Source organism: Malania oleifera, chromosome 11 (genome assembly GCF_029873635.1).
Source record: "Malania oleifera isolate guangnan ecotype guangnan chromosome 11, ASM2987363v1, whole genome shotgun sequence".
Taxonomy (NCBI): Eukaryota; Viridiplantae; Streptophyta; class Magnoliopsida; order Santalales; family Ximeniaceae; genus Malania; species Malania oleifera.
In genome coordinates, this window is record NC_080427.1 from 27,172,344 (window position 1) to 27,244,432 (window position 72,089).

At 37.2% G+C, this 72,089-nt stretch overlaps 1 protein-coding gene across 3 annotated transcripts; it reads right to left on the reverse strand.

Moving 5' to 3' along the window:
* Positions 1 to 660: 660 nt before the first annotated feature.
* On the reverse strand, positions 661 to 34,697 carry LOC131168521 (thylakoid membrane protein TERC, chloroplastic). Of its 3 annotated transcripts, none has more exons than XM_058128017.1 (15): positions 34,470 to 34,697; positions 34,291 to 34,371; positions 33,055 to 33,200; positions 32,880 to 32,956; positions 31,924 to 32,011; positions 31,724 to 31,804; positions 31,543 to 31,599; positions 30,799 to 30,880; positions 15,890 to 15,939; positions 15,602 to 15,658; positions 15,414 to 15,492; positions 14,930 to 14,988; positions 1,828 to 1,885; positions 1,611 to 1,729; positions 661 to 1,109 (listed from the first exon to the last, which is right to left on the reverse strand). In XM_058128017.1, the coding sequence occupies exons 1-14, from the start codon at positions 34,618 to 34,620 to the stop codon at positions 1,638 to 1,640; spliced, it is 1,158 nt and encodes a 385-aa protein (XP_057984000.1). In that variant the 5' UTR covers positions 34,621 to 34,697; the 3' UTR covers positions 661 to 1,109; positions 1,611 to 1,637. The 3 variants fall into 3 exon arrangements, with proteins under 3 accessions (XP_057984000.1, XP_057983999.1, XP_057983998.1); XM_058128016.1 differs by having other exon boundaries at positions 661 to 1,047; positions 34,470 to 34,692; XM_058128015.1 differs by having other exon boundaries at positions 661 to 1,118; positions 34,470 to 34,692.
* Between the last annotated feature and the right edge of the window lie 37,392 nt (positions 34,698 to 72,089).

Sequence of the window (72,089 nt, forward strand, 5' to 3'; positions counted from 1 at the left end):
TTTAGGGAAGAAGAATTAATCATTTCCTAATATTTTAAGGTTTATATTTTGTAATTATTTCAATTTTTTTTTTTTTCAAAAAAAAAAAACAAATAAATTTCAAGCTCGTGTATAAGATGTTTAATTCACAGCTCCATCTAGGACTGTACACGGTTCAGTGCAGTTCGGCTTTGGCCAAAACCGAAACATAAATAAACTTCAAGCTCGTGTATAAGATGTTTAATTCACAGCTCCATCTAAGCTTTATTTCCCATAGCTTTGCCTTCACTCGCAGATTTCCGTTATCATCCCCCTCAAATATGTTCCATTGAGGTCAAGATTGAAAAAGGTACTAAACAAAAACCACAGATCACAAAATTTCAAGCACCTTAAAAAATTGCAGCACAAGTACAGGGTGACCTTCAATTGTCTGGTTTTCCTGTGTTGTCATTGAAAAAACTTTTTTTGTTTTTAAAAAAATAAATTCACAAAATTTCACACATTAAAACTTACAAGAACAATTAGAGGGTGAAGTTCGATTGTCTGGTTTTCCTGTTTTGTTGGAAATGTGTGACCTCAACAACTGTTGATGAAAACCAGAAAATAATAAAGGCTTTACTAATATTCTTCAGCTGTGTTTAGGAGTATGAGTTTCGGATATTAAATTTAGAATTAAGATAATTTAGATAAATTTCAATATAATTTTATATTATATCTTATCCAAGTACAGTATAAATCTAGATCCAACAATCATGTCATTCCACCTCATTGCAAAATAAGCAAGCAAAGAAACTCAAATCCTACAATAAAGTTCAATTCCGCACCCCCAGTCTCCTCGCTTCTCGCTTTTTCTCTTCTCCTACTTGACAACCAAAGGAGGCCTCTGTGGGATGTCGTCTCCATCTCCAAATATAATTAAGTGCCCTTCGTACAGAATGGATAAAGAAAATGTAGTGACGCTGACAGGAAACTATAGGGCTAGATGCGCCCTGTGAATTAGTCATGCCCAATGATTTAGTTGTAGTTGGGGAAGCATGAAAGAGTGAAGTATCCACTTTCTGCAGCAGTCTTCGCCATATCAAAGTATTGAGAAAGCAAATTCAGGAAGGATTATTCTTGCATCAAGTTCACTGCAATAACTATTATATTCCGTTCAACAATAATATTCTGTCACTTGCGGGGGGAAGGGGGGTGAAATAATATTAATAATACTCTCACTGGATGATGGAATAACTCAGTTATCGATTCACATCCCATTTTGAATTTGCAAAGAGTTTAATGAACATTTCTGGATGCAGAAATGCCTCTAACCTCTTATCCTTACTATTTAGAGCTCGGCTTAACCACAATTACTGGACAGCTCTGGCCCAATCAAGGACCATGATTAGGACTGGAACCTAGCTGTTATTGGGAAGTGTTAACAACAACTCAATTAGATGGTTCAGCTGTCTAGTTGTCTTTTTCGTTGAGTGATTTCTATCCATTTTGCAAGTAGCTCCATATAGTCAGTGTGTGTGTGTGTGTCGGGGGGGAGGGACGGGGAGGGAAGCAGATGAAACAAACTTTCTGTCAGGTCAACTGAGAGGATAAAACAAGGCTTAAACGAAGAAAAAATGAAAACAATTTCTTACCTGCCCATGCTCAGATTGTTTCTGAAGCTAATCAGATTTTTTCATTAGACTCAACAGAACGCCTGTGCTGAGACTTACAGCTACAAAACCTAGGGAGACTTCAGTTGATACATGGTACCCTGCACAAAGAGTAGAGAAGTGCTAGCTTTTTTTTCTAATTGAGAAGTGATACAGAAATCAAAGGAATAGAGAACATCTGCATTTAGAAAATACCCACCAAAATAATCTAGGATCATCTTAAAACCAATAAAACCCAGAACAACACCAATGGATGGCTGATCAAAAAAGAAAGATATCTATCAATACAATTTCAAACTCATCAACACAGAGCTGATAAAGATGACATGAGATAAAAGTAGGGAGTTCAGAAGGAATTAAAATAGGGCATGGGGTTAATGACCAAAAATTTTTTAAATGCATGAAGCTTGACAAGAATATCTTCCATTATGCATTCTTAGTAATTTGATTGCCAAGAGGCCCAAGACATGCTTTCATCACAGGTTGTTAAAGAAAGTAATGTAATTGATGCTAATCATCTAGATTGATGAGATCTAATGAATATTAATTCTCTAACAATTTCAAACCAAAAACCAATAAACTTCATCCACGTGCAAAGCAAATAGAAAATATCCATGCAAAACTTCCACTAATGAATTAAATATTTCAATGAGGCAAGCAAGAACAGTATTGTCATCCATTCCAAACTTGCCCAGAAGTTTCAGCAGCACCTTAACTGATCCAATGCAGTGAGGCAGTCAATGGTGATAAAGGTTTCTAAGTAATGAACAGGAATGGTCCTAAAAGATTGCCGATTTGCAAGAGATTTGTCAAATATTGGAATGACCACTCTCGTTGCAAGGAACTTCTTAGACCAAAAAGAGTGAGGTAAAGTGTGGTAATGTTTTTGAAAAGCATTATGCAGTGAAGTAGAATTAGGGAGTGAGGTAAAGTGTGGCACATAGCCAATGCATGTAGCACAAGCACTTCTATAAAGAAGCTGCATCCATGTCGACCCTAGGATTTTATTGTAGAGAAATTGGGAAAATTGAAAGAAAAATAGTAAGAGAAAATAGGGTTGATTACTTCAGGGATCTGCCTCCAAATTAGCCAAAGACTATGCATTATGTTATTAATTGAATGAAAGTCTCATAGGGTTACATATATAGGGTAGGGAACCTTACTCTTACTAGAAATGTAAAATATCCCAATCCAAGTCCTTAATGGACTCAAAACCCAATCGATTTGGGAATACAAACACATTAAATAAAAATCCCAACATTAAATAGAATCCCAATTGATTTGAGAATCATAAGACATAAGTTAGAAATCCCAATTGATTTGGGAATCCTAACATTACCTCCTTCAAATCAGCCTTGTCCTTGAGGCTGAGCAGCAATAAACTCTAGGAATCTCTCCTCCAAGGGTTGATAACTTTCCCAAGTTGCATCTTCAGATGGTAAGTGAGACCAGTGAACTAAAACTTCTATGATGTCTCAATTTCTACATTTGACCACTCAAGAGAACTAGAATTGCATGTAACTGCAACAGGACCTATACGTTTCAGGATCGTATAAGGCCCATAGAACCGAAGAGACGGCTTCACTAAAGAACAAACAGTCATAGATATCTGTCTATAGGGTTGTAGCCTAAGAAAAATCCATCACCCATTCAGAATTCCCTTTTACTATGGGGCTTATCAGGTTGCTGCTTCATACTAGCTTGAGTTGCAACAAGATTTTCCTCGAGGAGTTAAAGCACTTTGTCTCGATCATGTAACTCCTTGTCAATTTAATCTTTTGAATGATCCAGCTGAATACCTAGCAATAAGAGAAGGAGCTCGACCATAACACATTAATTAGAAATCCCAAATGATTTGGGAATCCTAACAAGATGCTAGCCATTGTGCATGAAATTACAAAGTGGAGATTGTATTTAATTGGTCAGCATTTCCAAATTCGGACTTATCACAAGAGCTTGAAGTGTTTTTTGGAGCAATGAATCTCTTCCATGGAACAACAAAAGTGGGTCACTAAGTTATTGGGCTATGACTATAAGATTCATAGTTGTCAAATCGGGATTCAAATCATGAATCGAAATTCCAATTTTGGGAACCAAGAACCAAGAATCAAGAATCAAATCGAATCATAAGATTCAATACAAATTTCCAAACAATTCTAAATGATATACATATATTGATATACAAACAACATGCAAAATTATCAAATACATTTAAATTTTGAAAATAAAAATACCATATTTCATGTGTATGCTTCCCTTAAACAAATGAGAAGTAAAAAAAAAAATTAAAACAATGAACTTTAGGCTATTTAAGGGAAGGAATCAAGAAACAATAATATCAACAATTTTTAAAAAAAAAATATTCCATGCATATTCTTTCTCAGATTAAAAAGAAAAAAATATATATGCTAAACAAATGACAATAATTGAACAAACAACTAAAAAACTAACTAAACAAATTATAATAATTGAACAAACAACTAAAAAATTAACTTTTGAATCTTAACAACACAATTAAATATGAGTGTACCACATTAGCCAGTGAGTGTTTTGCCCCTTCTTCTCAATGACAGAACACTATACTCGTTCTAAAGTGTAGAATGGTTTTGTGAAGGCAGTATAAGAACTAAAGTTCTATTTTCTCCTCTTTTTAAGCACAAAATTAACGTAGACAAGGAATTGAATGTAATCATGTAAAAAAACAAAAAAAATAAAATAAAGAAATGTTGTTTTTGGGGTTTTAAACTAGTCAAGTTTATCAGAGTATGATAGGTCCAGAATTGCATGAATTGATAGATTTGAATCAGTTCGATAGATTCGAAATGATTCAGTTTTTTTTTAGATTCGCTAGTAAGATTCAAATCGATTTGGTGTGAGGTTGATATCGTATGAATTGAGTCGTGAATCATAAGATTCCAACAACTATGATGAGATTATTTACAAGAAAGGGGCTGAGAATGTAGTGGCAAAAGCACTCTCATGACATCCTAAACAAGTTGAACTTATAGCTATTCATGCTTCACATATACAACTCTTGAACAAATTAGGAAGGAATGGTGGCAAAATCCAGAGACTTGAGGTATTATTCAAAAGCTACAAAAAGAGCCAACTTCAGTGCCTCCTTACTTTTAGGACTCTTTAAACTTACTATATAAGGGGGGGATTTTATTAGTGCCTAAGCCCACAAGCAAACCATACTGTAAGAATTACATGCATCACCAGTTGCAGGTCACTCTGGTTTTCTTAGAACCTATGTTAAGGATGTGACTCATATTTTGAGTGGAAAGTATGTACCGAGAAAAGCAAAGTGAAGCAAGGGACCAAGAGAGAGATGGAGGGTGCAGCCAAGGAGGGCAAACCATCGACAATTTGGGGTGTAACCGTCGATAGTTTCAGGCAGTAGTTGAGAGGCATTTCTTTCTGCTTCAAACCGTCGACAGACTTGGTCAAACCTTCAACGGTTTCAGTCGGTGCAAGTAACGGAATTTCGAATCCTAGATCAGTAGATTGGGCTAATCGGAGGGATTTCCTCCAGGGGATTGCTACAGAAGTGTTTTAGATCAACTATAGGTCTTCTGTACATATTAGATTATTATATAAATATTATTATGTGACCCTAGAAAGGATTAAGCTTGGTGCAAGCTTCATCATACTTGTAAGCTTCATCATCGATAGTGAAAATAGTTGCTACTCCCGTGGACGTAGGCAGATTTCCGAATAACATAAATTCTTGTGTTTTGATTGTTGCTTTCATTGATTCTCATTATTGAGTGATTGTTAGGTTCGTATAGTCCATCATCGAGTGCTTGCATTAGTTGTCTGCTTGATTCGTGAGTGAGTGAGAGTGCGCTTCTGCTAGGCATCAGCAAACATCAACAAGTGGTTTCAGGTTCTAGTTGCTTGTCACAGCAATTGTTATCTGAACAGGGTGCTTGTTGGTGGGAATCGAATCACAACAATCGCTATCAGAGCTATTGGTTCTCAATGGCTAGGATTTCTTCTGCAAGGTTCGAGGTTGGTAAGTTCGATGGAACGGTAAATTTCAGGCTGTGGCAAAGGAGGGTGAAGGACTTGCTGGTGCAGCAAGGGATGGAAAAGGGTCTATACAAATTAAAGAGGGAAAGCATGGACGACGCAAGTTGCAAGCTAAAATTGTGTCCACTATCAGGTTATGTCTAGCCGATGACGTGTTGTATCACATTATGGATCAGGACTCGCCGGCAGTGGTTTGGCTGAAACTGGGGTGCTGCTACATGTCCAAGTCATTGACGAACAAGTTGCATCTAAGCAAAAATTATATTGGCTTAAGATGGCAGAGGGTTTGGACTTGACTCAGCACATCAACGCATTTAATTAGATCATTAGTGATATGGGGCAAATTGATGTGAAGTTCGAGGAGCAGGAAAAAGTGTTGATGCTATTAAATTCCCTACCTACGTCGCCTACATACAAAAATCTGGTTACGACGCTAACTTGGGGCAAAGAAACCCTGGAGTTGGAGGACATCCCGAGTGCATTGCTCGAGTTTCATCAAAGTAAAAAGGCCAGCGATGAGGGTTCACATGATGAAGGGCTCGTGACAAAGGGTAATCAAGATCGTGGGAGAGACGAGTCTTGGAGTGGATTGAGTGGTAATAAAACCCAGTCCAGGAGGAGGAAGGACGTTCACTACTTTAACTGCGGGAAACTAGGGCATATAAAACCGGAATGTCTGAAGTGGGAGAAGGGAAAGGCAAAAGCTCAAGAGGGTTCTTCAAAATCTTCGAATGTAGTGGAAGAAGGGGGCTCGGGGAGCAGTGATTGTGAGATGCTTTCAATTTCATTAGGTTCAGAACGCCTCACGGGTTCTAGGATTCTTGACTCGGGATGTTCTTTTCACATGATGCCCAACAAAGTCTGGTTCACCACTTACAGATTGGTGAGTCCTAGTTCCATTCTGGTGGGAAATGGTGCGGTCTGCAAAGTTGTCAGAATAGAGGATACCAAGCTCAAATGTATGATGGTGTGGTAAAGACGTTGTGTGGGGTAAGGCATATACCCAATCTACGGAAGAACGTGATATCATTGGGTGCTTTGGATTGTAACGGGTATAGTTACAAGTCTGAAGGCGGGACAATGATGGTGTGTGATGGCGTATTGATGGTGATGAAGGGATAAAGGATAGCAGAGAATCTCTATACACTGCAGGGAAATACAGTTGTACGTGAAGTTGCAACTGAGAGTTCTGAGTCAGGAAATACCGTTTTGTGTACTACAAGTCTACAACCACACACAAAACGGTGGGTATTCTTAACTACATTATTGTGGATGTTTAGGAACCGGTGAGGGCAGCATCACGGGTTAGACATGGGTACTTCGTGAGGTTATAACAAAAGGTTTGGGGATGTCTCATGCGGCACGAGTTGGAGATGTTTTTCAAGCGTAACTTGTGGCTGAGATGGAGCACTAGACCAGGAGAGAGTTCCTCAGGTCAGATATTGGCGCTGAGTACGCTAGTGTTCAACGAGTTTTGTGAGGAGGGTATGGTGTTTGCAGGGCTTGCAAGGGACTTCTTGGTGAGTCAGCGAGTATGGCGTGTTTCTCGATTAATCGATTGTCAAAGGTATTACTAGATGGGAGAGTTGCAAGAGACATTTGGACTGGTTATGCGGTAGACTTTGGAGGTCCAGCAATGCACATTTCTAGTGAGGTGGGATCTAAGCTTGGTGTGATGTCCGGACAGTGCATCTTTCTGGTATATAAGAAAGGTGGGTTCAAGCTAGGTGATCTAATGGCAAACAAAGTGGTGATTGGTGGAGACATGGCTTTAAATGTTAAAGTCATGGGATAGCATACTCAAGTAGATGAAGAGAAATGGACACCAGAAAGCTACAGTAGCAGCAATGAGCATGTTGTGCAGGTAGAGTCAGAGACTCAGGACAGAAGTGCAGGGAGTTATAACAAAGGAGACTTGCGGTATCACAGGATAAATTGGAGCAAAAAGAAGAGATTGTGATGCAGGTGGAGTTTCTGACTCAGGGCAAAGATGACGTTGGTCATAATGCAGGGAGTTCAAGCTTGGGAAACCAACAGAATCACAATGGGCTCAGAGGCACTATCAGGCCACCGCCCAGGTGTGATCTGATGTCTTATGCAACCATTATTATCAGGAAGGATACTACTACCTTTCAGGAGGCAGTGCACGGCTAGGAAAAGGGTATGCGGATAGGTGTCATGATGGAGGAGATGGAGTTACTGTATAAGAATCAGACATGGGCGTTGGTAGAGCTCTCAGAGGGGGAAAGGGAGATAGGCTACAAGTAGGCAAGTATTCTATTGTTTTATGTGAGTGACATGCCGATTACTGAAAAGGTTTCAACTGAGATAAATCAGTCAAAAACTCTATTGAGAAAGGAAGTTGACATGAAGGTATTGGATACTGCCAAGAGTATTCTTGGGTTGGAGATTCACAAGGACAAAGTTACAGGGATATTGGGATTATCTTGGGGTGACTTAGTAGTCATAGCTGCAGGGAGATTGGTGTTATCTCAGGGCGGCTATGTGGACAGAACTATATGGAGATTATGGTTATCTTAGGGTGGTTTTAGGGATAAGGTGTTGTTGAAGTTTAGCATGGCTAGTATTAAACCGATCACCAGTGCACTGTTGGAGAATCTAAATAAACAATATACCGCTCAGTACTCAAGCATGAACGGTGATGTTCAAGTCGTTCCAAAAGTTTCCTACGCCAGTGCAGTTGGGTACTTCGGCAAGCAACAGAAGGTTCCGTCAATTGTGAGGTTCGCAGATGGAGACAACACAGGGGACTTGGATGACAGAAGGCTTGCAACGGAGTTTGTTGTGTGGGAAGGCCTAATTGTTGGAAGTCCAGGATACAGTCTCAAGGTGCGCTGGTTACAACTAGAGCGGAGTTCTTGGCAAAGGCTGAGGCTACCAAGGTAGCATTGTAGTTCAAAGGATCGTTCAAGGAGCTTGGGGTGGTTCAGCTAGGTGGAGTTCCTATTACCACAATCAAGTTCAAGCATGGCTTGGACTTGGTTTACGTCTTCAAACATCATAGGTTTCAAAAGCTAGGCGCAAGGCGCAAGCAGGCGAGGAGGCCAACGCTTCATCCCATGCAAAGCAAGGCAACCTGTAAGAGGCGAGATGAGGCGCAATGAGGCGCAGCAGGGCATTAGGTGACGTAAGGCGCATCTTGAAATTTTTGAACCTGTTAAATAAAGAAATAGCCAAAGGCCATAGCCCTAGCCTTCATTCGATTTGAACCAACAGAGCCCTAGCCCTCTTCGACCCTTCGAAGCCCCGCGACCCTTCGCGAGTTTGCCTTGCACTATTGCACATTTCGAACCAGCAGGAGCCTTCGCAAGCCTTTGAACCAGCAGCATGAGTCGTCTTTGAGCCTTCGAACCAGCAGGAACCTTCCCGAGCTCGCCTTCGAGCCTTCGAACCAGCAGCGTGAGTTCGTCTTTGACATTTTGAACCAGCAAGACCCTCACGAGTGTCTCCTCCACATTTTGAAGCAGAAGGAGCCTTCGCAAGTCCGTCTGCGAGCCTTCAAACCAGCAATGTGAGTTCGTCTTCGATATTTCGAACTAGCAGCAAGCTCGTCTTCAAGCCTTCAAACCTTCGTAAGTCATCTTCTTCTTCTTCTTCTTCTTCTTCTTTCTGCTGCCTGCTTCCTTCTGCCTGCTGCCTGCTGCTGCTTCTTCTTTTTCTTCTTCTTCTTCTTCTTCTTCTTCTTCACTTCTTCTTTTTCTTTCACTTCTTATTTTTCTTCTTCTTTTTCAGTTCTTCTTCTTCCTCTTCTTCTTCTTCTTTCTGCTTCCTGCTGCTGCTTCTTATAATATTATATGTATCTGCTGCCAGCTGCTTCTTCTTAGTTCTTATAATTATTATATGCAATTAAATATGTAGTTTAATGCAAGTTTATAACAAAAAACATAATACTTTTTTCACTAAATTTAGCTACTGTTTTGTAATTAATACATAATACATAATACATAATAGTTTAATGCATAATATTTAATGCAGGTTTATAATATTTAATGCAAGTTTATACATTGTTTTTGTAGTTAGGCTACCAAGTGTTAAATCTTGAATGGATTCTGGAAGTGGAAACTGTACCTCTGAAAAGAAAGATCCTGCATGGAAGTATGCACATTTGGATGAAAACAAAAATAGGAATAATTTGACTTGCAATTTTTGTGGCAAAGTCAGAAGGTGAGGAATATTTTGGGCAAAACAACATATTGTCGGAGAATTTAGAAATGTAATAAAAGAAAGCTCTTAGTGTGGCTCATGTACGTTAGGAGATTAAGGAGTATATGTTGAAGAAAGATATAGAAAAGGAGGAAAATGAGTTATTGCCCGACTTTGATGACATTGATCATTATGGTGAAGATGAAGAAGATGAAGTTCGTGAAATTGACACTCGTGGCAAGAGAATGCTTACTTATGGAAGTAGAAGTCGAAGTCAAAGTTCATACCAATCCAAGTGGTCCCAATCTACTAGTCTAGGTGGAGTAGTGGTGTAAGAACCCAACCCGAGAATTTCAGATTTTATAAATAACAAAAGGGTAAAAAGGTAAATTTAGTAGCCTTCGTCAACGAATCCATTGTTCTCGTCGACAAAGGCCTTTATACTCTTCGTCGCCGAAATTCAAAGACTCGTCGACGAAGAGATACCGAACGAGTTGAAAAATGTCGGAATAGGGTTCGTCACCGAAGAAATCGGTTCGTCAACGAAATGCGTAGATGATTTGTTGACGAAGGCATAGTCTCATCAACAAATTGGACCGGATCAAAGGGGCTATAAATATAATTTTTCATTTCTTTATTGCTAAGAAAACTCAAATCTCTCTCTCTCTCTCTCTCTAGAACTCGAACCACTCTCTCTCTCTCTCTCTCTCTCGGGTTTCGGGCCGTCTGTTACCCAAATCAACGATCCGACGTTACCACGTGGATCAGGAGGAGAATCTCTACGTTTATAGTGGATCAAAATTTCGTTTTGAAGATTTTCGGGTTTTAACCCAAAATCGACGTAAGGGTCCGATTTCGTTTTTGATTCGGTAGATATGTAGTAGATAGGATTATATTGAAGTATTGTTCTTCGATTTTTAGTTTTTGAGGATCCCATGACATTGTTTTGGACCAATTTAGTTCGTGTTTTGGTTTTCGGGGAAAGGTAAGGGGTTTCTGTTTATATCAATTGTTTTTGTAATCTGAATCGGTAAAACTGCAGTTTACGATTCTACAGATGTTTTGATTACTTATTTGGAAAAATTTATAGGGTGAAATTACAGGATTTTCGGTTTACAATTTTTGGGAAAAATTAGGGGTTTCGAGTATCATCTTCATTTCTGTTGGAAAATTTTATATTGGTATAAACTGTGATATAGAGATGACCGTACCTTGGATTATTTTTAATTGTATTTCTAGAATACTTGATATGTGATTGTTTGTTTACCCAAATAAGTGTGGAATGAGATGATGAATTTGAATGATGTATTTTGTGTGGAAAAGCATGCCGGTTAATTATCGTAGGCTGTAAATTATTCAAATGAGATATAGGAATGTGAGTTCCAAAATGTTCCAAGTTTTTTGAAAATTCCGAGTCGGGATAATACCGTAGGGGATATATTAAAGCAAGCCGGATTAAAATGCCGTAGGCTGAGATATTGAACCGAGTCGAAATAAGACCTCAGACTTTGATGTCCGGCTTTTGCCGAAGAGTGGGCAATACCACTAGACCGGCCGGTTTTTATCGAAGGGTGTGAGAACACCAAATCTGCACCGGTTCAACGTTATGGGGGCTTATGCTAAGCCAGGTTACCGAGGGCACCGGCTTTTGTCGAAGGGTGTAAAATACCACCAAACAGTCCGGCTTAGGCCGAAGGGTGTGACGACACCAGATCATATTGCTTTGTATCGTATGTATACTGGAATTGTATTTGTGAAAATACTAGTATTGTGAATGTATGTTTACTGTTGAAATAACACTCATGTATCCACACATTGATATGAATTGTTTCTCCCTTACTGAGAGGTGTCTCACCCCTATCATAAAAATGTCTTTCAAGTCTTTCGAGTAGTTGACACTAGCGTCCTAGCAGTTGAGGAGTGTGGTGGTTGGTTAGCTGTGTAGAGGTACTTGTGTAAGTACTGGTCCTTTGCCGGGTAGTCATTTTGGGTTATGTAGACACTCGGGGTACGTTATGTATTTTGGGGAACTAGATCGTGTTTTGTATAGACTCTGGTATGGTTTTATGAATGTGTCAAGTTGAATTTTCTGCAATGTATATACTGTGTATGTGATGATGGATAGGGTATACGTGAACCCTACGAGGTCGGACCCTTATATTGTGTAGTATCATGGATGTTGTATGATACAGGGACAAGTTAGGTTACTTAATCACACCCTGGGGCCTATTTCCGGGTTCGGGGCATGACAAGCAAAGATTATACTTTCGGATTTCTCCTAAGTGGTGAATATTCGCCAAGGTGGAGATTGTTAGAGATGTGGCTCATATTCTTAGTAGAACGCATATACCAGGAAAAGCACCAGGACGCAAGGGACCAAGAGAGAGATGCAAGGTGCAGCCAATGAGACAAACCGTGGACGGTTTGGGGTGTAACCGTGGACAGTTTGGGGTGTTACCATCGACGGTTTCAGACAATAGTTGTGAGGTATTTCTTTCTACTTCAAGTCGGCGCAAGTAACAGAAATTCGAATCCAAGATCAGTAAATTGGGCTAATCGGAGGGATTTCCTCCAGGGGATTACTACACAAGTGTTTTAGATCAACTATAGGTCTTCTGTATGCATTAGATTGTTATATAAACATTATTATGTAACTCTAGAAGGGATTAAACTTGGTGCAAGCTTCATTAAGCTTGTAAGCTTCATCATTGATAGTGAAAATAGTTGTTGCTCCCGAGGACATAGGCAAATTTTTGATTGTTGCTTTCATTGATTCTCATTGTTAAGTGATTGCTAAGTTCGTATAGTTCATCATTGAGTGCTTGCATTAGTTGTTTGTTTGATTTGTGCGTGAGTGAGAGTGTGCTTCCGCTGCGCATCCGCGAACATCAAGTGGTTTCAAGCTCAAGTTGCTTATCACAGCAATTGGTATATGAACTGGGTGCTTGTTGGTGGGAATCGAATCACAACAACCTACAAGTGCATTTCTCAGGAATTTTCTTAGAAAGGAAAAAGAGATGAAATCAAAAAGTTTGTGGCAAAATGTAATGTTTGTCAGTAAAAGAGGAAACTGTGGCAAGTCTAGGCCTTCTATGGCCTCTTCCTATTCCAAAAGAAGCTTGGAATGAAATCTCCATGGATTTCATTTAGGGACCACCATCTTCTCATGATAAGTCTCCTATTTTTGTTGTTGTGGACTATCTCAAAAAATATGCCTATTTTTGTGCCACAACTCACTGCTATAAATGTTCTTCATACTTTTGTTGAGAACATCGTCAAGTTGCATGAAATTCCTTAATCTATTATCAATGATCGTGACAAAGTCTTTACCAGAAACTTTTGGAAGGAGTTTCTCCATTTGCAAGGAACACAATTGAATAAGAGCATTGCATATCATTCACAATCAGATGGGCAAACCAAAGTTGTTAACAAGTATATTTGGAGACTCATCTTCGCCGCTTTGCTAGCGACAAAGGGAAGGATTGGGTGTGATGGTTCCCATGGACTGAATGGTTGTATAACACCACTTATCATTCCTCCATCAAGTTGACTCATTTGAGGTTGTTTATGGTCAAGCTCCTCCTATTCTTGTTAGGTATTTAGCTAGATCATCAAGAATTAATCAAGTTGACATGGAGTTACATGACTGACGCAAAGTGATTCAGCTCCTCAAGGAAAATCTTGTTGGGGCTCAAGCTCGTATGAAACAAGAAGCTAACAAGCACCATAGCGAAAGGGAATTCTCACTGAGTGATTGGGTATTTCTTAGGCTACAACCCTATAAACAGATATCCGTGGCAGTTCGTTCTTCAATGAAGTTGTCTCCTTGGTTCTTTGGGCCTTATAAGATCCTGAAATGTATAGGCACATCCAATTTTTCATGTCTCTTGCCTAAAATAGAAGTTAAGGGAGCAAGTTACCATGCAGCGCCACTTGCCTGATGTTGTATTGGTGAGGTTTAAGTGCAGCCACAAGCAATTCTAGGTCGTCGAGTGATCAAACATAGAAGTCAAGACATCATAGAAGTTTTAGTCTACTGGTCTCACTTACCATCCGAAGATGCAACTTGGGAAACTTTCAATTTTTGGAGGAGATATTCTTAGAGTTTATTGTTGCTCAGCGGCTCAACCTTGAGACAAGGCTTGAAGGAGGCGAGAACATTAGGATTCCGAAATCAATTGGGATTTCTAATTAATATGTTAGGATTCCCAAATCAATTGGGATTTTCTATTTAATGATAGGATTCCCAAATCAATTGGGATTTCTAATTAATGTGCTATGATTTTCAAATCAATTGGGATTCTATTTAATGTTAGGATTATTTAAAAATCTAACAGTCGGAAACTTAGACACAAACTATCTGACACTCCTTTAACACTTCTCTATGCTTCTTTCAGAAACACAGCAACTAGCATATTGTAATTTGACTTACATCTTAGTTCCCAAAAATAATAAAAATAATGATTTAAAATTATAATAAAATCAGCAACATTTACAATAGCATAAGTACTGTATTTTGGTTGGCTGACCGAGGACGAACAAGGTATTTTTTTCCAGCAAGAGGCATGTGGCTTCCTAGTGTCCTTTTCAAATCGGGATTCCACAGCTTAACGATGCCAATATATAGAAGTTTGATGGTTCATGACATCATGTGTTAATGTACAGATGAGATGGTCAATGACATTTTACGTGATGTATCGAGGTTCAGAACCTTGAGCCATTTTACATTCTCTTTTGGTGGACGCAAAAGACAACCACTAAAGTTACATACATCTGGAGCGCAATACATTCACAAAATGAAACAGAAGCAATACAAAAACTTGGAATTTTGGAAAGGAATGCCACATGCTCAATTTAGTTATCATGCACAGATAGGAATAGTAAAATTTTAGAGGATAAGAGCATCCCTGAGGTGAAATTCAAGGGTGTTGTGGTGAGAAGGCTTTATAGGTTTCTTGATTTGAATTGATCATCTTTATTTTTTAGCCTCTTTCCTTAATTAAGAATTTAAGATTGTATTTTCATTTAAAAGAAATTCAATAAAGTGATAATATATTTGCAAAAAGCAGAACAAATTTAGGGAAAGAAAATCTATCCCATACCTGTAGATACTCCAAATCAGACATGCTTTCAGAAACCAGCGAGTATAATGACCTTAAACCTACATTGGATGGAAATACAGTCAATTGATCTTTGCACACAATATATTCTATGGTTAAATTTTTGGCTTGCAATCCAAATGCATTTTATATTATCCTCAGAGTCATGGTCAGCTTAATATCAAAGTAAATGAAGGTCATCTATAACAAAAGCTTAATAGTCAACAATGCAGAACTAAACAGCAGTAATGAAGCTGCAATCTGAAATCAACAGGCCATCTAACATTAAGAACCTTATATGATCATCCTGTTCTTGGCTAATGAACACTTATAGTTAGAAATAAGAGACAGACAGGAATAGATGGCATGCAACTTCCAGATAGAAATAAACTCCATTGTATATCAAAAGGCAATAATTCACAGATATAGTTCTAGCAAGAGCAACCAAAAAAAATAAAATATTCATAAGAAAAAGAACAATAATTACCTAAGATGGCAAAGAGGTTTGATGTAAAAACAATGAAAGGATCTCTTGTTACACCAAAAACAGCAGGTATTGAATCAACCTAATGAAGATGAAAGATTGCTTCAAAATTCTTAATAAAATATTAACAGGAAAGCCCAAAACTCAAAATATATATGCCTGACGCTGATGAGGGGTCAAGGAAAACTTACAGCAAATGCAATATCACTGAGCTCAACAACTGCTACTGTGAGAAGTAAAGGTGTGGCCTGCCCAAAATGTTTTATGCCTGTTAGAATCAAGTAAAAAGAAATCAATTTTTTAAAAAGTAAATTAACCTGTGAATGCTGTGAGATGAAGATGCTATACAATGATCCAAAGAAAGCATAACATTGATGCTACATATTCATGAATTAAATATGCAACCATTTGATGTAGTAATAATATCAGAGGTCAGAATGAGGTGTAAAACAGTTAAACATGATGTCATCATGACTTACTTTCCACACACCATCCTGAAGTGTTATGAAACGATTGCCATCATAATTAGCTGAAACATTAAGATAGAACTAAAAGAAATTAGGAGATTGAAGAAACAATTAAAGCAAAATGGATCAACTTAAAAGTACACCACCAATGAGATTTAATACAAATATTCAACAGCAACCTTTTACTTAGCAATAGGCTTGTTCAAATTTGGAAAGGGGGAAGGGAAGAAACTTAAAAACAGGAGGGAAAGAGGGACAGGAGGAGAATATGGCTCCTGAAAAACCCAAAATTACTGCACTATATGGCTGTTCCCTTGAGTTAAATGTGATTTAGGTGTCTAGCTAAAATATTTGAGCATTAGCTAGGTCATAAGAAACAATAATATATATATATATATAGTAAATAGTTTAAGAGTATATAATATCCTCAGCCATGATCCTTATAAAATCAATTATTTAAATGAAGAAGATGGTATCTGCAGCAAGGATCGCCATGGGATATCCTATTTCTCTCTTGCAAAACCTCCCCTCTTCTCTCACAGAGGACTGGACCATGGAATTGTTAGAAGGCGTCAAGAGAGATGCAAAAATGTTCGCTTCCAGAGATTGGAGAAAGGGGGAGTAGTCTTGTTTGTTCATTCTTGAATGTGGCAATAGGTGGGTGAGATTCCCTGTAGTTGCTGCTAATTGGTTTTCGTATGGCTTGTCATTTTTCAGTCAGTTGGGAAGGGCTTTTCAAAGCATTTGAATGGGTATAATATGCTACTAGATGGCTCTTCATCTAACAAAGGGGGAGAAAAGTTTCTTGAGTTAGGGGTGCAAGTGGAAAGGGAAGATATTTTCTGTGCTTGTCGTGGTGGTGCAAAAGGTGATCAGCAGCAAAGCTTTGTGAACAGGTTGTGCAAGTTGGCTAGGGAACCCATTGTTATTCTGGAGGCAAAGACAAAGGGAAGTCGGCCAGCTCAACCATCATCGAGTCAGGTGGTGGTGATAGAGAAGAATGGCAAAGTCAAAGGATGTAAACAAAGTGTTCAGGCAAGGATCCAGAGTGCAGTGGTAGGAAAAGGTCAGATCTGCACCTAGTGTGGTGGTGAGCTGAAATTAAGGAACCTGGACCTTCATTTCTGGATGTCAAGGAATCTCATTCAGAGACAATTATTCATGCAGTCAAGCAAATAGGGCAACGGAAGCAGGGGCAGCATTGGTTGAGGCAGCTAGGGTTTCTCTTAGGGAGGTTGAGATGATGAAGATTGGGCGAGAGTTTGCTGATCGTGTTGGACTTGGGCCAGCTACTTGAAGGAGGAGCTTTCTTTTTATCGAATCTGGGTCAACCACTCAAACACGCCAATATGCAGGAAAAAAAAATGGTCCAGATCTGGAGCTTTCTTTGGAGAGAAAGGAGGGTTCTTTTTCTTCCCCAGTTGGCCAACCTATTGAACAGGCAGACAAATCTAGACACTGCTGATAGTGCCCAATAGTCAGGTGAATTAGCCAAAAGAGCTCATCAGATTTCAAATATGGGTCAAGGGATTTCTGTGTTTGGTGTACCAAGTAGCAGAGAGGCCCAAAAGTACTCTTATTGCAATATTCATGGTCAAGGGGTATGCGTAAGAATCAGAGCTGTTCTTCTGGGGGTGATGGTTAGTGGATGATGTATTGGAGTGGAAATTCTCAGGCAGAGCAGGAGCTGCATTGAGATTGAGGCCACAATGAGATGAGTTATGGAAGTGGTTCTGCTTAGAGGTGGTGGGTATTTCTGGGGACAGCAATGATGGAGAAGAAAGTGAAAAGGATGCTGTTGAGGTGTCTTGTATTTTGTCCCACATTACTTATGTCTAGCGAGTGCTAGGCATAGGACTTCTATAAATAGTGTAAGCTACAGCCATGTGGAGAGTGGGAAAGAGAATCTGGGTGTAATTGGGATCTCGGTGAGACTTGTAATCTCTTGCTGTTCATAGTGAATATTTTCTCCTTTGCTTCCTGTGGAGGTAGGTTTCACATCAAAGCCAAACCACATTATATCCAGTGTTCCAGGTGTGTTTGTGTTTGCTAATTTTGTTTATTGTTCTTGATTAAATTCATGGATACGGTCATAACAGATATGGATATAAAGGATAAATCGATCAGTGAGGAGGGAGGTAAGAAAAGTTTTCTTGTTAACAATTGCATGTACTCAAATATGCAGGGACAATTTTTAAAAAATAGATGAAGCTGGGAACTTTTATGTTAAGGAATCTCATAAGTGCTCTACGTCTGACTTAAAGAGGGGAATCATTTTCAGAAGGAAAAGAAAAAATGAGGGTTATTTTGGAAGATGATGGTGAGTATCATGAGTTTGCTTGTGAATTGTGATAGGTGGCCTATTGCTGGATAAGATGTGAAAAAAAAGGATTATGCTTCCAATTCTTCTTACACTCTTTCTTATGCGCCTCCTTCTTCACTTGAAGGTTTGGAGGACGTAGCTTGTTACTTGGTGGGTATGTGATCTCTCTCCGGACACTCCTTTTTTGAAAAGGAGGGAGGCCTATTTATAGGCAATCTCCAGTGTGATTATTTGAGGCAGTGATTGTGACGGACAGTGTGATAGTGATGGATGTTCGTGGCGCTGGTGGCTTGGATGAAGAGCATTGGTTGCCAAGGAAGGCTATAGGGGAATCTTGCAGAAGGAAGCTTTAAGTGTATAATCTCCCTTTTCAGAACAAGTTGCAAACAAGTATTAAATGCAATTTTATTTATCTCTTTTCTTTTTTCTTTTTTTCTTTGAAGATGCATATGGCCATATTTGGGCTTGGGCATATGTTCAGGTATGGATTTGGGCTTGGACGTAGCTTCAAATCTGAATCTGTCTAGGTTCCCATCAAACTGGGAAATATAAATTTTAGCCCTTAATTTCAGATTGTCAGTCAAAACAATTGATTTCGAACGAACAACTAAAAGTTTTCAAATTCTCTGAAATTGAACACTTAAACTAATTCGGATAAGAGAGATGAAAATTGAACTAAATCCATCAATTCACAGATTTAGGACTCAAAATTTGAATTTCAATTTCTGAAAATGATCTTGAGCTCAAAGATAAATTGAGGTTTTTGAAAAATCAAGCATTTCAATTAATCCATTGTTTAAAAATAAAGTTATAATCTTACCCAATCAAATAATTCAAACCCAAACATAAACCCAAGATTTTTCATTTAAAACTTTCCACGGCCCCTCAAGTAAAAAATTGGCCTTAAATGGATAAATAAATGTGGGATTTTTAGGCCAAAAATTAATTTGAATCAAGTTGTTCCTTATCATCCACCTACATTCAAAAAATAGCACGAATGAGAAAGAGAGCACACATTAGAGCAAATTTGCAAATTTAACACTCAAAATGGATTTTCTAGAATTTTCCACCAACAAGATAAAGTTTAAGGGCTCAAAGTTAAGCCAAACTAAATTAGGTACCAATAATGGGGTTTGGGCTTTAATTCGTGAGCTCGAATAAAATGAGCGCCAAAACCCTGGAGAGAAAGTGGTTGAACATTAAAGGCCCATTTTTCTGTGGATTTTTATTTTTCATTTTTTGAATTTTCAGATAAAGAAAATAAAATGGAAAAGGAGAAAATTAAAGGTGGAATCAGGCGATTATCGTGTTTTTTATGATTTGACGTCCAAACAAATATGGTGTCAAGTGTCAACAATCATCATCTCATCATTATCATCATCATCATCATTAGACCCTTTTTACACACACATAATATAGTATCACCAGTTTGACCCATGGTCCGACTGACCTAATGGCTTCACTGGATTGGTCGCCGATCTGAGTTTTAACACTATGATTTTGGGTTAAAGTGGAGAGGTTCAATGAGAGGTGATTATAACTTGCTTCTTTTTCTCTAATTATTAATGATCAACTTTAAAATTTGGCATTGGTAATACAGCATGCAAGCAAGAGGAATTACATTGCTTATTTTTATTTCATCTCCATTGTGGTCCGCCCCTTCCCTGGACCCCACATAAGCAAGAGCTTTGTGCACCAGGCTACGCCTTTTCTTTTTATTTAGGAAAATAGTATTTTAGTTTATTTAGTTTTCTCATATTATTTTTCTTTATTCCCCAAGCATTGCAAGCCTAAGAAAGGATTCTATGCACTAGTTTTACAGAGGGTTGAGTTGGAATTAATTTTGTGTTGCACTTTGATCTCACATCAAGCGATGTTAGAGAAGACTCTGATCTAGGCTGCCTATGTAAGACAGGTTGTCTGTGAGTCGCACTAACTTAAATCGTGTTGCGCCACCGCCTCCTCCATCCCCATTGCCACCAAACTGCCACTATGCTTTTTAATCCACTCAACCCATCATTTACATCAGCATGAATTTTATTTAAAAAAAAAAATTTCTACCACCAAAAGCAAAAGCATAAAAGGAGTGTTGTCGCATGATGAGGAGTCATGACTACAAGTTGCTAATGGCAATCACAGAAGCATAAGCAGAAAGGAAAAAAAATCCCACAAGCCCTACTCTAAGCACAACCAAGCCCCAACCAGAAATGCCACTGATTGCAAGATTCTGTCCATTAAAAGCCCCCTCCACAAACCAGACCAAAGCCCTGCTTATGTATATCAGCTTTGGGGTCCTTTCAGTTGCTGGCAAGACAATCAGCATTCATGAAATCCTCCTCAAGAATCCTGCCCTTTTTTAAATTTCAAGAATGGTTTCTTGGGCCATTGTCATTGTTGCAAGACTAACTAGAGCAAGTTTTGTTCATCGTTGAGCATCACCATTTCCACCATTCATCATCGAGCTATTGCTGCTCGTCAAAGCAACCTCACTACTTGTCATTTATCCACCTACTTGTCACCACCACACATCATTAAGAGTAGCATTTGTTTGATTAAAGAAGAGGATATAAAAGAACCAGATTACTTGATATGGACTGGACTGTTTGAATGAGGCCAGTTTGAGCCAGCCAAGGAGGAAAAAATACTAGAGGAGGGAAAAAGTGATTACCTTGACCTCTTCTTCATTATACATGTTTGATGCTACAAGAAACAAACTTGAGTCACTCGACTCCATTCAGAGTCTCATATCCATTATTTGGCCCTAATTGGGACAGGCCAAATGGGTTGAACTGGAATAAAGACCATCCCTTTGAGCCTACAACAGAGGGGGTAGTGATGCACGACCAATGTCCAACACAATAATTTTAATTCAATCCCAAATAAAATCAGTACATAGAAAGCCTTTTATAGGCTTATAATGCTTGGTAAATATAGAAAGCCTTTTATAGGCTTATAATGCTTGGTAAATAGGAAAACTACTGTTTTCAATGGAAAAAATATATATACATTCGTTAAGTGAAAAGAAGAGAGTACAAAGAGGGTGGGAAATTCTCAGTTGCAAAGGTAAAAGGAAAAACTAAAAAACTACTACATAAAAAGAAAAAAAAAGAAAAAAACTCATTTTAGAAACCTAAACAAATTAAAATATAAAAATATTCTGGAATTTTAAAATATGATCCCAATAAAAAATGCCAAGATTAAAATTAATTAATTAATTAATTCCTGTGTCGATTGCATTAATCTCACCCCAATCAGAAGGAAAAAGAAAAATATCAACCTTGAGTTAAAGCAAAAGCACATGCTATCAAGGACTTAAATTTCGAGGGGTCTGACCGAAATTTCGAGCTTTTGGTAAATTTCAAACAAAATTTCTAAAATTTTGAAAATTTCAGCTGTTTTTACTAAATTTTCTGGAAATCATGGGGGAAAATAAAAATAAAAAATAAAAAAAATTGGAGGGGGGAATTTCAGTGCTGTTCTGAGTGTTCTTTGACTTTATTTTGCTTTTCCAACGTGATTGTGCAAGTTGTGCAACCCGTGAGCGTATACAGTGGAAAGCAGATATCTTGCAGAGATGCTCTGCAGATTCAAGCCAATAATTCCACAAATCAAAGGCCTACAAGCTACCACTACACAATTTATTTCTATAAATTCACTTCATGCAGCAGTAGGATACATACCTCTGGGACTTGAAAAAAGCCTTCTTCTTCCATCTTCAAACTTTAAAAAAAAAACCCTAGATTCCAAATTTCCAGCTGCCTCCTGCCTCCACCTTCGAAGTTCAAACTCCGAAAAGCCCTAGCCTTCAAATCCCCTCCAGTGACCTTCAACCCTCTGCCTCTAGCCTTCGGCTTCACTGCTTCACCCTCCACATCCATCGTCATTGCACACTTGCAGTCACAGCTAGCAGCAAGAACTCCCATCGCTGCAATCTTCCAATTGGCTAAGTCTCTCACAGAGCTGCGAGCAAGAAACTGAGGGACTTGAGACTCGAGTCCACTGTGCCCCCCCCCCCCCCCTCCATGAGCAGCAACCAGCACCACGAAAAAGAAAGGGCTGAACTAAAGGCAAATTGCTGGTTTATGTTTTAAATGCCATGTTTTAACTTATATATTTTTTTATTTACTCAAAATCTCCCTTCTCCCAAATATATTTGAGATTGCCCTCCTCTCCCATTTACCCCCTTAATCAGTTAATCCTACATTGCTACTTGCTAGTATAGTAAATAATAACTAGTAAGTTTAGTAACTAAATAAAATTAGAATAATTTACTATTATTATCTTATTATAGTATAAATTAATAAATTATTTCATTTATTAGAATATTTTAATTTTCAAAAGTTATTACTTAATAGTAATTTTGTAAAAATTATCATTAATTTTGTAATTTTAATTTAATAATTTAATATTTCTCTTAGTTATTAATATATCTTCATTTAGCATCTAAATATTTTTATTTTAAAATTGTACAGTAAGTCAGTAACATTCAAATAATTTTTTTTTTACAATTTTTGAGTAATTTAACACCTGAACATTATAGCCTAGTAATTAAATAAATTAAAGTACTTAACACTTATTAGCTTAATATAGTTTAAATTATTTCATTTATTTGACTAATTTAATTTTGTACATTATCATTAAATTTCATAAATTTAATTTAATATTTTAAAGTTTGTCTTATTTATTAATTTTATATTGATAATAAAACATCTCAAATAATTTTCTTTTAAAATTGTTGACTAATTTAACACCTAATTTTTTATTCATTGTAACCTTGTAGGAAAGTAAAATTATCCACAAAAATGTCTGAAGAAAGAAAACAAGATCCAGCATGGGAACATGGATACCCGATGCCCAATGTAAAGAATGGATTTATTTGCAAATACTACGGAATACAAATGAAGAGAGGTGGTGCAACAAGATTAAAAATGCACTTAGCAAATTATGACCCACAGCATAATATAAAATTCTACGACAAAGTACCTCCAGAAGTTAAGCAGGAAATGAGAATTGTTTTAGAATGAAAAACAACCACAACAAATTGATGAAGAGGACGATGTTGACGATATTGCATACCTGCCTGACATTTCTCCCTATGAAAGATCTGCATATCGTCAAGCATTCTATGCTTCAAAAAAGACGGAATAGGAAAGAGACCAATCTCGTAGGTTTGCAGGTAGCCAACAAGGAGGCAATTCAGGGGTTGGTAGTAGTGGAGGGTGAGCGCCGATGCGGCGATCTCAAAGTGTGAGAGAGCCAAAAATAGAGCCATATATTTCAAAACCTTCTCAATATTACAAGTCAAAAGCAGCAAAACAAAAAAGCTTGAAAAAATTATTCAAATGAGGTAAAATAAAATAAGAAATGAATAGGTTGATTTCAAAATTTTTTATATAAGATAATATTCCACCTAAGAAGGCAAAATCACCTCATTTTAAAAACATAGTATGGGATTGCCAATCAGCTAAAACAGGAGTCGATCCATCGACACCTTATGAAATTAGAACAAAATACCTTGATTTAGAGGTAAAAGAAATGGAAGGTCACGTAAAAGAAGTGAAGAAAAAGTGGGTCATATATGGCTGCACTGTAATGTGTGATGGATGGACAAACCCTACAAAATTTTCATCATAAATTTAATGATTTACTCTAAAGGAAGCACAATTTTTCTAAAGTCAGTAGATGCTTCTGATAAAATAAAAGACCACAAATACATATATTCCCTATTAAAACATGTTGTGCAAGAGGTAGGAAAGCAACATGCTATCCAGGTGGTGACCGATAATGGCAGCACCTACAAGAAAGCAGGTCTAAAATTAATGAAAAAATTCAACTTGTATTGGACTCCTTGCACTGCCATTGTATTGATCTCATTTTTTAGAAAATCAGAGAAAGAGAGGCAATAAGCACAGTGATCTTGCAGGGGAGACAGATCACTAATTTTATATATAACCATGGATGTTTGTTGCTAAAATGAGGGAGCACTGTCAAGGGGATATTGTGCGTCTAGGAGCCACACGATTTGCTACAAACTACATTGCCCTTGATAGCCTACACAAAAATGGGTTGAGAAATTGAAAGCACAGTTCTTAACCATCAATTTTGGGATAGAGTGGCAAAATTTTGTAACATTTATGAGCCTATATATCGGGTATTGCGTATAGTCGATAGTGAAGTATGGCCAACAAAAGCAATAAGGGTGATGAAAAAGGCCATTGAAGTAGGTGCAAGAAGTGCAAGATGGGTTCTCAAAGTAATCAATGACCGATGGAAAAGAACCCTTGAACATCCACTTCATGCAGCAGGTATAAAATATTTATAAATTTCAAGAAATTCATATATCAAATTACTTATTACATATTTATATTTTACTTTATTTGAGTGACAACTTATTTTTTAAATCCAAAATGTCAATACAAAGAAGGTGTTAGGGAAGATCCTTATTTTCTTGATGCAGTTCACAAAGTTTAACACCATTGAGCCACATTCCTCTGGCTTGGATCAAATTGGAAATGAGGTATATTTTTAAAATAAAAATTAAATAAAATAAGTCTTAATCCATGTTTAATTATTCAATAACAGTTTTTTTTTAGGTTATTCTATTTAGAGATGTTAAAAGAAGCTTTGGAGAAGCAGCTGCTTAGGGCAACCATGGCACCTGGTAAGTATTTATATATAAATGTACAATACAAAATTACAAACTTCAAGTACAATCTACTAAGTACTAACTTATGTTCTTAAAATATCTTGCACAATTGATTGGTGGATGATGTATGGATCAAGTGCTCCAATCATAAGGAAGCTAGCATTGCGCATTTTGTCACAAACCGCATCTTCATCAACTTGTGAACGAAATTGGAGCACATTTGCACTCATTCATACAAAGCAAAGAAATAGACTAGCCTACACCAGACTTCAGTAGCTTGTTTTTTGTTATTACAACATGAAACTTCAAATAAGAGATATAGAGGCTGAAATGGACAAAGTGGTTGAACAAGATCCCCTGAACCTTCTTGACATATCAGTTGAAGTGGGTGATGAGGATGAGTATCCACTTTTCCAGTGGATTAGACCATCCCATCTTGATGAACGAGACGGAAGTCCCCATCCACAAATGGTTAAGCATGCATGAGATGACTTTGCCATTGATGTTAATCAAGTGATGGTAGAAGAAGTCGTATCTAGTAGTGATGATTCACAAATGAATCTTGGATCTAGAAATGGAACTTCATCCACTATGCCCTCTGGTGGTGATCATGATAATGACGACAATGATGCTGGTAGTGACGGATCTAACCCTGGTGATAGCAGTCGGTAAGGTGGTGATGGTGGGGACTATGGAGGAAATGAAGGATGGCAAGATTATAGACCAAAAGTGGAATATACACGTCCTCCCCAACTAGAAGATGAGAGTCCACAAAGAGAAACACGTCCAGTTGATAGGTAGTACAGTTGTAGAAAGGGAAAAGGAAAGATGCATCAAATAGAAGAGGATACCTTTTCCCTTAGTATGGAATCTATAAGTATAGGAACAAAGCATGACTCTAATAGTTATAGTGGCTATGAACCTACACAGAACAGCTCTTCACAATTTACATATGGCCAACTGTTTCCATATACAAATAAGCAAGCACGACAATATGGAAATTGGCAACCACATGCCTATGGGTATAGACAAACAGGCCAAGAATATGGGTATGACCAATATGCAAATGCAAAACAATCCTATGGACATACACAACAAGTAAATTTCCGTAATTTCTTTAAATTGAAATCGAAATCGAAATTTCCATCGAAATTTCCGTAAATTGAGACCATCGAAATTTCCATTGAAATTGAAATTTAAGTCCTTGCATGCTATATTGCTAGATAACATTACCCTCTTTGTTTTCCAAGTTCATTCACAATATGATCATCAGTAGAACGCACTCGAGTCCTAGGCTCAGCTTCCTGATATTAAGCAAACTCCACATAGCAACATGGGAAGCCACAAGGCAAAGTGATAAAAGTGCCCTTTTGCCACAATTATTGCAGCCAATCAGAAAACATTCAAGCTACTGTGAATTAGGCGACTTGGTGGGGCAGGAGGGGGCTCATGTGGAACTGATATTTTCTCACAAAGTCTTAGGTATCTTTCCAAATATTTTATATTTTCTTTCAGCAATACAGACAATGACTGCAGATCGATCAGAATTAAGTCATAGCTGCAACTCAATGTGTAGTCCATAGCAAAGACTCCCAATATACAGAATTTTACGTTGTTCATCTCCGTCTTTGAGCAACCAATTTGGGGGAACTCAATGTTTACGTGTCAAGTTGTCAACATCATTCTAAGCCAAACCACACAATGTGAAGCACATCTCTCACTCATAATTGATTGAAATGAACTTTTCTTCCACCATATGCCTCTTAAGATTCCACTAAGTAATTGGAACTTGCCTCCAAAGTTAGGACAGATGAACTAGACTATACCACCAGCTATATGCGAGTCCCTTGAGACAATTACTGCCACACCAACCCTTTTTCTGGTCAGACACCATGAGGTCATGATATTTTCAATTTGACTGAACCAATCGAATAACATCTCCAGATTTGCCTCTCCTTTGAACTCAAGCAAAGTCACCCTGATTCCGTATTGTGGCTTACTAGAGGCTTGCAATGGTGGAGGTGTATACTATTAAATGTACAAACAGTATTTGGGCTACCAGAGGGAACATCAGGTTCCACAAGAACCTTATATTTTCCACCCAAACCAATAACATTTAAGATTGCAGAAATCTGGGAGTTAAAAGCATTAAACTTCTGATTGAACAAAGAGACAATTGGATGTATGTTGCAAAGTAACATCTGAATAATTAATTCATGGATTAGCTTCTCAGCTCGCTCCTCACACTCCTACACCTTAGACTTTTTAAGCAACCAGATTGATTTAGTCCTTTATCACTTTTTTTATTTTTTCAGATGTCTACATGTTTGGGCCCTAGGTCAATCCATCATGATTAAACCAACTGGAATGAGCTAGTTTGATCCGGTCTCTTAAGATCTCCTTATTTGGTGCCAGAGGTAGGGACCAGGGTTTCTAATGTCTTCAACTTCAAAACAAACAAGGGTCGCAGCATCACCCCAAGCTTGACTGGACATTTGAAACAAGAAATGCTGACAAATAGTTCATGGTTCAGCATGGATTCCAGCAGCTCTGGTGAAGTCATTGAAGACGATTAAAGACACTAGCAATGATGGAAGCCTGTTTCCTTCAATTCTAGAAGAATGATAATTGTGCTCACCATCCTCCAACCAATGTTGGAATTTGAAAATTAGGGCTCAATGTCATTTCCTGCTTCTGCTCCCAAATGGTTGTGGCCAACTTGAAGCCACCATGCCTCCTCCTGTTGCAACAACACCGATTTCTTTTAATCTTCTTCTTCTTTTGTGGTTTATGGAATGAAGCTAGGTTAAGCAAAAAGGGCTTGATTGTTGCAACAAAGAGGATTGGGACTTGGAGAAATTGATTTGGAGATGATTGAAAGGGAGATAAAGTTGGCAGTGATAGAGAGAATGAATGACATTTTTCTTTTGAAAGTTATGATGATGGAAGATAGTGATGGACGGCAAAGCAACAACGTTGGTGGCTAGCAGACGCAATTCAAATTGAAATCACAAACCCTACAATTTTGAGTTGAAAACTGCAGTAAACCATGCCAAAGACTAACAATTGTACCAATTTGAGTTGAAATTGCAATCCCTAAACACTGACAGCTGAGTTGGAAACAGGTCTGCTCTAATACCACTTGATGCAAGACCAATGCCCAACATAATAATAGTAATTCAACTCCAAATAAAACTACTAATAGGAGGCCTTTATAGATTTAAAATGCTTGGGAAATAAGAATACTTTCTGAAACCTAAATAACGAAAATATTGATTGCCTATATAAACATATCCCAGAATTTTAATGATATGATCCCAATAAAAATACCTTAATACAAAAAGAAATGAACATAAAATTATTTCCACCGTTGGATGCATCAAGTAATCCAGTAACAAATGGTACAGAAAGTTAATATCAATATAAAAGAGTCACAAAGGGAAATTATGGATAAACATATCCCAGAATTTTAATGATATGATCCCAATAAAAATACCTTAAAACAAAAAGAAATGAACAAAAAATTATTTCCACCGTTGGATGCATCAAGTAATCCAGTAACAAATCGTACAGAAAGTTAATATCAATATCAAAGAGTCACCAAGGGAAATTATGGATGCGATGAAATTAAGAAGTAACGTGAGGAAATTATATATGCACTGGAGCCCAAGCCAGAGTCTATTAAATTCTTCCTTCTGGGTTAAAAGTGGCTCCTACATTGGTTTCTCCATTATACAATCATATTGTGCTTTGCAACCTTACAGTGGTCTCCTGAAGCCTGATCTCAATACCTGTTCATTACTCTTCAGATTTTTTAAGTTCAAGGTTGAATTCTTCCCAAACAGAGGAGTATAATGCTGTGTATCAGCAAGAGGAAATATATTTTTATAGTTTATATTTGAGCTAATAAACCCAGCACCAATGCTCAATTCTAAGCATTACCAGCATCCATGGTGATCAAGATTTTTTTTCTTTTTTTTTCTTGATATTTGGAATAAAATAACCGGGTCCTAAATATCCCTAAATATTAGGACTCCGATTTAAATCTGTAAAAGCAAAATAAGAAGAAAATAATGTTGCCATTGCCATGGTCACAGACATTCATAACTGTTAAGGCCTGATATACATTGTTGGCCCACAATATAACAGCTTAAGCTTTTAGGTAAAGTGGTATTCTAACATGGTACTAAAGCCAGGTGGCAAGGAGATCATGGATTCTAGTTTTGTTGCCTGTGTTTATTGTCTGTTTGTTAAGCATTATCTTATTCCCTGTAATGGGTGTTGTTTATTGTTTGTTTATCTCTCCATGTGCTGTCGGGCTGCACATGTGGGGGAGTGTTAAGGCCTGTATACATTGTTGGCCCGCAACCTAAGAGCTTAAGCTTTACTTTAACAATAAGAATAGTCAAAAGTTGTTTTTCCTTTTTCCCTTTTTTTTTTATACTACAAATGGGTCCTTCTAAAATTATTTTTCTCAGATGACCTCATATTATATTTTATAATAACTTGCATAATATTGGGTAATTTAGGCAAAGCAAAAAAAGATCTTAGTAGAGGTTTTCGGTTTAGGGGTATTTCTGGAATGTGATATGTTCTCATTCCATTCCTGCAGTCAGTCTGCATGGTATATCCAAATGTACCAATACCATTCCAACATCAGTTTCATTCCTACATCTGTCCCATTCCAACAACCCTAAACCCCAACATACTGCTAGTCCATTACTACTTCAACACTTCAAAGCTCAAGGATGAGTTTTTTTCCAATCAGAGGAGAATGATGGAGGCATCAATATCAAGAAAAGGCAACTTTGAGGATCGTACTTCATTTTTAGTATTACTAATTTACTATCTGCTCTTTCTGGGACAGCAGACCTTAGGAGACTTGACTTAGTGTAGTTATAATTTTTTAACTTCCCCAAGATGAATAGTAATTTCCTGTTTTTAAGTCTCTTTATGATTTATTGGTAGGGTAAATTTTAAGAGTCCTTTAGTGAGTCTTAGGTGTCCAACTATATGCTGGGAAAAGTTATTTGTTGGTTCTAGATGCTCCATGCTTCCCAAGCAAGCTGAGTCCCAGTGAATTGGTAATTAAGGAATCTATAAGAGGATTGTAATCTCTTTTAATATGGACAACTTTGTCAAAGGATACTGCCCAAGGTTGTGTAAATTGGTGGAAAAGAATTCATGTATAGCTGGCCCCACAGGACTTAAGGCTTGATTGTGGTTGTTTAGGAATAAGAATTTTCCAGTCTAGTGCTTTCTCTCAACATGTGGCTTTCATAGTGGTTGTAAGTGGATTTTCTCACAAAAACTAGGTGGATTTCCCAGGTTATATTGTTCTTCAATTCTTCTCCTCTCGGGTACTGTTCATCCACACTGTTCACAGGGCCTGAACTTCTCCTTTTCCTACTCTTTGCAGCCTAATCACTCTATCCAAAAAAACACTAAAGCCCTAGAATATTTCCTGCTTCGACATCATTAAATTCTTCTAATTGCCAAAGATTCCTAAAACTCTAGAATATTTTATTGCCTTTACAGCTTTACCACCCTAAACCCCAATCCTAGCTACCAAAAAACAAAAATATGAAGATTGGCAACCTTGCCAAATGGATACTAAAGAATCAAAATTGATAGTGGAGGGGGGACAAAAAAAGACAGAGAGAGAGAAAGAAGTGATTAAGGCATGCTTTCTTTATCACAATGAAGAGATTTCTTTGAGATTAGGGGCTTGATAAGTTCTTAAAGGACCACAAGACTGATGATTATGACTGCCTGCAAACTTGATAAGTTCATGATTATTATATGTGATGATTATGACTGCTTGCAAACTTGATAAGTTCATGATTATTATATGATAATTCTATTTAAGGAAACCACCACCAGAAATGTGCGGATAACTACCTACCAGCACTAAAGAGTGGAACGAGAAAAAATATCAAACCAGAGCATTACATGTGACAGGGATGAATTTCTGGCATGTCTTCACAAGAAAGTTGTTGGATAGATCAGTGTCTTCCTCCTCATCGGCAAATAACTATTTTAATAAAAGGAAATTAATGGGTCAGTATGCATTTGAGTAACAAAAACCAGCAAAGTAGAACAAGCAGAGAAGCAGAACATCTTTCAGGATATGAACAAGAAGATCTTGCCATATACTAAGAGCATGAAGCACATAAATGCTCAAAAATTGCAAAGCAGTTCACCTTTTCTTTATCTTTTTATATTTTACTTCACCATGGCCATATGAAGGATTTATTCACTTTTTTTATTACAAGTAAATGAAAGAAAAAAAGAACAATAAAAAGGGGAAGGAAAAAAATTTATCTTTACTACATTAACAAAATTTTCAAAAATTATCACCGCTCTGTTTAACAGATGAAATAGCTTAACTCTTTAAAGTCATGCTCAGATCATAAGTGGAAAAAAAGTTCATTTCATATAAAATATGATCAAGTTGGCCAATTAACATGATTGAATTTTTCTTTCTCAAAAACATTAACTTCCAATAAATTTGGACTATAAATTGTAGTACTCAAGTTGCAATCTTCAAAAATTTGTCTTACATAATTTCAAGAACATATTCACTCAACAGATACCGTAAATAGCTTGTAAAAAACATAGGCCAGTTAAAAAAGAAGTTAAAATCAAATACATTGGACCAACAGTTGCAACACCCATTCAGACAAGAACTGTTACCTTCAATGACGAGTATAAAAGTACTACAGCAAGTAGTAGATTTACAGCTTCAAACCTCTAAACAATGACACAGAAAAAATATTAGGAAGAACCCCAAGTAATGGAAACAATAGGAGCATATTGAAGATCTTGAAAAAGAAAACAAAAACAGAGAAAGCCACACATTGGTATAGCATTTCACCTGAAGGGTTGCTGTTCCAAGAAGTATCACAGACAAACGAAAGATTACTGCACCAGCAATACCATACGAAAGCACTCGACTCTGTACATTCCAATGAAAGAAAAATGGCCATTACCAGAGACAAACATATGATGATTTGTTCAATATAAAATGGTAGATAAAATAATATGGCTTTACTTCACAGGAGATTATTAGTCCACCTGATACATGATTGGCACTTTGAAGTATTTGAAAATCAAAACAAAGACAAATAGATTGTCCACTGATAAACTCTGCTCCAGCAAGTACCTGAAAATGATCCATAATGATCATCATATTCATAAATCATCAACTGATCTCAATAAAAAGAAAAGGAAACGTAGTTTAGCACAAAAAACGTGCATTGAAAGAGTTGCAGAAAGTAAATAGAAGGCCTATGTAAACAACATGATCAAAGAGTCTACTATGCAACTTTAAGTTCTCAACTGCAAATACCATCTGACAAGATGACTTCTTCCGTGATTATATGCATTATACAAGTACAATAAGAAGTTCCACAATCATTTTTTTCATCAGCAATTAAAAGCTGATAATGCAGGATACTTCAAGAAAAGCCAAATAAAGTGAACCTGCAATTGTCTTCTCTCTTACAGATTATATGGACCAACTTTAGTCCTGAGTAGAAGTTGAACATCCTAAAGTGCTGAACCTGCATGATGCTATGTCACTTAGTTCGCTAATCATCATCAATTATGTGCTTTTAGTTCAAAAGCACTTATTTAGACACCCTTCTTTCATCATGAAGCCTTGATCCCTATGCATGATACAGCATAAGGCAGCCTATGTCATTTACAGTTAACCAAGATTTCTGTGGGAGGTCATAGACAAGTAAAAAATAATGAATAGTTTGCTGCATCCACCAAAAATTATTAGCTCCTATAAACCATGTCAGTTCTCTATTGCAGTCTCCCAAATATCAGAACAATTAGTTTGGCTCACCCACTGATTATCCTAGTATGACATACTTACTTATATTGGTTAATAATGCTTTGAGAAACAGAAGCTTTCTTCTTTTTTTCTTTTTTTCTTTTTTTCCTTTTTGTCAATGGAATAATATACAAACTGTGCAAACTTTTGCAGAGTGTAAGCTGATATTACAAGCCAGGCTGTATCATACCCAGCAAAAAACTCTGATGCGCGGCCAACTCCATCTTTAAAACCCACGCCAATGCCAAACACCACAGCAATGCACACCTAAAAGACCAATATCTACTTATTGTAACCTAGTAAATATTAAATAACAGACTCGATAAAGTCAATCACCTATATCAAATAGACTGAGGAGCACTCACCCACAAAGCAACAGCTCTAACTGAGGAGTTGTAACTTCCAGGATCATGAGATTTTTTTCCATCTAGATTATCAACCAAAGGGATAGTGTGAGAGGCATCAACAAGGCCACTGTCATCATACGACTGAGAACCTGTCCTCTGACCCTCTGCAAATTTTACCAGGAAATTATGTCTAAACAGTCTACAGAAAATAAACATGACTTTTGTAATGCTTTCTAGATGGCTTTGATATATGGTGCAATCAAATTTTAAAAAAAAATAATGATTCCGTTGAATGGAATACATTATGGCATTTTTAGCACATTCAACTCTAAATTAAATTAGCAAAGTTACATGACTTCACCGCAGCAATCTATCACAACAAAATACAACATTTAGGGGGGAAAATGAGACAATGCTGGCATTCTCACCAATCACCATATATATAATTTTTCCATATGGTTCTCAAATTACCTGGTCACACCATTCCCATGCTAAATTTGTATAATGATGTCATAGCACCTATTTATTAACTATTTTTAATATCAAAACAACACTTCTCCAACATAATCAAAGAGGCCAAAACAGAGAAGGGCTCATAGAAACAGAATGGCAAAGGGCATACTCAACCAGGTGATGCATTCAGGCATTAGGCCTAAACACAGATGGGGAACAAATAGCAATCCCCACACCCATGCCCCCCAAAAGATTAAAAAGTAAAAAACACGCACACAAAAAAGGAAAGGGATCTTGAAGAACTGTGACTTTAAGCATTTATTTTCCTTCTTTTTCCAGTTAGGGGTTTAAGGCACTGCTGAGTCTATCTTGCATGTTAATAAGAAAGATGCTGCTAGATAATTAAATGGAAGTATTTCTACTGTTAAAATTCATAATCATGTGTCAAGAATTTAATCAACAGCGTGGATAAGGAGGAGGTGCCAATCGATTAAATGGGATTATTTCCAAGATCAAATAACACAATTTATAAGTTCAAAACTTGACTCAGCAGCATGCCTAGGGATCAAATTTGACAATCAACAAACCACAGCTCCATCTGCTTCCTGAAAGCCTATGCATTGTTCGATAGGCATCTTTCAAGGGCCTCTTCTTGTATTTAGAAGAATAAATTTCCCTCTTCGAAGCAAAAAAGGTACTTCCGAAATGTTAAGCAAGCAGCACATGATTTCATAAAACGATAGAATTATTTTCCAGGATGACATCAAGTGCAATGCAATTTTTCAGTAGAAGCATTTTCACCTGAGGTAGACAACCCGTCGTCCTGTTCCGTTCTATTCGATCGGGCAATTTGAGAATATTTAGCACCACGACTGTGACCAGCTGAAATTTCACTCAACAGAACAGATAAAAGACCTCAATTTGACAGTTAGTAGATGTGAGTGCGAGAGAGAGAGAGAGAGAGAGAGAGAGAGAGATGCCTGAAAAAAGAGTGGTGTGAGGCTGGGTAAAGCCAAGCCTGGTTCGTCTGGGAGCTTGAGGGGTGGGAGAGAATGGTGAAACCCTAAGGAAGCATGACTCGAATTTTAGAGGAGTTTGGACGCCATTGGAGAATACGGAAGCAAATCCCATGCTTCCACGAACAACAGTGTCCGAAGGGGGACGAGAGCGCGAGAGACCCAGATATCGATCAAATAAGCTCGACTGCTGATGATGCTTTCAAATTACATATTAATTCAGATTTTAAACGACGACGTTTTATTTTGTTCATATCTTCATCCGTTTCACTAAATTTGAGGGCTGCTGCGGTGCGCTAAATTTTATAATTGAAAAAGAAAATGAAAATTAAAAACCAAAACTGAGAATTTAAAAATGTCAATACATTTGAAAGATTCAAAAAATAAATAGAAAATAAATCGAGACGAGACATAAATTTACTATCATGGGCAGAATTACAAAATAATTTGAAATTGACCTTACACAAAATATCGGAACCGATCTTGTACGAAATATCTTTCTTCTCTTTATCTCTCATCTTCCTTCTATATACCCTACTTACTCTGTTAGTTTTTTGAATCTGATCTCTATTTTGATGCTAACAAATACAAGTGTCTCTTATGTGTGTGTTTAAGTGCTGAATAGGTATAATTCAGGTCACACATAAGATCAAGAGAACATAAAAGCCAAAACAGGATTTAAAAGCTTAAAACTGGCGTATTCCATAATGTCAAAAAGCAGAGGAGAAGAAGAAGACATTTGAGTTTAATTGTATTGCATTAATTTTTTTTTAATTTGGTATGTAATATTATATGCATTTGCATGATATGTTTTTATGCTCAAGATCGTAAACTGACCTTAGGGTTCGGTCGACCGAAACCGGATTTTTTAGGTTAGCTAAAGATACCTTAGAATGACCATAAGAACCATCACCTCTCAAAAACTAAATGATGTAACTTATTCACACATGGTTGAATAAGTTCAAGATCAAAAATAGAGTTTTGGGCGACCGAACCTAGAGAGTTAAAAATGGTTCAGGCGATCGAATGTGCAAAGGGTCAATAGTTGACCATGACCCGACTGGCTGAACCGAAAATGAACTAGCTGTTCCCAGTTGACTAAATGCTTAAATGTCACTTTTTCACTGTCCCCAGGCGACCGAACGTTTAATTCAAAATAGGTTCGGATGACCGAAGTATCAAGTTCAGCAGACCAGATTGATAACCGGGCGATCGAATCTCGAGCGTGAGGTCATATACAAGAAAAAAGAACTATGGTCAATTCTACAAAGAGTAGATTTGCCCCTTATGTTATGGCTTGTCTCACGCTTAGTCACTCATAGGATTCGAATAGGGGAGGTCTTTTCTGAAAGAACTCGCGGTTCTCCCCCTTATTATATGTATATATATTTTTTAGATACCAACTCTTTGGTGGAAAATCGCTTTGGCCCAGCCACCCGAACCTTCCCTCGGGCACCCGAACTTGAAAAAATAACTTTTCTACTAGTGTCTGTTTGGGCGACCGTCCCTAAGGACCAGGCAACTGAAATTCTCGAGTTGCCACATTTTTATTACGGGTAATTAAGGGTTTGGGATTAAATTTTAATTAAATTTTTCTAAAATTCTCAATAGGTCCCCAACGGTCATATTTTGTTGAAAAACTGTAAATACCACTTTCATAACTTAGATTAGTAACTTTGATTAGTAAATATTTTCTCTCAAATATTTTTAACCTCTTATTAATCAAAGTTCCCCCAACTTTTTTTTATTGCAAAAACTATTTCTTGAGCAAATCTTTTACTCTCCAAAACTCTCCTTTATTTATTTATAAATCATTTTTATAAGAGAGTAGTTTTTATAGACATTTTGTTTTTCATTCAAGGCATTAACTCTCTCATTTCCTTTTCACTTTGAAAATCATTTTGGAAATTTATTTTGATATTTCTCCATATATTTCCATGGTAAATATTATATTAGAAAAATACATTCTTACTTTGATTTGCACATTGAATATCAAATATTTGTATTTTTATTTTATGTAAAATCATTTTTAGAAAAGCACCCTTACTCTACTGAGCATAAATCATATCATAAGAGAGTGTATATATTTGAGCTTAAACATGTACATATTTGCTTGTATTTTCAGAAACACTATTATGTACAAAAGTGATTTTTATTGCACCGGTTAGGTTCATCCCATTAATTGAACTGAGGAGTCTTAGCCCCGTAAGAAAAATTGGTTCGGTTCAGCCCGGAATTTGAATTGGAGAGTCTTAGCCCCATGAGTGAGACAAGTTTGGCTCAAACTTGTAATTGAGCTGGGGTTTTCCTCACCCCGTAAAGAAAGGATATAAACGGCTTTTACTCCGCCCATTTAAGTGAGCAGGCTTAGTGTAATCCTTGGGGGGTATGCCCAAGGCGGGAACATAAGCTGATTTGGCCAAATCTCGATAACAAATATCATGTGTCTCTCTCTCCCTATTTCATTTACTTTCTGCACTTTAATTTTAGTATGTATATGTTTGTTCATGTTTTTTTATAACCATATTGCATGCACACAGAATTAATTTAAATGAGATACACAGCACACGTGTATGTATGCACACATTGCTCACTTACTTTACATACATGTTTTATTTCGAATGGGATATGAGATGTGGTGAATCAACGTAATTGTTTAAATTAGAGAAAATATTTTAAATGTCCAATTCCCCCCCCCCCTCCTCTTGGGATCACACCAATTCCAACATACTTCAAGCATGCAAGTGAGTGTACAAACATGCAATGTGTATACAAGCATGCAAAGATGTGACTTCCAAATGTGAGGGGTAGGGTGCCCTTTTATAGGGAAATATGGATAACATGACATTTATTGGGATGGAAAACCGCAGTGGTGGAAGATGGGGTGGTGGAAAATGAGGTGACATTCACATTTTCCATAATCTATTTTTCATAACACTCCCCATTGGATGTCACCCATATATTAACTCTTTCTGCTAAGATCTTTAAGATGTCTCATTCCGATAAGATGAACCAATTTCTTGAATGTTGTAGTAGGCAAAGTTTTGATGAAAAAATCTACAAGATTATCACTTGATCGGATCTGCTGAACATTTATATCATCATTCTTCTGGAGTTCATATGCATAGAAGAATTTTGTAGAGATGTGTTTAGTTCTGTCGCCCTTTATGTATCATCCTCTTAGTTGAGCTATACATGCGGCGTTGTCTTCATATAAAATTGTTGGAATATCCTTGATTGATTGAAGACCACTATTTTCTTGGATATGAGAAATCATTTATCTGAGTTATACGCATTCTCTACTAGTTTCATAGATAGCTAGTATTTTAGAATGATTGGATGATGTTGTTGTAATCGTTTGTTTTACTAATCTCCAAGATATAGAAGTTTTTTCGTAAAAAATACATATCCAGTTTGAGATTTAGCATTGTGAGGATCAGAATCCTACTAATTGAGATTTGGAATTAAATGAGTAAAATAGACTCAAATCTAATGAACCTCTCAAATAGCGTAGAATGTGCTTAATTCCATTCTAGTGTCGTCGAGTAGGAGCAGAGTTATATCTTACTAATAGATTTATAGCAAATGCAATGTCGGGTCTTGTACAATTGACCAAATACATTGGAGAGCCGATAGCACTTAAATATGGTACTTCAGTACCAAGTAATTTCCCCCCTCATCATGAGATCGAAATAGATCCTTCTTAACATCAAGTGGTCACACCATCATGGAAGATCCCAAATGATGAACTTTGTTTATATAGAATTGCCTTAATACCTTTTCGACATATTTAGATTGATGTGCAAAAAATTTGTCATTGCATGTTCAATCTGTAGGCCAAGACAATATTTTGTCTTTCCTAAATCTTTCATCTCAAATTCCGCCATTAAATAATTAGCAGCTTTAGTGAGCTCTTCAGGAGTCCCAACTAAATTCAAATCATCAACATAAACAGCAATTATAGCAAATTTGGATTCTAATATTTTAATAAAAACACATGGACAAATTGCATCATTTATGAAACCATCTTTCACAAGGTACTTGTAACGACCTGATTTTACATGCCATTTTTTTTCCTTATATATATATTAACTATAAAATTTCACTGTTATGATACCTTTTAACAAATCAAACTAACATCATAGTCAAAATGGGACCTATGGAATTTGAGACACAATAAACTACCTAAGCAGCAAGAAGCAGAATACATATAACCATAACAACATATACAATACCAGAGTGTCAGGATATCTCCCAAAGTATGCATACACAACCATTCCAAAAATACCTTCATCTGGACCTAGGGACTACTCAAAAATGACTTCCCAAAATACTCACCCTTCAAATAGGGCAGTACTATAGTCCCCTCTATCTGTGAGTCTAATCTGCTCGCCTAGTTGGATCACCTGAAAAATGTTAAATTATTAGGATGAGACAACGCTCAGTAAGACAAAATATGTTATTACTAGTGTGTGGCAGATGAGTTTACATATTTGTAAAATCTGATTTAGAAATACCATAAATAATTGAGCCTGAGAAAACACGTATAAATATTACAATATAGCTCATACCTATGTTGCTTAACATAAACTGATGATTTTCTGAATATTCTATTCATAATACTTCTAGTATTTATAGGTATGTCTACGGTTTCTGTAAATCAGAATATATATATATATATATATATATATAAATAATAACTAAGAAAATTTCCCTGAATGGATAACTGAAAGTCATGATTTAACCCCTTATGATAGGGTTGTGCAATCTGAAGGTGGGACCTATCCTGGCTGGCTGACCAAAATAAGTCAACTGAACTCCGAAAGTCAGATCGGCCTCCTCAACCCTAATTGATGGGGAGCCTGTCCACAACATAGGCACGATTGACTACTAAAAATCCACATACTATCTGAGTTATATGGTTGCACTCTGAACTGAAAATAACTACGGTATCGTGTTCTACTCACTGAATTTGGTCCATCAAGGTCTGATACTATATATATATAATTGATATTTCTATATTACTATTTTACCATGATTTTGAAATAACCATAACATTGTAAAATTGATCTGAATAAATCTGAAAATTTGAATAGCTGACTGAATATTTAATATCTATCTAATTGAATATCTGTCTGAATATTTGAGTATCTGGGTGTTATGGTTCTAAAATCATGATATTCTGAAACTGCTGAAATTTATATGTTTTTGTACATATATACTGTAAATCATGTTTCTGAATATACTATATAATTTCTATCTGTATGTATACTGAAAATTCACCATTCTATAAAACATATATAACTCATGATATTTTCTGCTAATATATTGTAAAACATGGTATTTGTAGCTACATAAATATTGTGCCAATTTGCTATAAGCTCATGTCACACGATTTAAATAAATAAATAAATTCACATGCTCTAAAATTTGTATTTTCTGCTGTACAAATATTTTATAATATGAGTAATAATAATCTAGTAAAACATATAATTTCTGCTGATAATCATACTAAATTTCTAGCATAGCATATTTTCCTTACCCCGTAATTTAGCTTGCCTACTAACGTTCTAAATTACACCTTTGGCATTTATAATTCCATAATTCTGAAAATATTATATATACCCTGTCAATCAACTAAATACACATAATTTTCTTCATTTTTCCATCTTCGAAATCATAAACTATTCATTATTTACCTAGATTCCTGAAATACCACCAACTGGGATCCTCAACCCTTGCCTGCAGGGTCCCAAAACACCCTATTTCTAAAAATATAATACCCAGATTTTACTTCACAAAACTCTAGTATATTCGCATATAATACAGAATCTGGCCTCAAATGAATTGGGTAATACTGAAAATACTCAAATAATCCACTTATCCTAATTTTGGGATGGTTCCCAAACTTCTCAAACCAACATTTCGCTCCAGTTATGTTGTAGAGAATCTCCCCAAGATCACCGTGGTAGTTTCCGATCGTCGAACTGAGGAGAGACGGAGCTGGAATCTTAGAGAGAAGTGAGAGAATACGTTTAGAGAGAGAGAGAGAGAGAAGCTGTAAAAATGAATTTATTTCATTAAAAATTCGTCTTAGGGCTATATATAGAATGCTGTCCACATGGCCTCGTCAACAAGCCACGTCATCTCGTTGACAAGTTCATGTAGTAGTATCATCGACGAACGCCTACTCCTTGTCGACGAGATTCAGGCCTTGAAAACGGCCTTTTGGGTAATTTCTCGTAGACAAGACGAATGTCCCCGTCGACGAACCCAAGAAGGATGCTCGTCGACGAGTGCCCTGCATTCATCGACAAGACCCTGTAAGTCCTCTTTTAAAATTTTCTTGTTTCTCTCTTTTCTTTTATTATTTAACTACTATAATTCTTTGGGTCTCTACATTCTCCCCTTCTTATAAAAAATTTTGTCCTCGAAATTTACTATTTATATCGAACACCACTCTTAGCATAAAATGGGCTACTTATTTTATTACTAACCTTCACTTATGGCGAAGGAATACTGTGGTTACATAAGCAGTTTTGGGAGATTACAAATATACTCATAAAAGAAAATTCTCCCAAAATCAAAACACTACCTATCCTATATTCCAATTTACAATTACACATTCATTACTCTGTACTAAACAAAATAAAACTATTATCACTTGAACTTTACAAATCACTACTGTACCCCACTAAACAGGTGTGGGTATGTCTATCTGATTTCCTCTTCAAACTTCCAAGAAGCTTCTTCCACCGTGTGACTCCTCCATAGGACTTTTACTAGTGGTATTTTCTTACTACGCAATTCCTGTTCTTTTTTATCTAAGATCTGTTTTAGAGTTTCCTCATAAGCTAGAGCATCATTGAGTTCTAATTCTGCATAGCTGATGACATGGGAAGGATCTAGGATGTATTTCATTAACATAGAAACATGAAATACATCATGTCTTCTGAATAAAATTGGTGGTAGAGCTAGCCGATAGGCAACTGGACCAATTTTCTCAAGTATCTCAAATGGGCCAATAAACCTAGGGCTCAACTTTCCCTTTCTCCCAAACCTCATGACTTCTTTTAATGGTGTTATTTTCAAAAACACATGGTCACCCACTTTAAATTCCAATTCCTGGCGGCGAGTATCTACATAACTTTTCTACCAACTCTGAGCCACACTGATTTTATCTCGAATAAGTCAGACTTTATCATACGACTGCTACACTATTTCTGGCCCCAAAACTCGTCTCTCACCTAACTCAACCCAGTATAAAGGAGAATGACACCTCCTACCATAAAGTTCCTCGTAAGGTGTCATGTCGATGCTAGTCTAATAGCTGTTATTATAGGTAAATTCAATTAGCGGCATATACTGGGTCCAGCTACCCCCAAAATCTAATACACACGCTCATAGCATATCCTCAAGTACCTAGATCGTTCTCTCTATCTGACCATCTGTCTGAGGATAGAAAGCGTTGTTGAATGCTAACTGAGACCCCAAAGCCTCCTGCAAGCTCTTCCAAACCGTGATGTAAAACGTGGGTCACGATCCGAGACTATAGATATTGACACTCCATGGGGTCAAACAATCTCTTGAATCTAGATCTCTACCAATTTGTTCATAGGATAGCTAACTTTAATATGCAGAAAGTGGGCTATTTTCATCAGGTGGTCAACAACTACCCAAATGGCATTCTGACCATGCAGTGCCAACGGTAGCCTAGTGACGAAATCCATGGATATGTGGTCCCACTTCCATTCAAGGATGTAAAGTGGCTGCAACTGCCCTGTCAGCCTCTGGTGCTTAGCCTTAACCTGCTAGCATATCAAGCACTGCTGCACAAATTCGACAATCTCCCTCTTCATGCCACTCCACCAGAAATACTCTCGCAGATCTCTATATATTTTAGTACTTCCAGAATGAACCGTGTATAGAGATCTGTGAGCCTCCTTTATAATCGTTCTCCTGATATCATCATCTGTAGGCACACACAATCTAGTGCGAAACCTTAGAGCCCCGTCATAAAAAATGCTAAACTCCTTTCCCTGACCATCTTGTATTCTGACTATTACCTCTACTAATTTTGGGTCATTTCCCTGAGTGATTTTAATCTTTTCATATAGCGTAGGCTACACAACCAAACTGGCAATAAATTCCTGATGACCATCCTCCACTAACTCCAAGTCGAGCCTTTCCAAGTCCATCTAAATTGTGTGCTGAATTACTACTGCTAACTACGATGTACCCTTTAATTTACGACTTAGTGCATCAGCCACCACATTTTCTTTACCTCGGTGGTAGCTGATGGTACAATCATAATCCTTGATGAACTCTAACCATCTCCTTTGTTGTATATTCAACTCTTTTTGCGTGAAGAAGTACTTTAAACTTTTATGATCAAAGAATATCTCGCATTTCTCACCGTACAAGTAATGCCTCCAAATCTTTAGTATGTGTACCACTACAACCAATTCCAGATCATGGGTAGGATAGTTCTTTTCATATTCTTTCAACTGTCGGGAGGCGTAAACTACATCCCTACTATGCTACATCAACACACAACCCAGCCCTTTCAAAGACGCGTCACAGTAAATAACATAGCCATCACCTCCAGATGGAATCGTCAGTATTGGTGTAGTGACGAGCCGCTATTTTAATTCCTAGAAGCTCTGCTTGCATTCATCATCCCATGCAAATCTGGCATTCTTCCTGGTCAGTCGCGTTAAAGGCCCTGGTAGTCCTGAGAATCCCTCTACAAACCAATGGTAATATCCCGCCAGTCCCAAGAAACTCCTAATCTCCTGAACATTCATCGGCCTTTCCCAATTTACCACTGCCTCTATTTTACTGGGATCTACTGAAATTCCATCCCCTGATATAACATGCCCTAGAAACGCAACATTCTCCAACTAGAATTCACATTTACTAAACTTGGCATACAATTTATTTTCCCTAAGCATTTGAAGTACCAGCCATAAGTGTGCCTCATGCTCCTCTAAACTCCTCGAGTAGACCAGTATATCATCAATGAAAACCATAACAAACTGGTCTAAATATTGATGAAACACCTGATTCATTAAATCCATAAGTACTGCTGGTGCATTAGTCAATCCAAATGGCATCACCAAAAACTTGTAGTGCCCATATTTGGTTCGAAATGCTGTCATTGATATGTCATCTACCTTGACTTTCACCTGGTGATAACCTGATCTAAGATCAATCTTAGAATAGAATTGTTTACCCTAAAGCTGATCAAATAAATCATCTATACGTGGTAGAGGATATCTGTTTTTAATGGCTACCTTGTTTATCTCCCTGTAATCTATGCACATCCTCATAAACCTGTCTTTCTTCTTAACGAATAATACTGATGCTCCCTAGGGCGATACGCTGGGTCTGATAAACCATTTATTTAATAGATCCTGCAACTGGTCCTTTAATTCTCTCAATTCAGTTAGAGCCATATAGTAAGGAGCCCTAGAGATCGACACTGTCCCTAGAGGTAAATCTATAGCAAAATCTACCTCACAATCCGAATGCATCCCAAGTAGCTCTTCTAGAAAAACATCAGAAAATTTCCTTACCACTGGTGTACTGTTAAGCTTCAATTTTTTTTTTTGACACATCCTTTAGAAAATCCATAAACCCTAGACATCCTTCTAGTAGCAGCCTTTTCGCTTGCATGGCTGATACTAACTTAGGCAGGGAACACACCTGCGATCCCACAAATTTAAATTCTTGCTTGCTTGGTGGTCTGAATATTACCTCTTTTAGATGGAAGTCAATACTAGCATAGTTAGTTACCAATCAATTCATACCCAATATTACATCAAATTCATGCATATCTAGTACAATCAAGTCAACTAGTAACACTCCCCCCAGAATTTCTATTGGATAATCTCTGAGCACCCTACGACACTTCATCATTGACCCTGATGGTGTAGCTACTGATAATCCTACATCTAATAACTGGGTCTTATTTCTAGACAATTTAATATATGCCGCAGACAAAAAAGAATGGATAGTACCTAAATCAAATAAAACAATAACTTGATATGGTAAAATAGTAAAGGTACCTGTCACTACATCTACGGCAGCCTCAGTGTCTCCTGGCGTCAAAGCATAAACCCTTGTTAGTAGGGGTGAGCATAATTCGGGGAAAATCGAATTAACCGACCAAAATTGGTCTGTTCGGTTCAGTTAAAAAATTATGTTTGGTCGGTTCGGTTATGCTTTCCAACATTTCAGTGAATCGGGTTTCGGTTCAGTGAATGGAGAATGTTAATTCAGTTAACCGATTAACCAAATTAATAATTAATTAAAATTTAATTATAAATTAGTAAATTAAAATCTGGTTATTATTATTCTGGTATTCTCTTAAACTCTCAGGCTCAATCTCACACTCAGACACTCTCACTGCTCTCAGAAGCCAGAACGCAGAAGGCCCTCCATCACTGGCAGTGAGTCACTGCTAGTCTGCCTCTCTCACTCACCTGAGCTCGGTCCTCCGCAGTCCACACCACCAGACTCCATCTTCACGCGATGCCATCATCTTTTTGTCTGTGTCCATCGCCGTCGCCATCGCCGGCCATCGTCACTAACACAGACTACATAGTCACTGCTCTCTGAAATCGAAAGGCCATCACTGAGTCACTGCCTCTCTCTCGCGCATCCGAGCTCACTGCTCCGCACCTCCATCATCGTCGCTGTCCATCTTCACCGGCACACAAGCTCCCTCTTATTCTTATTTCTCTTCTCTCGCGCACATACTAGTTCACTGAGAAGTGAGAACCACCCCGACTCCTCCTCATCAGCGTCAAGCTCGCCCGAGCCCAATCGTCTCCCTAACGACCTCTCCTCCGCATCAGTCCAGAATCTGGATAGTGGATACACCTTCCTAGCTTCCCCCCTTCCCTCACTTCTCGGATACACCTTCACGCCTCACGGCTTCCCCACTTCCCTCACTTCTCGGTTAAATTTGGTTAACCGAATTACCCGAAAAAGAAATTCGGTCGGGTTCGGTTCAGTGAGGCCAAACGGTTCGATCGGTTCTGTTAATAGTATTCTTTAATCAAAATTTTTGGTTAATTCGGTTAATTAACCGAATATGGCCGAACCGATCATTTGCTCACCCCTACTCGTCGGGACTACATTCCTCTACTAGCCTCCACGGAGCACCTGATAACCTCCCCGGTAGGTTCCAGGAGCTGGGACCTAGATCGGCGGTCCTGGGCATGCCTGTGCCATGTGTCCGAGTCTCCCACAATGATAAAAAACGTCTCTCCTAGCTCGACACTCTCCCAGATGTTGCCTCCCGTATGTTTGACACGGGTAAGTCTGCACACCATGATTCTCACGAGGTCACATCATCTGCCTTTGACCTCCCCTATAACGGTCTCCCCTCTATGGGCCCCAGCTGGAACCTGCCTGAAAACCTTGAGGTGTAGGTCTCTTTCTCTAACTCTGATCTACAATGCCTCTTTGCATGCCACTCTCAATAACTGCAGCCCTACCCACGACCTCCACGAATGTCTGAGCTAGGAAACCGATAACTTGTTCAAACAAATTCTGCCTCAGACCTTCTTCAAACTTTCTCGCCTTCTTCTCCTCGTCCGGTGCCTAATGCAGGGCAAATTGAGATAACTCAATGAATCGAGCTGCATACTATGATACTGTCATCTGCCCCTGAACTAAGTGCATGAACTCTGAGGCCTTTGCGCTCCAAATGATAGTAGGAAAATATCGCTCAAAGAATAGTCCCCTAAATTGACTCCACATCACTGACATAGGATGCAGTCTCTACTCCTTAATCAATCGCGCTTATCTCCACCAGCGTTTTGCCTCTCCTATCAATTTGAACGTCGCAAATACTACCTTCTATTTGTCTATACATGGAAGCACTACCAACGTCTCCTCAATGCTCTGGACCCAATTATCAACCACAATCGGGTCAGTTCCTCTAGAAAATATGGGGGCTTCATCCACGTAAACTGCTTGATCGTGTAGCTATGCTCCCCTGAGCTTCTGGCCATCTCAACATCACCTGCTGGGTGACGCTACGCAATACTGCCTCAGTATCTCCACCTCCTATACTGGAAGGTCTTGCTCTATCATCCCCTACATTCGTACCACTACTTCCTGAGTCCATCCTATAAAGACAAAGAACACAATTTAAAGACCCTATCTCCTGTACAAATCTAACTTATTTCATCTAATCAGATTCTCATATTCACGATTAACTATCCTCCCTGATCTTAATTCAAAATCAAATCCTGTAACCTAAACACACGACCCGACAATAGTTTACTATGACTTTTCTGAAATCACAACCCCAGGAAAGACACAGAAATTGTAGTGACCTAGAGAATTATGGTATTAAATAATGAAAGAAGGGGGAAAAAAGAATTTTATTTTATATTTAAACAGGGTCTCGTCAACGAATACAGGGGATTCGTCGACGAGAGCACATGAAGGGCTCATCGACAAGGACGTGTCTCATCGACGAGAAGATACTGAAAGGATATTTTGGAAATTCTGAATTTCATCGATGAGGGGTGAGAATTCGTCGACAAATTTTCTTCTTGACCTCATCGATGAAGTGACGTGACTCGTCGACGAAGGCCAATGTATAAATAGCCTAAAGTTCATTTTTGACTGAAATTTTGACGCACAAACTCCTCTCTTTCTCCTCCATTTGTCCCTCCTCCTTTCTCTCTAAGATTTCAAGCCGGATTCTTATTGGTTCGACGATTTGAAGCCACCACGACACTTCTGCGGAAGTTTTCTACAAATCTGCTGGAGTGGATCGTTGGTGGGACTACCTTGGAATTCATCCCAGATTCAAGGTAAGGTTTTTTATTTGCAATTTGGTTTTTCCATAATTATAGAAAATGTTGTACACAGAGAAATACTAAACTTTAGTTTTGGGAGATGTTGTTTTCAGGATGTTGAATAGGGAACCCTGCGGGTGCAGGATTGAAATTTTATAGGGGCTTTTTGGTTATCAAGTAAGGGATTAAACTAAAACAGTAACTTTTCATCAAAATTATTATTAAATTATTAGTAGATTCATGTTCAAAAAGCATGTGATATATCTGAGTATTTTTGAGTAAATGCATATTTAGGAAAATAATACTGTTACACTAAAATGTATATTTTTAGTATAAATGCCAGAAAATATGATTTCAGAATGGAATGTATGGTTTTATTCAGTATTGTGTGGCATGAATATTATTTCACGTGAATAGTATTATGTTAAGGCAATTTTACAGATAAAGTATGTTTTAGTAATTTTCAGAAATTACGAAATAATGCAGTAAATTACGATTTTATAATACATGATAAATAACATATTTATTCATATCCATATGTATGAGATGTTTGACGCAAAGCCGTGATTAATAGTCGGCGCAAGGCCGTGTCTTATGTATAATTTTGGCGTAAGGCCGTATTTATGAATAATTTTGGCGCAAGGTCGTAGATATGAAAGTAATCAGCGCAAGGTCGTTTTTATTTATGTTATTACAGAAAATGCTATCAATCTAATTATGTTAAACAGTATATTATCATGTATTATATGTTATCAGAACTCGAATGATAGTTCAGTTAAGCTTCAGGAGCATGGTACCATAGCTATACAGTTCAAATTATTACAATTCAAACTTGTGCTAACCGCCCCTGCAAGTAGAGGGGATGGGAGATGGATAGTCGATGTGGCTTTCAATGTAGAGTTGTAGACGTCCACTTGGTAGTCCGGACCAAGGTTTGGCGAGCTCATCGTACTTACAAACATTTTTGACTCGGCAGTGGTCGGCCAGCCATTATCGGGTCCCACCTTTGGGCTGCACAACCTGTCATGGGGGTAATATATGACATTAACTAGCTATACATCCTGGGTAAATTTCACTATTATTAAGTTATATCAGACCATTCATGAACAGCATGATTTATTAGAATTATGAAAGTATATGTTTACTCAGTTATGTTATGATTAATGTTTTCTAGTATATGAAATGTATTGTATATCTACTATAGCATTAAATATTTATGTTGCCACACAGATATATTTAGTTTATTTTCCCTTACTGAGAGGTGTCTCACCCCAACTTAAATAATTTTTGGGAAACCCAGAAAGACCGGCGGATCGAGGCCACCGTTGAGTTAGTTGTGCTACGTTGCTAGGAGGGTAAGTTTTGAACTAGGATCAAGAAATTTTGTTGTGGGATCCTAGATATATTTTTGGATGTTTTGGGGATTGTATATAAACACAGTATTATTATGGGTTATAGTTAACTCTGGTACTATGTACTATATGGTTTGGTGAATGTAATTTATTTTACTGCTGCTTAGGTTGCCGCTGTATATGACAGGTGTGTCCCCATTACCCACAGGTTCGAGTTGACTATATTATATGTGATTTATTATGTAGAAGTTAAGCAGGTCGTTACAGTTTGGTATCAGAGCCTAGGATGCTTGGTTTTGTAGACTCTAGAGTGTAGTAGTAATAATACCAGAGTATAGGATAAAGGAATTTAAGGTCTAGTTTTGTATTCTAGATGCAGGTCTTCTGTGATGGTTTGTGTGATTTTCTTGGGATGACGATTTCAGGAAAGCCATGCTAAACTATCGTTAGGTTAGGTATCTAAGTTGTAGGATTGAACCTTGAATCCATATCAGGGGTGAAGAATTAGTTTAAGATGTAATATATTAATTAGATGACATGTTATGATGATAGGGTCCTAAGTTAAGTTTATTGTTTTTCAGGATGGACCCTAGAGGCAGTAGCGCCTATACTAGTGGTAATGAGGATGTTGGGCCTTTAGGCGCTACAAGTGGTGATTCATATGTAGTATTGCGTAGTGTGGCTCAGCAAGTCATGGTTGAAATTGCAAGGAACTCTAGGGAGCAGGGTGGACCGTCTGCAGGCCATGGCAGCTCGATTGAAAAGTTCATTAAAATGAATCCTCCGATTTTCTTAGGAGGAACCGATCCTGCAGTCGCTAAAAACTAGGTGTAGGAGATAGAGAAAGTGTTTGCAGTGCTATAGTGTACTGAGGATCAGAGGGTGTTGTTCGCTTCATATAAATTGACTGGAGAGGCCGAGAGATGGTGGACGATAGTGAAACTCCTAGGGCAGCAAAGGACAGTACCTGTAGAGATGACATGGGAGCAATTTAAGGAGATGTTTTTCAAAAAGTATTTTCCAGCCTCGTCCAGGGAAGTTAAGATTGAGGAGTTTCTGAATTTGAAGCAGGGACAACACACAATGCAGTAGTATGCGGCAAGATTCATTGAATTATCTTACTTCGCCTTATACATTATTCTAGATAAAGTAAAGAAGGTACGACAGTTCGAAAGAGGTCTGAGAAGAGAAATATATAAGCAGGTATCGATATTAGAGTTGTAGGATTTTGCTGAGCTGGTAGATAGGGCCACTATAACAAAAAATGGAGAGCAGTTGGGGGTTGAGGATCAGAGACAGAGGAAGAGATCCACGTCATCTGGTTTCTAACAAAAGTCTAATCGTGGTTCATGGAAGAGAGATGGCTACTACAGAGACCAAAGGCAGGAGACAGGGAATCATGGTTTTCAGGGTATGCAGCCACTTCCAGCTTGCCTGACTTATGGGAAAAGGCACTCGCGGGAGTGTCGTGCTGGGTGAGGTATTTGCTAACGGTATGGGGAGCTAGGGCATGTGATGAAAGATTGTCAGGCTTAGATTGGTGCTGCTCCCACTCTTAGACCTGCTCGAGGAGGTTATGAGGCGCCACATGGAGGCCAGTAGAGGAATATGGCTCTAGCTAGGGTTTTTGCCTTGACGCCGGGTGATGTTGAGACAATCGGCAATGTGGTGACAGGTATGGTTAATATGTTTTTATTTAAAGTTATTGCATTATTTGACTTAGGGGCCACACACTTGTTTGTGTCTATGGGTTGTGTTAAATTGTGTGGGGCTGAAACACAGTTATTAGACGTTGAACTATTAGTGACTACACTGATCGGGTCAACAGTGAGTTATAGTAGGGTGCTCCATGGCTATTCATTTGATATTTAAGAGATAATTTTATCTGCTGATTTGATAGCGCTGGACATGCATGGGTTTGATGTCATATTCGGCATAGATTGGTTAGTAGCTAACTTTGCTAGTATAGAATGTCGTTCGAAAGAAGTGATATTCAGGACTCTAGGAAAACCAGAATTCATATTCATAGGGTCACAAGTGCAATCTCTACCTCAGTTGGTTTCGGCTATTTAGGCGCAGAAACTACTCCAGAGTGGTTGTCAAGGATTTGTGGCCTTTGTGAAGGAAATGTCAGGGAATGAAGCGAAGCTTGCTAGTACACCAATAGTGAAAGAATTTAAAGATGTGTTTCCAGATGAATTACCAGGTTTGCCACCTGATCGTGAGGTAGATTTTTCGATTGATCTGCTTCTAGGTACAACGCATCTCTAAAGCACCTTATCGAATAACGCCAGCAGAATTGGCAAAATTAAAGGATCAATTGTAAGATTTGCTTGATAAGGGATTTATACGGCATAGTGTATCTTCGTGGGGGGCTCCAGTATTATTTGTGAAGAAGAAGGACGGGTCTATGAGGACGTGTATAGATTATAGGGAGATTAATAAAGTGAGAATCAAGAACAAGTATCCTCTACCTCATGTAGATGATTTATTTGATCAACTCCAGGGTACACGGGTGTATTCTAAGATTGACCTCAGATTAGGTTATCATCAGGTGAAAGTGAAAGCAGAAGATGTATCGAAGACGACCTTCAGGACCAGGTATGTGCATTACGAGTTTCTTGTTATGCTGTTTGGTCTGACGAATGTTCTTGCAATATTCATGGATTTAATGAATAAAATTTTCCATCCATATTTAGACCAGTTTGCTATTACTTTTATTGATGATGTACTAGTCTATTCGAGAAGTTATAAAGAGCATGAGATGCATTTGAGGTAAGTTTTGCAGACACTCAGGGAAAAGAAGTTGTATGCTAAGTTCAGTAAATGTGAGTTTTGGCTCGAGAAAGTTGTGTTTTTGGGGCATGTTATCTCAGGGGATGGAATTTTTATGGATCCTAGTAAAATTGATGCAGTAGTGAATTGGGCTAGACCGAGGAATGTCCAGGAGATTAGGAGTTTCTTGGGATTAGCTGGATACTACCGTCATTTTGTTAAGGGACTCTCAGTGTTATCAAGACTTCTGACATGACTAACTATGAAGAATGTCCATTTTGAATGGGATGACAGTTGTGAGCAGAGTTTTTAGGAATTGAAATAGAGACTTGTCACGGCACCAGTGTTGATCATCTCGTCAAGGGGTGAGGATTATACTATCCATAGTAATGCGTCCTTGAAGGGACTTGGTTGTGTATTGTGTTGACTTAATTGGACTTTTCAATCCTGTTTTGATGATAACAAAATGAAGGATGCTTTAACATATAATGTTAAGTGATGCGTTTTAGGTAAAAGAACTCTCAAGGTTGATAAGTTGAAGCTCAATGTTAATCTAGTGAAAGCGCCTCAGAATATTGAAGGCAATGAATAACAAATGATGAAACTTAAGGGCAAGCAAACCCAAAGTCAAAAGTGAACCTCAAAAGGCTGAAGGAGGCTGAAGAATTTAAGAAGATCATAATTAGAAGAACTGTTGTAAGTACTTCAAAACCAAATGTCATTTAGATATGTGAAACTCTTATTAAAACAAAAGAAACTAAGAAACACTTTGTTTTAAAGAGTTTAAAATATGTTTTTGAAATTAAAGATGAAAAGGGAAAATCCATAGACACAAAGCACTATAAAGGCATGATTGGAAGTCTATTATATCTAACAGCTAGTGGACTTGATATAATGTTTAGTGTGTGTATGTGTGCACGTTTTCAATCAGCACCTAAGGAATCACACCAAATTGCTGTTAAAAGAATCCTAAGATACTTAATAGGCACAATGGACTTAGGACTATGGTATCCTAAAGACACTAGCTTTGAAATGATCAGTTATTCAGATGCGGACTATGCTGGTTGTAAGATAGATAGAAAAAGTACAAGTAGCACATGCCACTTCTTAGGAAGATCTTTAGTTTCTTGGTTTTCTAAGAAACAAAATTCCGTGGCTTTGTCAACTGCTGAGGCCGAATATGTAGCAGCTGGTAGTTGTTGTGCACAAACTCTTTACATGAAACAACAATTAAGAGATTTCAATTTAAACTACACAACTGTACCAATTAAGTGTGATAACACGAGTGCGATTAACATATCTATTTGGGAACCAAAAGCCACAGCCATTACGGAAGGAAGAAATCTTAAAACAACTTCCTTAGATGAACTCATAGGATCTCTTCTAACCTATGAAATGATGTTGAAAGAAAGAAGCACCGAAAACAAAAATAAGAAGTCTATAGCTCTAAAAGCTTTGAAAGAATATTCAAGTGAGGAAGATAATGAATCTAGTGAATTAGAAGATGAGGACTTAGCACTCATAACTAAAAGACTTGGAAAATTCTTAAGGAGAAACAAAAAATTCACTAGAAAATTTAACGGATCAAAAGCTGAAAAAGGAGAAAGTAATAAAAAAGAATAAAAAGACAAAAATGATCCTCCCACTTGCTATCATTGTAAAAAGGTCAGGCACATCAAACCGGAATGCCCACAACTCAAGAAGGACAAGAAGAAAAAGAAGCCTGCAATGAAGGCAACTTGGGATGACACTAGTTCGAGTGAATCGGAAAGTGAACCAAGTGATCGAGAAATAGCAAACATGTGCTTCATGGCGCATAACGAAGAGGTAAACTTTTATTATTCCCTCTCTGAAGATTCGTGTAATGAATCTTGTAGTAATTCGTGTGAAAGTATGTCCTCTTACAAAAAACTTCAAAATGAATTCCTCTTTTTACATAACAAGTTTATTAAAGTCTCAAAAAGGAACATTAGCTTGAAACAACAAAATGAGGCACTTAAAAATCAACTTGAATCTACAAAACTTGTTGAAGAAGAAAATGATTTAAAGATTGAAGAACTTGAGAAGAAAGTAGATAACTTATCTAAAAAATTAGCTGAGTCTCAAGTGAATGAAGATAGCAAGATTATGCAAGAAATAAATAATCTCAAAAATCAAATTCAAGAGAAAGAAAAGGTCATCTATAACTTTACCAAAGGTAAGGATAACTTTGAAAAGATGGTAGGACAACAAAGGATGACAAACAACAAAGAAGGAATTGGTTATAATGGAGCCTCAAACAAAAGAAAGAAAAACTTGTATATGAGATATTTTGTAAATCAATCTAAATATTATGCAAGTACTTCATCAACAAATATTCATGAGCACACCACATGCTACATGTGCAAAAAGAAAGGACACATAATGTTTAATTGTCCACTTAAGAAAAAGTATACAAAAGTAAAAGATGAGTGGAAGATAAATGCTAAAAATAGACAAAATTTAAAGAAAATTAAGAAGGTTTGGGTTCCAAAAGTAACAACTTGAATAATTTCTTATAGGTTTGCTTTAGGACCACTCCGTCTAAGGATAAATGGTACTTGGACAGTGGATGTTCAAGGCATATGACGGGCGATAAATCTAAGTTTACCTCTTTCACTCCAAAGGATGGAGGATTTATAACCTTCGATGACAATGCAAAAGGCAAGATCATCGGAATAGGTAAAATAGGTAAAGACTCTTCATTTTCTATAGATGATGTCTTGTTAGTAGATGGTCTAAAGCATAATTTACTAAGTATTAGTCAACTTAGTGACAAAGGATGTGAAATAATATTTAAGAGAGAAAAATGCATAATACGAGATTTTAAGAATCAAGAAACGTTATTCACTGCACTTAGAATGAACAATGTTTATTGCATAAATTTCGATAGTTTAATATCTCAAGACATAACTTGCCTAGCAGCCATGAGTGAAAATAGTTGGCTTTGGCATAGGAGGTTAGGACATGCCAACATGGATCTTATATCCAAACTCTCCAAAAAGAATTTAGCTAAAGGCTTGCCTAAAACAAAATTTGTCAAAGATAAAGTGTGTCATGCTTGTCAATTAGGAAAACAAACCAAGAAAAGTTTCAAAAAGAAGAAACATATATCAACTAGTAGACCCCTAGAACTCATACACTTAGACTTGTTTGGTCCTACTAGAACCCAAAGTTTAGGAGGAAAACAATACGCCTTTGTAATTGTTGATGATTACTCAAGATACACATGGGTGTTGTTCCTAGCTAACAAAGAAGAAGCTTGCAACTCATTAATCACTTTATGTAAGAAGCTTCAAAATGATAAAGGGTATTATGTCTCAAATATTAGACATGACCAAGGAGGAGAATTTAAGAATCAAAATGTTGAAAATTTTTGTAATGAATATGGCATAAATCACAACTTTTCGGCACCTAGAGCCCCACAACAAAATAGAGTTGTGGAAAGAAAAAATAGAACCCTCCAAGAAATGGCAAGGACCATGCTTAATGAAAATGACCTACCAAAATATTTTTGGGCCGAAGCTGTAAATACATCTAGCTATATAATTAATAGGGTTTCCATTAGATCAAACCTAAACAAAACACCCTATGAATTGTGGAAAGGAAGAAGGCCTAACATAAAGTACTTTCATGCTTTTGGATATAAGTGTTTCGTCATAAATAACAAAGACAACTTAGGAAAATTTGATGCTAAATCGGATGAAGGCATTTTCCTAGGATACTCCACAAATAGTAAAGCCTATAGAGTCTACAACAAAAGAACTCTAACCATAGTTGAATCAATTCACGTAGACTTTGATGAATCTAGCCCTCTTTCAAGAGAGGTTAAAAATGAACAAAAAGATTATGTATACAAAAAGGAGGATGAGATAGAAATCAAGAAGGAAAATGAAATAATCAAAGAAAAGTCAAAAGATGAACTCATAGAAAATATGGAATTTCCAAAAGAATGGAAATATAAGAAAGATCACCCTCAAGAACAAATTATAGGTGAACCATCTAGAGGTGTGACTACTAGATCTTCACTAAAGAACCTTTGCAATCATTATGCATTCCTATCCCAAAATGAACCTAAAAATATTGAAGAAGCCCTTAAGGATGAATCTTGGATAGTTGCAATGCAAGAAGAATTAAACCAATTTGAAAGAAGTCAAGTATGGAAATTAGTACCCAAACCGGAAAATCATTCGATCATAGGAACTAAATGGGTATTTAGAAATAAAAAGGATGAAAATGGTATAATCACTAGAACCAAAGCTAGACTTGTAGCAAAGGGGTACAATCAAGAAGAAGGAATAGACTATGATGAAACCTTTGCCCCTGTAGCTAGAATGGAAGCTATTAGAATGTTGTTAGCCTATGCTTCCTACAAAGAGTTTAAGTTATACCAAATAGATGACAAAAGTGCATTCTTGAATGGATATATCAATGAAGAGGTATATGTTGAACAACCCCCTGGTTTTGAGAATATTGAAAATCCTAACCATGTATTTAAACTAACTAAGGCTTTGTATGGACTTAAACATGCCCCTAGGGCTTGGTATGAAAGACTTAGTGGATTTCTAATTGAGAAGGGATTTTTAAGAGGAAAAATTGATAGCACCTTGTTCATTAAAAATAAGGAAAATAATATACTTTTAGTTCAAATCTACGTAGATGATATAATATTTGGTGCTACAAATGAACATCTATGTAAAGAATTTGCAAAATGTATGCAAGAAGAATTTGAAATGAGCTTGATGGGGGAATTAAACTATTTTCTTGGATTGCAAATTAAACAAACAAAAAATGGGACTTTTATAAGTCAAACAAAATATATAAAAGAAACCAAGTTATTGTGTGTTTGACAAATTAAACAAACAAGTAAAAGAATTAGATAAACAATATAAGAAGTTAAGTATTCTTAAAAGGAATTAAAAAGAAAGTTTTTAAATTCCCAATTCACCCCCCTCTTGGGAAGCTATCCTAATTTCAATGTGTATTGATACAGCATGATAGAGTGATAGCGTTTGCTTCTAGGCAATTGAAAGAATATGAAAAGAACTACCCTACCCATGATCTTGAATTGGTCGCAGTAGTACATGCATTGAAAATTTGGAGGCATTATCTGTATGGCGAGCGATGTGAAATTTTCTCCGACCATAAGAGTCTAAAGTACTTCTTCACTTAGAAGGAATTGAATATGTGACAGAGAAGGTGGTTGGAGCTAATTAAAGATTTTGATTGCACTATCAATTACCATTCAGGAAAAGCAAACATGGTAGCTAATGCACCGAGCGGGAAATTTGTGGGGCCAGCGCTTGCAACTATGGAAATTCAGTATCCGATTATAATGGATCTGGAGAGACTCGGCATAGAACTAGTCGAGAGTGACCCTTAGGCATGTATCGCCAGTTTAGTGGTGCAACCTACTCTACAGAAAAGGATTAAAGTTGCTCAGAAAGAAGATCCAGAATTAGCAAAGGTGATGGTTAGAGTGCAGACTGGTCAGGGAGAGGAATTCTGCATTACAGATGACGGAGCTTTGCGGTTCCGTTCCAGATTGTATGTTCCTGCTGATGTTGACATCAGGAAGACCATCCTAGAGGAGGCTTACAGATCATTATACACAGTTTATCCCGGCAGTACGAAAATGTATAAAGATCTGCGAGAGTTTTATTGGTGGAGCGGTATGAAGAAAGAGATTGCTGAATATGTAGCACAGTGTTTGACGTGCCAGCAGGTAAAAGCTGAGCACCAGAAGCTGGCAATTGCAGCCGCTATTTATCTCATAATGGAAGTGGGATCATATATCCATGGATTTTGTTTCAGGTTTGCCGTCGACATTACATGGTCAGAATGCAATTTGGATGATTGTAGATTGGTTGACTAAGATTGCCCATTTCCTTCCTATCAAAATCGGCTATTCCTTTAACCGTATGGTAGAGATTTATATTCAAGAGATAGTCCGTTCTCACGGGTTGCCAGTATCTATAGTGTCAGATCGAGACCCGCGTTTCACGTCATGTTTTTGGAGAAGCTTGTAGGAAGCTTTAGGGTCTTAATTATCTTTTAGCATGATATTCCATTCCCAGTCAGACGGGTAGACTAAGAGGACGATACAGATATTAGAAGATATGCTTCGAGCATGCATGCAATATTTGGTTGGGTAATGGTGCACTTTACATGGAACGGGGTGTTGGGGGGTCCACATGGCAGCCTCGTGCCCAAGAGGGTTGTGACTTGTGAGTGGAGAAGATTGGAATGAGGGGGTCCGCTCATCTATCCCTCACCCATCCCGATCTCTCTGTTGGAAACTTGATTTTGTTCATATTTGATTGGGATGCCCACCTTTAATATAGGTTAGACTGTTTAAAAATATTTAAAAATGGATCAGATCTGAAAATTCAATTCGAACTAATCAAAGATTTGGTTTAATTTTACTTCATACTTTTTACAATTTTTAATTTTTGGTTCGATTTCGATTTTTATGTTCATGAACTGACGATTACCGAACCAATATATGTATTTATTTATAATATATATTATTTATATTATACATTACTATATAATAATTCATATATTATATCTCAAAATTACAAAATAGTATGTACTAAATATTTTTTTTAAGTGATTAATTTATATAAATAAAATGTGAATGCAAATATGAAATCAAAATTCAAGTAAAATATCTAATTTTTCTTTGAAAAATTATAATGATTTAAAAATTAGTAATTATATAATATGTGCATTCACATTTTGGGGGTAGTGGAACTCGGTTCATGCCGCTGGTGGAATTTGCGTATAATAACAGTTATCAGGCCAGCATTGGTATGACACCATTTGAAGCACTGAACGGTAAGAGATGTTGTTCTCTTTTATATTGGGTCGATATGGGTGAGCGGCGAGTTGTGGGACTAGAGTTAGTGTAGCAAGCGTATGATAAGGTTCGACTCATTAGAGATAGAATCAGTGTAGCTCAGAGCCGATAGAAGAGTTATGCCGATAATCGCCGCAGGAAATTATGTCCAATACTATCAAATTAGTAGGCAAGACTTTCCCTTAGATATCCACTGGACAACCCCGAAGCACCCTACTACACCTCACTGCTGACCCGGTCAGTGTAGTTACTAACAGTTCAGTGTCTAATAATTGTGTTTCTGCCCCACATAATCTAATACACTCCATAGACACAAACGAGTGTGTGGCCCCTGAATCAAACAATACAATAACTTTAAATGAAAGCGTGCGAACCATACCTGTCACCACGTCGATGACTGTCTCAACATCACCAAGCGTCAAGGTATAAACTCTCGTTGGAGCCGCATTCCTTTGCTTACCTCCATGAGGGACTTGATTACCTCCTCAAGCAGGTCTAGGAACGGGAGCAGCTCCAATCTGAGCTTGGAAATCCCTTATCATATACCCTGACTCCCCATATCGGCAGTAGATACCTCGCCTGGCACGACACTCCTTCAGGTGTCTATTCCCACAAGTCGAACAAGCGGGAAAAGACTACATACCTTGAAACCCACGATTCCCTGACTCCTGCCTCTGATCCCTATAGTAGCCACCTCTCTTACACAAACCTCGACTAGACCCCTACTGGAAACTAGAAGGCGTGGATCTCTTTCTTTGTCTCTGCTCCTTCGCCTCCAAACGCTCCTTGGATTCTACCATAGCTGCCCTATTACTAACTTGGCAAAATCTTGCAATTTCAGTATCGATACTTTCTTATATAATTCTCTCCTCATACCTCTTTCAAACTATCTTACCTTCTTTATCTCATCTAGAATAATGTACAGGGTGAAGCGAGGTAACTAAATGAACCTCGCCGCGTACTACTGCACTGTCTGCGTCCTTACTTCAGATTCAGGAACTCCTCTATCTTGGCTTCTCTGGATGAGGCTGGAAAGTATCTGTCAAAAAATACTTCTTTAAACCAATCTCATGTGTTGACTCTATGAGTCCAATTCGATTTTTGATAATGACAAATCACTTGATATTTGATCTGCGCATTGAGTTTGTGAACAAGACTTACACTAAGCATGCACGGAAAGATAATGGGTCATGGACGCCATAAAGTAAAGCTGATACATATTAGAAAGTACCATGGAACTCAAAAAGTATGAGAATCAAGATGCAAGCGGCAAAGTTCAAGAATGTCTTGGGAATGGGTATTTAGAACTCATATACCTACATTTTTGTTTGATTTATCTTGAGGCTCAATACAACATAGAATGATTTTAGGATTCATGCATTTCATGTACATCATTAGAGTACTTACATGGGCTTAGAAATGTGTTTAAAATTATGGAAAACTTGTCTTATAAAAGACCCAAGCAAAGAATTAAAGTAGAATTTTAAACTGGAAATGAATATTTGTGAAAAAGGGGACTTCGGTAGCCTGAAGTTATCCTCAGGCGCCTGAAGAATTTCTTCGGTTACCTGAAGATTAAGTTCAGTAGCCTAAAAAATTAAATGGAAAAGACAGAACCTGGCAGAGGTACCTTGGTTGCATGACATTGGAACCTCAGGCGTATAAAGTTGACACTTCAGGAGCCTGAAGTCGAGTTCGGTAGCCTGAACTCGCGGGAAAGCCTAAAAATCAGTTCTTTATTAAAAAGACACGCAAGGTATCTTATTGATCCAACGGCTGAAATCAATCCTAAGGGTAATATACTATATATTATGAATATCTAAACCCTAGAACAAGAGGGAGACACACAAGAAAGAGAAGAACACACCTTGTTGCAAGTTTGTTGATTATCAAATCTTAGTGCTATTCGTTTGCCTATACATCAATCTCATATCTTCAAGCTTGGGCAAATCAATTCAGATTTTCAAAGGGAACTTGGTTACTCTACTGTACTTCAATCTAGTATTGAGGTTTGATCTTTCAAGTTATTAGTCTTGTGATTTTTACATATCATCTCATTGGTTGTTCTTGACTAGTGTTGAAAAGTATTGATCTTGAGTGTACCTTTTGTAAAAAAATTAATTTTCTAAGAGATCATTACTAGAGAAAGTTTATCTAACTTGGTAGATTAAATTTTGGTTCAAGAGCATATAAATATACATATATTTTCTCAAAGGGCTTCTTATTGAAAAACCTAATTTTGATTAAAAGAGTGATCTTGAAAGTATCTTTATATATACCAAGCTATTTTAAACAAGATCATTATTTGTTTTATGGTGTGTGACTCATTGAAAGGTTTGATTCAAGTGTGTGGTTTCTAAAAGGATCTATCTTTAGATACATTAGAACTTGATTTAATATCCTTGACACTTATAACAATAATTTTAATTGAGGGATATTTTTCTGCAAATTAATATACTCAGTTTTGTGGTTGAGTACTTGAAATAAAACTTTGTGATTTTGATTGAGTGTATATTCAAGACAAAGTTTTTGCCAATAAGTTCACTTCAATTATATAAGTGTGCATTTTTGCAAAGTGAACCAAGAATTTTCATTCATTCATGAGCTTCAAGTTATATCATATGTCAATGTTTTAGGAATTTGAATTGTACTCACCAATTTTTGTTAGAAGCATTGTTTTTGAGTGTATTTTCCATATTCTATTATATACACGGTTCGGTGTGTGAACTGGTGTGAGAGGAGAGAGTTGTATCTCTTGTAAGCAGTAGAGTAGGAGAAAGCTATGCCTCTTGTAAGCAGCGGATTGTAAGGGAAGCTCCGTCCCACTTTAAGGAGCAGGGATAGTGAATCCTTGAGTGGTTGCTCAAGGCGAGGACATAGGCCAAGTAGGCTGAACCTCGTAAAATCGTGGTTGCATTCTCTCTTCCCTTATCTTTTTATTTTCCGCATCGTATTTCAATTTCCAGCTTGCTTGTGTATGTTGAATAATTTCACACCAACTTGATAAGTGACTAGTTAAACTTAGATATAGGGATTGATTGGTAAATAGGTTTCAAAGAATTTTTAAAATACCCAATTCACCCCCACTTTTGGGATTACACCTTAATCAACATCATGTCATATCTATAGGCACTATCCTCTACTGGTTCAAAAGTTTCACTGTCGTCCACCATCCTTCAGCCTCTCCAATCAGTTTATATGTAGCAAATAGCACCCTCTGATCCTCAGTACATTGTAGCACTGCAAACAATTTTTCAATCTTCTGTATCCAGTTTTCAGCAACTGCAGGATTAGTTCCTCCGAAAAAAGCCCGAGGATTCATCTTAATAAACTTCTCAATCGAACTACTGTGGCCTGCAAATGGCTAACCCTGCTCTCTAGAGTTCCTAGCAATTTTAGCCATGACTTGCTGAGTCACGCTACGCAGTAGTGCGTTCGAATCACCACCAGCAGCGTCCGAGGGCCCAGCACCCTCATTACCACTAGCATGTAGGGGTGAGCAAACGGTCGGTTCGGCCAAATTCGGGTAATTAACCGAATTAATCGAAAATTTTGGTTAAATAATGTTGTTAACCGAATCGACCGAACTACTGAATCACACCGAACCGAACCCAATCAAATTACCAATTCGGGTAATTGGGTTAACTGATTTTAACCAATTTTAACCGAATTTATTCAATTATACATTAAATAAAAATTTCATAACTAATTTATTTTAATAATTGTGTCAATGTATTTACTCTATCACATAGGGTTATTTATTTTGAGGTGCAATAACTTTTATTTATTTATTTATTCTAGGTTTTCGCAAATCAAGTGGAAATAAAAAAGAAGGCGATGTTTTTGTTATTATTGAAACGTTGAAAATAAAAAAGATGAAAAAATTTTCACTGAAAAAATTTATTGTCGGCGTTGTCATCCCCTTCGACGACAACATTAATTTCCACAAGGTATATCCATGTTCATAATAAAAAATAATTATATTCATAATTTATACTTAAAATTTAATTAATTAATAATTCGGTTAATCGGTTAACCGAATTATTTTTTGTTGTTAACCGAACCAAAACTGATTAACTGAATTTTTGTAAAATCCCAACCGAACTGACCGAACCAAGTTTTTTACTCGAACCGAACCGAATAATTTCGGCCGGTTAATTCGGTTTTCACCGAATTATGCTCAACCCTACTAGCATGGGTGCTACTACCTCCAGGGTCCATCTTGAAAAGACAATAAACTTAGCTTAGGAGCCTATTACCATAACATATCATCTAACTAGTATATTATATCCTTAACTGATTTATCATCCCTGATCTTAATTCAAGGTTCAATCTTGCAACCTAAATACCCAACTCGACAATAGTTTACTATGCCTTTCCTGAAATCGTCACCCCAGAAAAGACACAGAAACCATCATGGAAGTCCTGCATCTAGACTACAAACCAAACCTCAAATTCCCTTATCCTATACTCTGGTATTGTTACAGCTACATGCTAGAGTCTACAGAACCTAGCATCCTAGGTTCTGATACCAAACTGTAATGACCTGCTTATCTTACTATATAACCAACCATATTAAATACTCTGATACCAATAAATAATGATATAGAAAATTCGACCCGAACCCATGGGTAATGGGGACATACCTGTCATACACAATGAACACTTAAGTAGCGATAAATATAAATTTCATCCACCCAACCATAAAATACAATACCAGAGTTACTTACATTCCACCATATTTCTGTAGATGTATATATATACAATTCTCAAAACACCAAAAGTTACAACTAGGATCTTACATCAAAAACCTACTGACCCTAGTTCAAACCCACCCTTCTAGCAAGGTATAACAACTATCACAACGGCGCGGGGCTCGGTCTACCTATCTGTATGGGTTCCCTAAAATAATTTTGTGCTGGGGTGAGACACATTTAAGTAAGGGAAATAAACTAAATACATTTGTGTGGCAACATGAATATTTATGTTCTATAATAAGTATACAGTACATATTACATGCCTGAAAACACTGATAATTTCATAACTGAATAAACATACATTTTCATAGTTATACTAAATCATATTGTATCTCAATGTTCATAAAATCATCCGTTATTACTAGTAGTACTGAAATATACTCAGTATGAATAGTTAGCTGGTGTCATGTATTACCCCAAATGATGGGTTATGCAGTCCGAAGGTGGGACCCGACAATGGTTGGCCGACCACTGCCGAGTCAAAAATGTCTATAAGTACGATGGGCCCGCCACACCCTAGCCCGAACTGCCAGGTGGACGTCTACAAATCTACATTGAAAGCCACATCGACTATCCATCTCTCACCCCCTCTACTGGCAGGGGTGGTTAGCACAAGTTTGAACTGAACTGAACTGCATAGCTATGGTATCGTGCTCCTGAAAAGTGATCTGAACTATCATTCGGGATCTGATAACATATAGTACATGATCTTATATTGTTTTAACATAAATAGATTGATAGCATTTCCTGAATTCTGTCATAACATAAATAATCATGACCTTGCACCGAATAACATACATAATTGTGGCCTTACATTGGCTATCAATCATGGCCTTGCGTCGTGCATATCATAAATACTAAACTAAGCATGTGTACTGTTTATCATATATTCTGAACCCATAATTTCCTGTATGATTCGTGTTATTCCTGAAAATAATTGTAAACATACCTTTTTTGTAAATTTGACCTAACATAATACGATATACGTAAAATAATATTCACGCTACATAAACTGAATAAAAACATGAAATCTGTTCTAGAATTACATTTTCTGACATTTTACACAAAAAACATATTTGTAACGACCTTAACCCGCCACGTGGCTCAGGGTGCTACTTTAGTGACGTCTGTGTACCTGATACTTTATTCATCAAATACAAAACACATATACGAAGCGAAAATAAAATACAAAATCCTCAAATTACATTACCAGAGTTCTAACTATCTTTATATACAAATATATTCATTTTCACAGAATTACAACCCATAAAATTCCACAAAAATAAACTATCTGCCCATACACACTACCTACGTAAATTTATACCACTAGCCCGACTTCTCTAACCCGCTAGAACCAATCTCTAGGATTTTCTGAAAAGTTAGTTTGTAAAGTAGGGGTGAGGCACAACTCAGTAACGGAAAGACTAAGTTAATGTCAGTGTATGGCCAACATGAGTTTAGTGTACAGAAAAATACCAGTTTACTAAGTAAACAAACACATTTATGAAATCATTCTTATTTTACACTCACACACACAATTAGCCAAGGATAGGGAAGATTACCCACCCATACAAGTAGTTTCCCTCTACTCTAATACCATTACTGCTATTAGGGCACTCATCTTTCTCAGCTATTACTGCTATTAGCTCTTGAAATTATCTTATTAATTATTCATATTGACATCAATTAACAGATATGCATATAGGATACTCCCTGTGAAAAAGACGCCATTTACTTCCCCTATGGCACGGGTTGTGCGGCCCGAAGGTTGGACTAAGCCTAGGTGATCAGCCCAAACAAAGTAAAAAAAATAACATCCTCTGCAAACACATCTGCAGGCATCCACAGCAAAGCTGCAGGTCCAACGCCCTTACTTCAACCTCACGCAAGCAATCAGTTGGACCCCCTACACTTCTGTCTAGAACAGTGTGGGTGCACATGGTCTAACTAGCAACGATACCATGCTCACAATACACTGGTCCCCAAGGTTCCTAAAGCATATCATGCAATTTAGATAATAGAAATCACCATTTAAAATGTTAATTTATATATATTTTCTATTATTCTAAAAACCTGGCCTGAGGCCACAAAATACAATCCGGCGTCTAGCCATCAATTAAAACTCGGCCCTCGAACGGCAAATAATAATCTTGACCCTTGGCCAATCAAATAATACTTGGCCACTGGTCGTTATTTCAAACTCCTGCATTTCACAAACAGTTCCAGTATTTTTCACAATAATTCTAGTATTTCTCAAACAATCCATTATTTCACAAACAATTCAGTATTTCAAAATCCCAAATCTAGATATACGATAATCCATACCAATTAAATCATCTGCCATACGATTTTCCACATTTTAACATATCCATATAAACAAACAAGCTTTCCACTGTTCATTTCTATTCAAAATACCATACCATATATATCCTAGGTTTGTAAAATTCATTTCGAACGGTTGGTTTTTGAAATAACCTTCAAATTATTAAATAAATAAATATATTAATTAAATTGGTTCAAATTAAATAAAATTCTTGAATTAACTTAATTTCCTCACTTGATTCCTGAAAAGCTTGAAAACACCCCGGCTTACGCCCCAGGCGTTCAAAAAAACCCCTGAAATCTTGAAATTCAAATTTTACCATATTATTCATCACAATTCCTAGAGTAACTTTCCCTAAAATCTTCCTAAATTCTGAACACCCTAAATAGCCTATAAAAGCCTAAATTGTTAAACTTACCCCGATTTAGGATTGGTGCCTCGAAGCTCCAATTCGAAAACCCGCTCTGACTAGATTGTAGAGAATCTCCCCATGAATCTCTTGATAATTTCCAGTCGTCAATTGGGCTTAAGATTTAATAAAAACTGAGGTAAGAGTGAAAATTGGTCTTACCCCAGGAGATATGCCTACGCCGCTCCTACGACAAATTCGCTCTAGTAGGATTGTCGGTGGCGGTGATAGGAACCTAATGGTATCTTTGGATTTCCAATCGGCCGAATATTGGAGACGAGATTGAGGAGAGTGGGAGAGAGGGGACGAGGGGAACGGAGGTCTCCTTCCTAAGGAAATTAAATTCCTTCTTGAAGCCAGAAGGTTATAATATAATATATATTTTATTATAATATTATATTGTTGTTATATTATATTATTTAATTAATAATAATTATTATTTAAGATTAAAAATTAATTAATTTTAAATTTAAATTTTTTTTAGAATCACTACATTCTCCCCTCACAAAAATTTCGTCCTCGAAATTTGTTGACTATTACTAGTTACATTCTTAACTCACTATGTAACGACCTGCTTAACTTACCATATAATTAATCACATTTTAACACCCTGATACCACCAACCAATTATATAATAAAGTCAACCCAAACTCGTAGGTAACAGGGACACACTTCTTATACACAGCAGAAACCTAAGCAGCAGTAAATATGAATTTCATTCACCAAACCATAAAATACATTATACCAAAGTTACCTACATTTCATCATAATACTGTATATATACAACCTTCAAAATCATCAAAAGATAAATCTAGGATCTAATACCAAAAACCAGCTAACCTTAGTTCAAAAGACTCACCCTCCTAGCGGGGTAGTAAAAATTGTCTCAACGGCGGTCTCGGTTCGCCTGTCTTTCTAGGTTTCTTGAAATGGTTTAAGTTGGGGTGAGACACCTCTCAGTAAGAGAAATAAACTAAATACAGTTGTGTGGAAACATAAATATTTACGTGCTATAATAAATATACAATACATATTGCATCCTTGAAAAACTGATAATATCATAACTGAATAAACATATCATTTCGTAGATATACTAAATCATACTGCATTTCACTGTTCATAAAATCATCTAATATATTAGTAATTTTGAAATTTACCCAGGGTGAATAGTTAGCTGATGTCATGTATTACCCCCCATAACGGGTTATGCAGCTCAAAGGCAAGACTCGACAATGGTTGGCCGACCACTACCGAGTCAAAAACATCTATAAGTACGATGGGCCCGCCACACCCTGGTTTGAACTGCCAGGTGGGTATCTACAACTCTATACTGAAAACCACATTGACTATCCATATCCCACCCCCTCTACTAGCAGGGGCGGTTAGCACAAATCTGAACTAAACTGAACTGTATAACTATGATACCGTGCTCCTGAAACTGATCTGAACTATCATTCGAGTTCTTATAACATATAAGACATGATAATGTATTGTTTAAGGTAAATAGATTGATAGCATTTTCAGATTTCTGTAATAACATAAATAATAATAATTTTCATGAAAAATTACTGCTTTAGTTTACTCCCTTACCTGACTACTAAAAAGTTCCTGCAGTGTCTAGTCCTACACCGGCAGGGTTCCCCATTCAACACCCTGAAAATAATATCTCCCTGAACAAAACTGCAGTAATTCTTCAAGTACTTGATTTCTTATAACTGTGGAAAATCCACATGATAAATAAAACCCTTACCTTGAATTTGGGATGGAATCCAAGTTAACTCCACCAGCGATCCACTCTAGCAGACTTGAAGAGAACTTTCCCAAGAGTGTCGTGGTGGCCTCGGATTGTCGAACTGGCAAGAATCTGGCCCGAAATCTTAGAGAGAAGGGAGAAGGTGTAGTGACCCAGAGAAATTATAATATTTAAATAATAAAAGAGGGGGAAAGGGAAAAAGAAAACAGGGCCTCGTCGATGAATTCAGGGGGTTCGTCGATGAGAGAACATGAGGGGCTCGTCGACGAAGGAGTGTTTCGTTGACGAGAAATTACTGAGAGGATGTTTTGGGCATTTCTAAATTTCGTTGACGAGGGAAGGGCTCATTGACGAATTGTCTCTTGACCTCGTCGACGAGGTGACGTGATTCATCAACGAAGGCTGGTGTATAAATAGGCCTAACCTTCATTTTTTTGGCTGAAAACTTGCGAGAATTTCCCTCTTTCTCCTCATTTCATCCCTCCTACCTTCTTTTTAAGATCTCAGGCCAGATTTTTTCTAATTTGACTATCTGAAGCTACCATGACGCTCCTGGGAAAGTTCTCTGCAAACTTACCAGAGTAGATCATTGGTGGAGCTATTTTAGAATTCATCCCTGAGTTAAGGTAAGACTTTTTATTCAAAATTGGGTCTCTCCATAATTATAGGAAATGTTATATACGAAGAAATACTGAAATTTAGTTATGGGAAATATCATTTTCAAGGTGTTGAATGGGGAACTCTGTGGGTGTAGGACTGTTTATTTTAGGGGCTTTTCAAGAATCAGGTAAGGGCATAAAGTAAGCTAATTGTTTATGAAAATTATAAGTACGATTTTATAGCATTTGATTTCAGAAATATATAAGTATATATATATATATATATATATATCTCTCTCTCTCTCTCTCTCTCTCTTTCTCTTTATATATATATATATATGTATATATAGTATGTTGGGAAAATACTGCTGTAAATGACGATATGTTCTGAATATACATAATACCCATTTTATGTGGCATGAGTAGATTTTGTTATAAGTTACTGTTTTCTGGGAACATGATAATGATACAAAATTTTAAATATGAAAAACCGGTGAACGGATGAGAGTTTTATATGATTTACCGGCATATGGGTCAAACTATGGATATGTTTTGCCGATGTACGGACCGAGCTATGGATATGATTTGTTGGCGTACGGGCCGAGCTATGTTAAAATATAAAATACTAGCGTACAGGCCCATGATTTTCATAATGTATATACATATACAAAATGATGTGATGTTATTAACTTGGCAATTATTAGTATGAAATATCCATGTATCACAGTTTGATTATATGCTATATGTTATTAGAACCTGGTTGGCTTGGTTTAGGCTAGCACTTGCACGGTATCGATGTTATGTGTTCATGATCATCATGATATTGTGTTAACGCTGTCATACGGGGCGACATGAAGATGGATAGTCGATGTGGTTTATAAGAAGTGTGGATGCCCTAGGTGTACGGACTAGGTCTAGCAAACCCATCGGACTTACAGACTGTACTTTTGACTTGGCAGTGGTCAGCCAACCATTGTCAGATCCCGCCTTCGGGCCACACAACCCAGTCATGTAGGGGTAATACATAACAACAGTCAGTTAAACTACCAGGGTTGTTTTCGTATTATTATTATTATACGAGATGGATTATGCTATGAAAATCTAGTATGTTCTGCCATGTTATGATTATGCATGCTTTTCCCAGAAATGATATAGGCATATTTACTAGATATGTAACGACCTGCTTAATTTTCACATTTTTTTCCTTAAATAATACAAATCAGTATAATAAATCCAGCAGATCATGATCAACCTGAACCCGTGGGTACGAGGGATAAAACAGAAACACATAACGGAAGCCTAAGCAGCAGGAAACATAAAATCATAATATCATAATCACAAGATCATCCATCTCATTACCAGAGTTACTACATCCACTGTATTTAAGTATATACACAATACACAACCCAAAAGATGCCCTAGGGTCGCTTCTCAAAAGTCCATCTGACCCTACCAAAGTACTTACCCTTCAGGAAGGGCAGATCAGCAATAACTACCTCAATGGAGTTTTATCCGCTCTTGTATCTGGGGCTCCTGAAATGTTTATGAAATTTAGGGGTAAGACACCTCTTAGTAAGGGAAATAAACAAATACTAGTGTATGGTAACATGAGTATTTTCGTGTTCTATATAAAATCATACATAAACATATCAGTATAACTGTTTGTATCATATCTGGGAAGCATATATTCTCATATCATTGCAGAACATACATGATTTTCATAAACATAATTCACCTTATATAATATAATACGAAAACAACCCTGGTAGGTTAGCTGGTTGTTGTCATGTATTACCCCCACATGACTAGGTTGTATGGCCCGAAGGCGGGACTTAAGAATGGTTGGCCGACCACTGTCAAGTCAAAAGTACAGTCTGTAAGTCCGATGGGTCTGCCAGACCTGGTCCGTACACTAGGGGTGCTCACACTTTTTAAAACCACATCGACCATCCGTCCTCATGCTATTCCATACAGCAGCGTTAACACAAATATCGTGATGAATCATGAACACATAGCATCGGTACCATGCAAGTGCTAGCCTAAACCAAGCCAACCAAGTTCTGATTACATATAACATATAATGAAATTGTGATACATAGGTATTTCATACTATTAATTGTCAAATCAATATCATCACATCATTTTACATATATATATATATATATATATGTATATCATGAAAATCATCAGCCCGTACACCAGTATTTCATATTTTACCATAGCTCGGCCCGTACGCCGGCACATCATATCCATAGCACAGCCTGTACACCGACAAATCATATCTATAGTATGGCCCGTACGCCGACAAATCATATCCATATTATTATCATATTCTTAAAAAATAGTATTTCATTATAAATTTCACTCATGCCACACGAAATAGGTTTTTCGTATATTTAACATACCATCATTTTCAGTAGTATTTCTCAAATATAAAACATATATAAGTATATTTATTTTCCGGAAATCAGATGATGTAATAACATACATACATTTTCATAAAATAACTAGTTTAGTTTATCCCCTAACCTGAGTCTTGAAAAGCCCCTAAAATAACCAATCCTGCACCTGTAGGGTTTTCCTTTCAACACCTTGAAAATGACATTCCCCAGAACTAAAATTCAGTATTTTTACGCGTACTACGCTTTTTAAAACTATCAAAAAGCCAAATACCGAGTAGAAAGCCTTACCCTAAATCTGGTATGAATTCTGAATTCGACCCACCGACAATCCACTCCAACAGATATGCAGAGAACTTTTCCAGGAGTGTCGTGGTGGCTTCTTATCGTCAATCTGGTGGCAGACGGACCCAGAAATTGAGAGGGAAGGAAGGAGAACCGAAGAGGAAAGAGAAGGAAGGTTTTGCACGTCTTCATTTGGCCTATTTATACATTGGCCCTTGTTGACGAGCCATGTCACCTCGTTGACGAGGTCATGAAGACAACTCGTTGACGAACTCTCTCCTCATTGACGAAATTCAGAATTACCCAAAACATGTCTCGGTATTTTCTCGTCAACGAATTACACCCTTATCGACAAAGACTTGATTTTGCCCCCCTTTTCTTTCTTTTGTCCCTTCCTTTTATTATTTAAATATTATAATTCCTCTGGGTTGCTACAAGATATGCTTATATATGCTTTTATGTATAGCATGGATAAACTCATGTTGTCACACACTAATATTAGTTTATTTCCCTTACTGAGAAGTGTCTCACCCCAAATTATATGATCATTTCAAGAGCCCCTGATAGGAGAGCAGATAAAGTTCCACTAAGATAGTTACAACTGATCTGCCCTTTCTAGAGGGTATGTATTTGATAGGGTCATATGGATTTTGTGGAAAGTGACCCTAGGTCTCTTTTGGGTTGTATATATATAAATATAATGGATGTAGTAACTCTGGTAATGTGTTGAGTGTTGTTGGGTATATGGTATTATATGATATATATATATATATATATGGAAAATAAGCAGGTCGTTACAGAAGGGACGAACAAGAGAGAGAGAGAGAGAGAGAGAAAGAGAGAGAGAGAGAGAGAGGATGGTTTCTACGTGTAAATATGCAGAAAATTTGAGTTTAGGCTATTTATACACCTGCACTCGTCGACGAGCCACGTCACTTCGTCAACGAGGCCACGAAGGGAGTTCGTCGACGTACACTTATTCCTCGTTGACGAAATTCAGAGTTGAAAATAGCCTCTCAGTTTCTTCTCGTCGACAAGACACGTGTCCCCGTTGACGATCCCAATACCGTGATTACAATACTGCCTTTGGGAAATTACAATAACCATAACAAAATTTCCCAAAGACTATTCATAATTAAAACTACACACAACTAACTACAAAAGCAACTCTAATCCCTCCATATACAACCATACCCTTACCCGTCTAGCACTAGCCCTCACTAAACAG

Coding starts and splice junctions, on each gene's coding strand:
- LOC131168521 (XM_058128017.1), bottom strand. CDS start 34,620: ATGGGATTTGCTTCCGTATTCTCCAATGGCGTCCAAACTCCTCTAAAA. Junction 15,940..30,798: donor GAAATTCATCCCTGTCACAT/GTAATGCTCTGG, acceptor TTAATGTTTCAG/CTAATTATGATGGCAATCGT. Junction 15,659..15,889: donor TTCAGGATGGTGTGTGGAAA/GTAAGTCATGAT, acceptor CATTTTGGGCAG/GCCACACCTTTACTTCTCAC.